Source organism: Camellia sinensis, chromosome 8 (assembly GCF_055761805.1).
Source record: "Camellia sinensis isolate YWXY chromosome 8, ASM5576180v1, whole genome shotgun sequence".
Lineage (NCBI taxonomy): Eukaryota > Viridiplantae > Streptophyta > Magnoliopsida > Ericales > Theaceae > Camellia > Camellia sinensis.
Genome location: NC_138968.1, coordinates 140,026,372 through 140,098,460, shown reverse-complemented (window position 1 = coordinate 140,098,460; position 72,089 = coordinate 140,026,372). Strand labels below are relative to the sequence as shown.

At 39.6% G+C, this 72,089-nt stretch overlaps 2 protein-coding genes and 1 long non-coding RNA gene across 3 annotated transcripts; all 3 read left to right on the top strand.

Moving 5' to 3' along the window:
- The first annotated feature begins 38,646 nt into the window (after positions 1-38,646).
- Positions 38,647-43,059, top strand: LOC145798122 (uncharacterized). The gene is made up of 8 exons (XM_082885602.1): positions 38,647-38,967; positions 39,030-39,462; positions 39,585-39,768; positions 39,879-40,105; positions 40,189-40,524; positions 42,455-42,606; positions 42,759-42,860; positions 43,015-43,059. Exons 1-8 carry the CDS (start codon positions 38,647-38,649, stop codon positions 43,057-43,059), a joined length of 1,800 nt encoding a protein of 599 aa, XP_082741728.1.
- A 361-nt stretch (positions 43,060-43,420) lies between these two features.
- On the top strand, positions 43,421-44,599 carry LOC145798121 (homeobox-DDT domain protein RLT2-like). Its single transcript, XM_082885601.1, has 2 exons — positions 43,421-43,732; positions 43,827-44,599. The coding sequence occupies exons 1-2, from the start codon at positions 43,421-43,423 to the stop codon at positions 44,403-44,405; spliced, it is 891 nt and encodes a 296-aa protein (XP_082741727.1). The 3' UTR covers positions 44,406-44,599.
- A 15,556-nt stretch (positions 44,600-60,155) lies between these two features.
- On the top strand, positions 60,156-63,814 carry LOC114319612 (uncharacterized). The gene is made up of 4 exons (XR_003649481.2): positions 60,156-60,507; positions 61,247-61,321; positions 61,456-61,609; positions 63,542-63,814. It is a non-coding gene; the product is annotated as an uncharacterized LOC114319612 (long non-coding RNA).
- Positions 63,815-72,089: the final 8,275 nt, after the last annotated feature.

Below are 72,089 nucleotides of genomic sequence, written 5' to 3'. Positions count from 1 at the left end.
GCCCCGAACGGCGGAATTGTCCTAAGCGAGACAAGAGGCATGACTCGCACCGATCAAATGACCAATGTTCACATTGGGCTAGTGAACAATATCAAGTGGGTAGCAGGCGCACAAGGCGCTCAGGCAAGAAATGTACGGAGTTAACAGAGCCAATCGATAAGATTCTATTGAAAGTGCAACACCTTTCATTCTTCAAATGGTCGCCCAAGATGACGGGACCTCCTGATGCAAGAAGACAGGATAAACGGTATGAGTATCATAAAAACCATTGTCACAACACTAATAGTTGTTATGCATTAAAAGATCACCTTGAGGAATTGGTATAGGATGGCCGTTTTACGTAACACCTTCGAAAGAACAATTCAACAAATACAGTAGCTCTACGGCCGGAGTCATCTCCTCTTGGTGTAATTCATATGATATACAGCATGCCGACATTACCCGAGGTGCATACAATCCAGTTGCCGTCAAGCCCGCATAGCTCAATGATGCCAGTGAAACGACCGCACAATACTGGAAGGATTAGTTTCGATGACAGTGATTTAGTTGGAGTGACCCACCTCCACATTGATCCTCTCATCATCGAGTTACGCGTAAACAGATTCACCATTGAGCATTTTCTCGCTGACCAGGGCAGCACTTTGGAAATAATGTATTACAAAACTTTTGTCAAACTTGGTTTTACCGATTCCGACCTGTCTCCGGCAAATTACCCCTTATTCGGCTTCAATGCTAACCCGGAGTATCCTTTGGGCAAAATCACACTTCTAGTGCCAGCCGGCACCAGATCAATAGACGTAGAATTTTTGGTTGTCAAGCTTCCTTTCCTGTATAATCTCATCATGGGCAGGACTTGGTTACATACAATGCAAACCGTGCCAAGCACCTATCACTAACTACTTTGTTTCTCGACTGACTACGGTATCGAACAAATTTGCGGCTCGTAAAAATCAGCGTAGGTATGCTATCTTCTAGCTACAAAGAGACCAAGGGAACTAGAAGTGCATTCAATTGAGGTATTGGATAGGGAGAGCCTCAGAGACATTAGAAGGCTCCGAAGTGAAAAGGCAACCAAAGCCCTGCATCGGGTCGAAATTGACAGAAGTCCTGACAAATTTTTCTTAATCGACGCTTCCTTAGATAAAGTTGAAAGGCAGGAGTTGGTATCCTTTTTACTCGGCAATATTGATGTATTTGCATGGTCCCCATACGAGATGCCAGGAGTGGATCCATCAGTGGCCCAACACCGCCTAAACGTTGATCCAAAATGTAAGCCAATTATTCAAGAGAAGTCGGCGGTCAGCCGTGGCGCATACTTCGGCTGTTATTGAAGAAGTAGATCGGTTACTTGCTGCTGGGGCGGTTCATGAAGTAACCTATCCTACCTGGTTGTCCAATACTGTGGTCGTAAAGAAAAAGAATGGCTCTTGGCGAGTCTGTGTGGATTTCACAAACTTGAACAAAGCTTGTCCCAAGGATTGTTTTCCCCTGTCCATAATAGACCAACTCGTAAATGCAATGGCACATCATCAACGCTTAAGCTTCTTCGACGCCTATAGGGGCTGTCATCAAATTGCCATGCATCTGGAGGATCAAGAAAGAACTGCATTCCTCACCCCAAGAGGAACCTATTGTTACAAGGTTATGCCTTTTGGGCTAAAGAATGCGGGGGTAACTTATCAAAGACTAGTGACTGCCATGTTCAAGGAACAACTCAACCATACCATGGAAATATACATCGACGATACGGTGGTCAAATCCAAGAAAAAACATTCCCATTTAGTTGGTTTGGAAAAGACATTCGGCATTGGATCTGGCAAATTCCTTGGATACATTATTAATCACCACAGAATTGAAGCCAATCCGAAGCAAATCACGGCAATTCTAGTGCTTGGATCCCCTTGGTCAGTAAAGGAGGCTCAAAAGCTTATGGGAATGGTCCCCGTGCTCAACAGATTTATCAGCATTCCACAGATCGTTGCCGACAATTCTTTCACACACTTGGGCAAAACAGAGCATTTGATTGGACCCCCGAGTGCCAGGCCTCTTTGGATGGCTTGAAGTCCTATCTCCGATCAATACCACTCTTGGCAACACCTGGGGCAGGCGACCCGCTCATTTTGTATCTGGCAGTATCCGACCGGGCAATCAGCACCGTTCTATTAAGGGAAGAACTCGGGGATCAGTGACCAGTTTACTATGTGAGCAAAACTATGGCCGACGCTGAAACACGCTACCTTCCTTTAGAAAAGCTTATCCTTGCTCTCGTCATGGCTACTGCAAGAAAACTGATGCACTATTTTCAGGGGCATACCATTGGGATTCCAACAGAGTTTCCCCTCTAGACAGCGCTCTGCAGCGCAGAAGCGTCGGGGCGCGTTTCGAAATGAGCTCTTGAACTCGACCAGTATGATATCCAGTTTTTACTTAGAACTTTCATCAAAGGGCAAGTGCTTGCCGACATTGTAGCCAAATTCACAGGATCCATCGCCGACTTCAAGCCTAATCAAGTGCAAACTAAGCCCAACTGGAGAATGTATGTAGGCGATGTTTGGAGGATGTATTGTGACGGATCATCCAACCAGCGAGGTAATGGGGCCGGCATAGTAATCATGACCCCCAAAGAGGCAATAATCGAACAAGCTGTAAAATTGGGCTTCAACGTATCAAACAATGAGGCCGAATACGAAGCACTCTTAACCGGCCTACGAAATGCACTTCACCTCGGTGCACGACGTCTACTTGTTTTCTGCGACTCAAAGCTAGTAATCAATCAGTTAAAAGGGGAGTATGCAGCTAAAAATGACCGCTTGGCAGCCTATATGAAAACGACGAGTTCTTTGCTTGAGAAATTTGATCACCGTGAACTGAATCAAATAACCCGGGATCAAAACACGCATGTAGACGCCTTGGCTTGCTTAGCCTCTGCCATCAACTCAGAAATTAAACGGACAATCGAAGCAAGGTTCGTTCTTGAGCCGAGCATCGCCTCTTCAGATTCAGTTCAGGTCAACATTATCAACCCGGGTCCAAGTTGGATGGACCCTATCGCCGCGTTCCTAGCTTCAGAGCAGCTCCCGACGGATAAGAAAGAAGCGCACAAGCAGCGAAACAAAACCCTCCAATATTACTTGGATTTGCTCGGGAAGCTCTACAAAAAGTATCTCTCTGGGCCGTACTTAGAATATGTTCACCCGGATAAAGCCGAGGAGCTTCTATCTGAAATACATGAAGGCAGTTATGGTGCCCATTCGGGCGGATGTTCTCTGGCCAATCGAGCCGTTACGTAGGGATACTATTGGTCGACTATGCGAATCGATGCCGAGTGTTATGTCAAGAAATGTGAGCAATGCTAGAAGTTTTTCCCTTTAACTCATCTGCCTGCCGAGGAGTTAAGCTCTATAACTAGTCCTTGGTCGTTCGCTCAATGGGGGCTTGATATCGTTAGACCATTACCACGGGCCCCTGGCAACAAGCGATTCCTAATTGTTGCGACAGATTATTTCACAAAATGGGTTAAACCAGAGACACTAACACACATTTGAAATTTCGACGTTAAGCGTTTTGTATGGAAAAATATCATAATGAGATTCAGCATACCAAGCGCGCTTGTTTCAGACAACGGCACCCAGGTTGATTGTGGCGTATATCGGGAATTGTGCAAAACTTATGGTATCTGGCCCTACTTTTCCTCGCCGACTTACCCACAAAGCAACAGTCAAGCGGAGGCCACCAACAAAGTCATTCTAGACGGCATCAAGAAAAGACTGGAGAAAGCTAAAGGAAGATGGGTTAAAGAACTGCCCAGCATGCTATGGGCTCATCGCACTACTCCAAGGCAATCCACTAGGGAAACGCCGTTTGCTCTATGCTTTGGAACCTAGGCAATTAACCCCCTAGAGATCGGCCTCCCAACCTTGAAATTAAAGGTTTTTGACATGGGCCAAAATGACATGATGTTGGTCTTGGATTTGACTCTAATTGAAGAATGTCGAGACTGTGCCCTTGCTACCATGGCTCGGTACCAGTAACAGCTTGATAAATCGTATGGCCAACGTGTTCAGCTACGCCGTTATACACCAGAAGAATTGGTCCTTAAAAAAGTGCTTTCTGCTGCTAGGAATCCGACAGATGAAAAATTGGGTCCTAACGAAATTGTCTCAATCGCTGGGATGAGGGCATATCGGCTCAAAGACATGGATGGAAGAAGTTTGCCGTCTCCATGGAATTCCACACACTTGCGCAAATTCTATCATTAAGTTAATTTGTACTAGACGAAAGCTCGTTTTAATTTCACACCGTGTATATCTCTCTTTTTGCAATATAGTGATCTCTCTTGCCTAGTGAGTTTTTTGTTGTGCAAATAAGCCTCCGAATTCGGAGCGCCTTTCGTGGAAACCACGGTTGGCCAACATTAAAAGCCTCCGAATTCAGAGCACCCTTCGTGAATTAACACGTTTGGGCCGAATGAGCCTCCGAATTCGGAGCGTCTTTCGTGAAAACCACGATTGGCCAACCTTAAAAACCTCCGAATTCAGAGCACCCTTCATGAATTAACACGTTTAGGCCGAATGAGCCTTCAAATTCGGAGCGCCCTTCGTGGAAACCACGATTGGCCAACATGAAAAGCCTCCGAATTCGGAGCACCCTTCATGAATTAACACGTTTGGACCGAATGAGCCTCCGAATTTGGAGCGCCCTTCGTGGAAACCACGATTGGCCAACATGAAAAACCTCCGAATTCAGAGTGCCCTTCATGAATTAACACGTTTGGGCCGAATAAGCCTCTGAATTCGGAGCACCCTTCGTGGAAACCACAGTTGGCCAACATTAAAAGCCTCCGAATTCGGAGCACCCTTTGTGAATCATCACGTTTGGGCCGAATGAGCCTCCGAATTCAGAGTGCCCTTTGTGGAAACCACAATTGGCCAACATTAAAAGCCTCCGAATTCGGAGCGCCCTTCGTGAATTAACACGTTTAGGCCGAATAAGCCTCTGAATTCAGAGCGCCTTTCTTGGAAACCACGATTGGCCAACGTGAAAAGCCTCCAGATTCGGAGCACCTTTCGTGAATTAATACATTTGGGTCAAATGAGCCTCCGAATTCGGAGCGCCCTTCATGGAACCACGATTGGCCAACATGAAAGCCTCTAAATTCGGAGCGCCCTTCGTGAATTAACACGTTTGGGCTGAATGAGCCTCCAAATTCGGAGCACCCTTCGTGGAAACCACGATTGGTCAACATGAAAATCCTCCGAATTCAGAGCACCCTTCGTGAATTAACAAGTTTGGACCGAATGAGACTCCGAATTCGGAGCGCCCTTTATGAATTAACACGTTTGGGCCGAATGAGACTCCGAATTCGGAGCACCCTTCGTGAATTAACACGTAATGAGCCTCCAAATTTAGAACTCTTGTCGGGAATATTGTGATTGGCAAGCACAAACACAAATGACGTAAAGTAATAGGCATAACTTAATCTACAAGCATTAATCGAAATAACATATAGACATTCAGAATAATATGTTTTATTCAAGAGATCATTAGAACATGTTTTACATAAAAATGGAATAATGTACATCCAAATTATTCGGCTTCATCATCAGTCTTCTCGGCTTCGAAAGCCTCGAATGGAAAAGTATAACTCTGGTACAAGGGTGACGCCGAATCGACGCCTGCAGCCTGGAGAGCCTCGATCCATCCATGCTTAAATCCGCGATTTTTGCATCGTCAGACTTCCTCGGCAAGTTTTTCCTTCACCTTTTCTATTCTAATCTTTCGGCCATCATGAAATCCTTTCTCATAGGACCTGGCCTTCGCATTTTCTATTACGAACATACTCGCCGTTTCTCGATAGGCGATCGCGTGATCAAGAATTCAGCAGTTTACTCACTCTGCGACAATAGGATTCACTTGTCTCGCCGAATGAGTCTCAGAGGTGTTAGCTTTCTTTAGCTCATTTTCGGCCTTTTCTGTGCGGGCTTGCAAGCTCTGAATATGGACGTCCCTTTGCTCTATCTCTCTTTGAGTGGCACGGAGACGCATGCCGATTTGATAAGAGATATACAAACCTTTTACTGCTCCATGAACGCCCTCCCGAAAAATTTCATAATCAGCCCGGCCTACCATGGACTACTGAACTTCTGGTGGAAAAATCTGTCGAGCGAACTCAACTGCAACATTTGGGTCGCGGATAATGGAATCCGCTTCCGTCATCGGTTTGTTCCCAACGAAAATCGAAAAACTCAACGAGTGCGGTGTAGCACTGGTTTTACCTCTTGTGCGAGGGAAGTTGCCTCGTTGCTGTTTTTCCTTTCTGGGAGACCTATTTCGGTAACGTGGGGAATGACGTCTCTTACGCTCCCTTGATGTCCTACTCCTCGTGTGTGTTGGCTGGCCACCTCTATTCATCTCTGCGTCCAACTCAGCCAGTGTCCTACATTCCCCTTTGCTATTGAAGAATAGTCTTCTTGCCATCCACAGTCGTCCACACTGCTTTATTTTTTCTCTCAATTTGTTGGATTTGCAATCAACACTGGCACTCTCGCGAACATAGCCCCCGCCCTTTTTATTGACTGCGAGGGAAGCATTCTCGAGGCGACCTCATCAATGCTCGCAAGATCTTGCGCTTATAAGTTCATGTGCCCCATCCATTCCATGAACCACCATATTCGGCGTTCCAGTTCATTGAATAACTAGGGCAAGGGCAAATTTGTTAATCTTACAGCTAAAGATTTGTTAAACTAATCGGCAAAATCTTAAGGCCTTGTGCTTATAAGTTCATGTGCCCCAGCCATTCTATGAACCACCATATTCGGCGTTCTAGTTCATTCAACAACTGGGGCAAGGGTAGATTTGTTAATCTTAAAGGCTAAAGATTTGTTAAACTAATTGGAAAAATCTCAAGGCCTTGTGCTTTTAAGTTCATGTGTCCCCCCAGTCATTCTATGAACCACCATATTCGGCATTCCAGTTCATTGAATAACTGGGGCAATGGCAGATTTGTTAATCTTAACGGCTAAAGATTTGTTAACCTAATTGGCCAAATCTCAAGGCCCTGCGCTTATAAGTTCATATGCCCCAGCCATTCTATGAACCACCATATTCGGCGTTCCAGTTCATTGAATAACTGGGGCAAGGGCAAATTTGTTAATCTTAACGACTAAAGATCTACTAAACTACTCGGCCAAATCTCAAGGCCTTGCGCTTATAAGTTCGTGCCCCAACCATTCTATGAACCACCATATTCGGTGTTGCGCTTATAAGTTCGTGCCCCAGCCATTCCATGAACCACCATATTCGGCGTTCCAGTTCATTGAATAACTGGGGCAACGGCAATATTGCAAGTCATTAATTTATTCAGCTAAATTGAAAAGTTATGCAACTGTCTAATTGGCAGCTATTTAATTGAATGTATAATTTACTCATGATCCCACACATGCAACAGGCAGAAAAGTAAAGGAAATTTTCATTAATAAATTGAGTACAGACAGTAGTCATTTTATACATGAAAATGACCCTACATCTAACTTCTGACCGAAGTAAATAAACAAACAAAAAAATCTACTAACAAAAATCTACAAGAACTTTGCATTGAAGAAGCCTAACAAAAATATAAGTGTCACCCTAGTCAATCTTCAGGGTTAGACTCCAGCGGCTCAACGTCCACCTGCTCGTATGGAATCAGCTGTGCCAATGTCATATTAGTGGCAGTGAGGGCTTTGAGCCAGCCATGTTTGAAGCCCCGATTCTCGAACTTGGGAACCTCCTCCACATAGTTCTCCAAGGCGGCGTCCTTCCCAGCTTGGAACGCTTTGGAAATCTCGAAGTTGGCTATTTGCTTTGCCTTCTTCGACTATTCCAAATCTGCTTCCAACTTGACGATCACCTCCTTGGCTAACTTGAGCGCGTCTTCGCTCACGTTTTCCCTCTCCTCGATGGCCAACCTGAGTTAGTCAGAGCTCTTCGCCTTTTCCGCCTAGGAGTCGGCTCTTGCTCCCTCTTCCGCCGCTCTCGCCGCCTCGGACTCTGCTCTTTGAGAGGCCTTAATGGCCTTGCTCTTCTCATTTTCAATTTCGGCTTTCAGGAAGCCGATCTGTTCAATTGCATCATGTTGACAGCGGCCGATCTCAACTATCCTTCTCACTGTTTGCAAAACAAAAAATTTGAGTTAAATATATATAGAATGAAAAATATGTAGGTAGAAAACTGCAGTTAAGGCTCCAGTCACATACCAATATGGCTGATTGAGTAGCTAATGCTATTGATAGCAAGTCAAGCTCCGCCCAAAAAGTCCCTCTGTCAATCAGCAGAGATATTGAGGAAACTATGCTCAAGGCCACAGCCGGATCCCTCAAAGCCGACGCATCGAACGCAATCGGCACGTTCCTTATCCTTGGTTAGATAATAAACGGCACGACTGAGTCTGACTCCTCCAAGCACGGCCTTTTATCGGTCAGTATTTCCTCAGGGCCAACTTCGCCCTCAGCAGGATGCTTTTCCCCCGTCTGTATGGCCTCTTGATCCAATTGTTCGATCATTTGGTCTCGACCCTGAGCTGTTTCTCCAGTTGTATCCAACTGTTTAACCTAGGCCATTTCTTCCACGATATCTGGCGGAGAAGACTCAGCTACGGCAACAAGCAGAGGTTCAGATTGGTTGGTCTTGGCCCTCTTCCGGGTGGCGATCCGTTCAGCATTTTTCCTCCTGGCCATCTGTGTCAGCAATTCCTCAGCCATGTTCTCAGGGTACGCACCAAGAAGATCCCCCAAGTCGGTAAAAATGTCTTCGAAGGAAACGTCCCCTCGGCCTGAAATGGACGGAGGGTTGGATTAGTTAAGACTGGCTTCTTCAAAAGCCAAGTTCAGAGCCTCGTTAACTTCCTCAGCTTCCAAAGTGGACTGATCCGGCTGTTCAGCGACTTCTTTGGCTACTTGTCCTTCCGCTTGCTCCGAATCAGAAGCTTCCAAACCAATTTGCCTAAGGTTTTTGAAGTTGGGGAAGATAAGAGTAGTGAGCTGCCGTTCGCCCCTCAGAACTGGAATGTTGTCTGCCGCCGAAAAGGTTGCGTAAGTTGGCTCATATCTGAGAAGTATATGGGCCACCCTCTCTTGTTTCTGGAGGTTTGGATGGCCAAAGAACTGGAGTGCGGTGTTGATTTCCACAAGCACAGCGTCGTCAGCCAAAACCAGAACTTTCTTCAAATCGTTGCCTGCACAAGTAAAACGATAAGTGCATGGAAGGAAAGCCAAATATAATATAATATATAGCAAGTGCATTTAAGAAACTGTACGGCCACCTGGTTCGCCTTTTCGTCTAGGCACAGGATCTAGGCGAACTTCGCCCTCGCCAAATTTCCAGTTGCCTCGGACAACAACCATGACATTGTCAACCTGCTTACCAGAGCTAGCAAGCATAGTCACCAAATGATGGTTGGTGTCCTTAGCCTTGAGAAAGTAGTGCCCCTGCCAGCCAAAAGATTTGGCCAAGGCATAGTAATCCCGAATAGCAAGGATACTAAGGTTGATCCTAAGGCATCAGTTCAATTCTATAATTCCCATTACGATTTGGTAAAAATTTACATTAGGTTGGGAAGGGATTAGACCCCAATGGCGAAAGACGGCCTTTAAAAATGGGTGAAGAGTGAAACGGACTCTGCCCTCAGCAATGGACAGGAGAGGAAAGATGATTGTACTCCCATCAGTCCGCTCCATATCAAGTGTGCTCTCTGCCACGAGTTACAGGTGGACGTTGTTAGGAATGGCAAAATGTTGGCAAAAACCAGAAACCCGCTCTGCAGAAAACAGGACTTTCAAATGTTTAGTCATCCTATTCAGTTTAAGGAGAATGCTAAACTAAAAACAAACAAGGAAAGAGGAATCAAAATGGGGGAGATGAGAACTTACAAGAAGCGAAGAAGATAATGAGAAACGGGAGGAAGTTGCAGAGGTCGCGAAATGAAGTTGTTGTATTGAAAGGCAAATCAGAAACCCTATGCATTCAAAAAACATTCGTTCGAAGGGACAAAGTTTTAAATCTCATTAAATGAAGGAAGAGTACGAAGAGGCGGGAAATTGTAATGATGACCAAAAAGCGTATGAGTTCTGACACTTACATTGGAATAAGGTTAACCGCCAAATTTTTGTTGACTTTTCAAGTTCAAAACCAAACACACCAACCAACGGGTGTTAGTACGATGTTTGGGAGGCAATTGTAGGAGCCAAATATGGGTGGATGCAGAGCAGCCGAATATGCACACTTAGACTCAGGATATATACTATGTTTGGCTCCGTCTTGCACGATTGCGAAGCCAAATAGGTTAATCGGCCATAGAACTAGTTGAACAAAAAGCCGAGTAAGAATTGGTATATGACGGAAGGGGTTGAATGAACAATCACGCAGTGTATTTAGATTGGGCCCAACCCTGGGGCCCAACAACGAATATAAATAGGGGAACATCAACCAAAGAAAGGTACATGAGAACAGACCCAAGAAACTTAACACTCAAGTAAAACAAGAGACTTATACTAACTTGTCCGTCGGAGTGCTAATTTCGGCACCCCCGACCGGAGTGTTAATCTCTTTTTTAGGTTGCGATTAGAGGTTCAAGGACGTTTTTCAGGATTCGAGAGTGTCTCCAAATCCATTCTTCCATAGGATGCAATTATGGGCAACAACTAACACGAAAAGTCAATCTATTGAAGGATCAGAATGTTTCTTGTTGACCATTCTTCTAAGAGCATTCATGACAGTGAAACAACAATCAGATTGTAGAGGCATGGCATTACATAAATGATGACTCTATTACTTTAACATTCTCAATTGTCATCATTTTTGTAGGTACTGATATGCAATCACATAAATGAACAAGAATGTAATTAAGAATATGTTTCAAAAGCTTTACAACCACCAAGCAGGAACTTCAAAGTGATCAACTCTTAGAGACAGATTGAAAGATAAATATTGCTATCAAAACGCCCACCAAAGCTGTAATTGCCAAGGCCACTGTTGGTAAGGGGCTAGTGACACAAAAATTCTGGAACATCAAAATAAACAAAGGTTGATAAGATGAACACCCATGGTGCGAAGATCTCTCCGCCCATGGTGGTATCGCTGCTTCATGTATTGGATTGAATTTCTTTGGTTTGGTCCAGAGAAATTTTTTGGTTTGAACTGAATTTTCTCTGGGTTGGACCTAATTTTCTTTGGTTTGAACTGAATTTTCTCTGGATTGATCTAGAGAAATTCTCTGGTTTGAACTGAATTTTCTCTGGGTTGGTCTAGAGAAATTCTCTGGTTTGAATCGACTTTTCTATGGGTTGGTCCAGAAAAATTCTCTAGTTTGGACTGAATTTTCTCTGGTTTAATCCAGAAAAATTCTCTAGTTTGGATTGAAATTTCTTTGTATTAATTTGAGGGACCTTAGACATTATGAAAATATTGGATGTCATTTATACTATAAAATCTTAATACCAAGGAACTTAAAAAAAATCCCATATTTTTAAAGTGCAATAATTGTACTATATAAAAAAAAATCCCAAAAAGAGATTATTATTTTGAGACGGATGGAGTATTATATTAAATAATAAATAATATAATCTATACTTGTGGGAGCCGGATAATTGGAATAATTAGAAGCGTACTCTGGAAGACAAATTACACGGCTCTACCCTGCACGATAAGGATGCCGAATATAATGGATAGGCCGAATAGACACTGAACTATAGAGCCGAGTAAATAAGAAGATAATGAGCGACAAGTGGGCTTTGCCATGAGGTCCAGGAAACAGGTATAAATAAAGGGACAACAGACTAAAAAAGGTATGTGAGAATTATTGTGCTTAACTTAGAATACAAGCATTCTTGAGTGAGAAGACTGACTTATCTGTCGGAGTGCTAATTCCGACATCCCCGACCGAAGTGTTTATTCCTTTTTAGGAGACTATCAGCGGGTCTCAAGCGCTTCCTAGGATCAGAAGAGTATTTCCAAACCACATTTCCACAATTGGCGCCGTCTGTGGGAATACTCAAGCACATCCATGGTGAGCGTGACGGAAGATCCTCCAACAGTCACTGTCGACCCTATACCGTAAGGTGAAACCACTCTAACAAACTTGCTTGGAACAGAGACTATCACCGCAAGACGTGCCTTGAATTTCACCTCACCCTCGACTTCGGAGCACAAGACAATACAGGCGATCATGGAACAAGCAAAGCAAAATGAGCAGAGGTTGGAGAACATGATCGTTGAAAACAAACATCTTTGTGAAGATTTGGCCTTGGAAATAGCGAAGTCCAAGCAAGCTACGCGCCTAAATCGGAACGATCTCCGAAGGCAGGTGGTTGACAACCTTGAGCACGACAAGACACTGATAGCGACTCCAACTCATTATCCCTAGAGCCCAGGAAGAAGAGACGACGTGAAGCCACCAGTTCTTCCGAAGAAAGTCCCCGTACAATGCACAAGAGTAGAAGGAACAGTTCGGACGAAGACCAACACGATCCCTTCGTATGATGGATTGCAAAGGCTACGCTACCCAAGAAATTCAAAGCACTGTCGTTCACCTTGTACGACGGCAAATTAGACCCCACTGACCACATCTGCCACTACAAACAGGCCATGACATTGCATGCGGACGATGAGGCCCTAATGTGCCGAATATTTCCTAGCAGTTTGGGATCATTGGCGGTCAGGTGGTATTATAAATTAGAGCCGGCTTCGATTAAAACCTTCCACCAACTACAGAAATCCTTCAGGGCCAGATTTATCACCAACGAAGTCCAGCCGAAGCAAGCTGACTCTCTCTGGGCAATGCAAATCCTGCCAGGAGAAGCACTAAGAGCATATTCGGTGCGATATTGGGAATGCTTTAATCTTGTTGATGACGCTTGCAACGACTTCATGGCCATCACTGCCTTCAAAATGGGATTACACCCAGATAGTGCCCTTCGCAGTTCCTTGACTAGAAGACCCCCCAAAATGGTTTGGGGATTAATGAAGAAAGTAGAGGAATACTGCAAAGTGGATGACGATGCCTTGAGGGTTAAAGCCGGACACATGGCTAACAAAACGGCCCCTCTCGAAATCGCTCAGCCAATAAGTTCTGAACCACCTCAGAGCCCTGTACCACGACAGCAGGCAAAACGAGACAAGAGACGGGATTCTCACCGATCCAACGATCAATGCTCACACCAAGCAAATGAGCAACTGCAGGTCGATAGTTGGCGCACAAAGCGTGCCGACAAGAAATATATGGAGCTGTCAGAGGTAATCAGCTCGATTATGTCCAAAATCCAACATCTTCCGTTCTTCAAATGGTCGTCCAAGATGGTGGGACCTCCTGACACGAGAAGACAGGACAAGCGTTGTGAATATCACAAAGATCACGGTCATGACACAGACAGTTGCTATGCCTTGAAAGACCACCTTGAGGAATTGGTGCAAGATGGTCGGCTTCAGCAACACGTCCGGAAGAGCACAATCAAGACTGACGCCCTTTGGCAGGAGTCACCTCCCCTCGGCGTTATACATATGATATACAGCATTCCAACGCCACGTACCATACACGCAATTCATTCAGCCCCGTAGAAGTAACGCACACAAACGAAACAGCCACACGCAGCTCCGAACATTACCTTCGACGATTCTGATCTTATCGGCATAACGCTCCCCCATATTGATCTATTGGTCATAGACCTACACGTGAACCAATTCACCGTGGAACGCATCCTCATAGACCAGGGGAGCACTTCGGAGGTCATGTATTACGAGACCTTCATCAAACTCGGCTTCAACGAATCAGACTTGTCTTTGACTCCTCATCCATTATTCGGCTTCAACGCAAATCCTGAGTACCCGTTGGGAAAAATCACATTAGCCGTTTGGGCGGGCTCCCAAACAGTGGATGTGGAATTCTTGGTCGTCAAGCTCTCTTCGCCGTATAACCTCATCATGGGGCAAACTTGGTTACATACTATTCAGGCCGCGCCAAGTACCTATCATCAGCTACTACGCTTCCCGACCGAACACGGCGTGGAGCAAATTCATGGTTCCTCACAATCTACATAATCACGCTATCTTCTTTCTGGAAAGACACCAACAGAGACGCAGGTCAACCCCACTAAAGTGTCGAATCGTGACAGTCTCGACGATGTCGGACGGCTCCTTGACGAAAAGCCACAGAAGCTCTAGGCGATACCGGTAGCAGCTTCCCAAGACGTATGCTTAACGCGTCCAGCTGCGCCTCTACACGCTAGGAAAGTTGCTCCTGAAGGTATTTCCGGATGGTGGAAAATTAGGCACGCGGCCCTGCTCCTAACGCACTTGTGTAAATTCTATCATCAGACCCGACCTGTGGGGAATGATATTGGTTCTGAATGGCTCAACATGTACACTTTCCACTTTTGTAATGCAAAGATTCCTGTTTACTCACAGTGCAATCCAGTTCAAAAGTGTTACAAAGTCTCCAGATTCGGAGCCCCATCAGCGCATGACGTCTTTGGGCCAGTAAAGCCTCCAGATTCGGAGCGCCCTTCGTGGATGTCACGATTGGCCAAATAAAGTCTCCAGATTCGGAGCCCCATCGGCGCATGACGTCTTTGGGCCGATAAAGCCTTCGGATTCGGAGCACCCTTCGTGGATGTCACTATTGGCCAAATAAAGTCTCTGGATTCGGAGCCCCATCGGTGCATGACGTTTTTGGGCCGAAAAAGCCTCCGGATTCGGAGCGCCCTTCGTGGATATCATGATTGGCCAAATAGTCTCAGGATTCGGAGCCCTATCGACGTGTGATGTCTTTGGGCCGATAAAGCCTTCGGATTCGGAGTGCCCTTCGTGGATGTCACAATTGGCCAAATAAAGTCTCCAGATTCGGAGCCCCATCGGCGTATGACATTTTTGGGCTGATAAAGCCTCCGGATTCGGAGCGTCCTTCGTGGATGTCACGATTGGCTAAATAGTCTCCGGATTCGGAGCCTCATCGGTGCATGACGTCTTTGGGCCCAAAAAGTCTCCGGATCCGGAGCCCCATCAGCGCATGACGTCTTTGGGCCGATAAAGTCTCCGGATTCGGAGCGCCCTTCGTGGATGTCACGATTGGCCAAAGAAAGTCTCCGGATTCAAAGCCCCATCGATGCATGACATCTTTGGGCCCAAAAAAGTCTCCGAATCCGGAGCCCTATTCGGTGTACGACGTCTTCAAGCTGATAAAGCCTTCGGATTCGGAGCGCCCTTCGTGTATGTCACGATTGGCCAAATAAAGTCTTCAGATCCGGAGCCCCATCGGCACATGACGTCTTTGGGCCCAAAAAGACTTCGGATTCGGAGCCCTATTTGGCGCACGACGTCTTCAAGCTGATAAAGCCTCCAAATTCGGCTGACCAAATAGTGCCATCGAGCGATGCCCAAGGGCCAAGTAATATTCCGAATTCGGAGCGCTCTTTAGAATGAAAACATTTACACATCGAAGCAGGGATATGTAGGTTGAATCAGTATAACCACATGAACAAGACAAAATGTTCCAGCACTCAAAATAAGATGCTTAATTCAGCATTCAAAATAAGAATGAGATAAACTTTTAGAATGAAACATTTTATTCGATCAAACAGTAATTACAAAAAACGTGATCTGCATTCAAAGCATTACAATGTCTATACGGTATCGCGTTGGTACAAGCGACAGCCCCGAATCAACACCCGTTGATCAGAGAGCACCCGTAACTTGAAATGCTTTGATCTGACCGCGCTTGAATCCACGATTCACAATGACGATATAATCACCCTTGAGGTGGGGACCTTTGACACCATAGAGAATGTCAAGGCCAAGATCCAAGACAAGAAAGGAATTCCCCACGAAAGCAGTAATGCTCAACGGTCATCACGTTATGCCGGCCTCATCTCTCGGTCGCGATTGCGGAGAGCTTCGCGTTTGCTGTTTCTCCCTTCGAGGTGATCTGCTTTGACGACTTAGAGGCTGACGTTGTTCCCATTTTTTGAACGCCCTTCCTACCGCGTGAATAGGTTCTCTCATGCGATTCATTGCAATGTCAAGCTTAGCCAGAGTCTGAGCTCCTCCGCTGCTACTGAAGAAAAACTCCATTCAACATTCACACTTGTCTAACCCCACGCAACAAAATCGTTTTGAATCGAGTCTGAGCACAGTACGCAAAGTCACTGGAGCGAAAAGTCCGAGGTGATTTATTTCTAAAATCCTTGCAGTGGCCTCGAGGCGATTTCATTAACATTGAATTCCAAAAGACAGATGCCGAGCGATATTGGCCGTAGCCACACCATATACCAGCCTTTGGCCTTTTTGTTTTTGGAGTTGAAATGGCCTGATTATATAAAACGACAATTATAGATGGGCTGACTTTCGGATTCGGAGCCCCTGGTGCATGGCACTTTTGGGCCAGATAAGCTTCCGAATTCGGAACCTCACCGACACAATTGATCTTGTGTGACATGCCAAAAATATATTTAGCGACGAATGCTCATGACAGGCCGGCATGTAACCGTTCGGAATTAAAACGCCTAGCTGATTCGAGCCGGTCGATGTTTATACAATGAAACGCATGCAAACACGTGTATCGAATGAAATTTATAAAGGAACATTTAAAATAGAACGTTTTATTCAATCAGGCAAATAATTACATAGTTATGAACGCGATCTGCGTTCGAACATTGCATTGAATATTTTTATATGGCGTCGCCTCATCCTCACTCTGCTCGACTTCAAAGGCGGAAAACGAAAAATGATTACGTTGGTAGAGTGGCAATGCCGAATCGACCCCCCCTACTTGGAGAGCTTCTTCGGCTTGAAGCGCCTTAATCCAACCATGCTTAAATTCGCGATTTTTGCATCGGTAAACTTCTTTGGCGAGTTTTTCCTTGGTCTTCTGTATCCCTACTTTCTGACCATCGTGGAAGCCTTTTTCATAGGCCCTCCCCTTCGTGGATTCCATTGCGAACATGCTCGTCGTCTCGCGATCAGCGAGCACGGTACTGATAAGCCGCTGGGTGACCCTTTCCTCCATGATTGGGTTACTTTGTCCGACGGGTTGTGCCTGAACGGCCTTGACCTTCCTTAGCTCACGCTCAGCCGCTTCCGCGCGAGCCTCCAAACTTCAGATGCATTCATCCCTCTTCTCTATTTCTCGGCAGGAAGCATGGAGACACATGTCAATTTCGTAGGCGGTATAGAGCCCCTTCACTGCACCGTGAATGCCTTCACGAAACACTTCGAAGTCCTGTCGACCTACCATCGACTGTTGGACCTCGGGAGGAAAAATCTGTCAAGCAAATTCGACTTCCACACTTGAATCTTGAACGATCGAGTCCGCTTCAGTCATGGGCCTATTCCCCACAAAGACTACAAAACTCAATAGGCGTGGGTTCTCACCGGGCTCCCTTTCAAAACGGGGTTGCGGGGATTTGCCCTGTGGCTCCTTGTCCCTCCTAGGCGACCTACTTCGACGATGAGGAGATTGATGCCTCTCCCGATCCCTCGAAATCTTACCTCCCGATCGCGAAGGTTCGCTACTTCGATTCATGTCTCCTCCCAGCTCAGCTAGCATCCTCGCTTCCCCTTTGCTGTTAAAGAAGAGTCTATTCGACATTCGCGCTTGTTTATCCTTCGTCAAAGACCTAGACTGAGTTGCTCACTCAGCACTTAAATAGGACCTTCATTAATTGATTCCCTACGAGGGCAGCGCCTCCAGGGCAATCTCATTAATATCGAAACCTCAATAGCGAAAGGCCGACCGAGTTGTGCCCCCATCAAATACTGATACAAGCAGTCTTAACTTCCGCAAGGGCAAATTCATGAAGCAGCTGGGGCAAGGGCAGATTCATCAATTTGTTCGGCTTGAGTGTCGCAGCCGCTTCACGAATACACTCATCAATATTATACTATTCAGCATTTCAAATTCATGAACCAGCTGGGGAAAGGACAGATTTATCAATCTATTCGGCTTGAGTGCCGCAGCCGCTTCACGAATACATTCATCAATATTATACTATTCGGCACTTCAAATTCATGCACCAGCTGGGGCAAGGGCAGATTCATCAATCTATTTGGCTTGAGTGTCGCAGCCGCTTCATGAATCGATTTATTAGTCATATTCGGTATAAAGAGTCGATTTGTTCGGATAAATTGAGATTAAGCTAATATAATGGCCAAGATTACACTGTTATCCAAAGTAGTGGAAGGCAAAACCCTTCATTAATATCAAAAACAGCGTACAAGTAACAGTGAAATGGGAAAGAAATTTTCATTAATTAATTGAGCTCAGATAGTAACTAATTTATACACGAAAATTACCTTGAATCCACTAAACAAAAACGTACATTGAAATTAAAGATACCAAATAAAACTAGAATGTCTCCCAGATCAATCCTCGAGATCAGACTCAAGTGGCTCAACGTCCACTTGCTCGTATGGAATTGGCAAGGCCAATGTAACTCCAGCGGCAGCAAGGGCTTTGAGCCACCCATGTTTGAATCCCCGATTCTCAAATTTGGGGACCTTATCTACGTATTCCTTCAAGGCGGCGCTCTTCCCAGCTTCTAGCACCGTAGAAGCTACAGATTCGGCTTTTTCCTTGGCCACCTTCAATTCTTCTAACTCGGCCTCTGCCTTGGAAAGCGCCTCCTAGGCTAACTTGAGGGACTCCTGGCTCGCGTTCGCCCTATCCTCGGCTTTAGATCTGAGCTGGTCAGTAGTCTGAGCCCTCTCCATTTCAACTTCGGCTCGAGCACTTTCCATTGCGGCCCTCATCGCCTCGAACTCGACCCTGCTTCTTTCACCTTCAACTTCAAACTTTAGGCGGCCAATTCTTTCAGTAGCATCACGCTGCCGACGGCCTAGTTCGACTATTCTTCCAACCGTCTGCAAAACAAGTTTGGATCACCACATCAAGCAACATCGTATAAAAAAAAATAATAAGCCGACTGGGCAACGAACGCTATAGCTACCAAATTCGGCTCTTCTCGAAAGGTGGCCTTGTCAGCCAGTAGTAAAACCGAGGCGGCCAAGCTCAACGCCACGGCTGGATCCGTCATGGCAGATGCGTTAGAGGGGATTGGCGTGTCTTTGATCTTTGGTTGAACAACGAAGGGGACAACCATGTCAGATTCCTCTAAGCGAGGTCGTTTGTCAGCAGGGCTATCCTCTAAGCCGGCCTTCCCTCGGCGGAACGTTTTTCGCCCCGCTCTTCTGAAACCAGCCATTCTTTCGTAACTTATTGTTTAGCCCCCCCCCGTCTCGGCCACAATAACTTGCATCGTCTCTTCTCTAGTAGCCGGTTGAAAAGATTCAACCAGGGTAGGCTCAGAACGAGCGGCCTCGGCTTTCTTTCGAGCGGCCACTCGCCCGACATTTCTCTATCTCGCCATCTGTGTGAGATTCTCCCCAGCCATGCCTTCTGAAAAAGTGCCGGGAAGGTCTCCCAAGTCTGTAAAAATATTTCCAAAGGAAAACTCCGCCCAACCTGAAGTGGACGGTGAGTTATGCTGGTTAAGACCGGCTGCCTCAAATGCTGATTTCAGAGCTTCGTCGACCTCTTCGGCCTCAGTGGCGAACTCCCTCGTTAATTCGACATCTACCTTAACAACCGGCTCTAAGCCTTGCTCCGAATCAGAGGCTTCGAGACCAATTTGCCTAAGGGTCTTGAAACTGGGGAAGACGAGAGCCGTAAGGTGTTGTTCGCCGGTTAGGATCGGGATGTCGTCTGCGGCCGAGAACGTAGTGTAAGTAGGCTCGTACCGCAGGAGAATATGGGCAGCCCTCCCTTGCTTCTGTACATTCGGACAACCAAAGTACTTCAGTGCAGTTTTAATTTCCACAAGGATTGCGTCATCAGCCGAGGTCAAAATCGTCTTCAACTTATTGCCTGCAAGAACAAACGGTGAGGTTTGGAGAAAAAGCCGCATAAAAGAAAGATCAACAAACAAGGAGTTACATGGCAACTTGGTTCACCCCTCCGTCTGTAAATAGGGTCTAGGCGATCTTCGCCTTCGCCGAACTCCCAGTTGCCTCGAACATTGACCATTACATCATCAACTCATTTGCCAGAGCTGGCAAGCATCGTTACCAAGTGATGGTCGGTGTCCTTGGCCATGAGAAAGTAGCGTCCGAGTCGACCGGAGGATTTGGCTAAAGCATAGCAGTGCCGAATCGCCGGAATGCCAAGGTTGATCCTAAGATGCCGGTTCAACTCTACGATTCCCATTACGATTCGAAAAAAATTCACATTGGGTTGCGAAGGAATCAGACTCCAATAACAGAGGACGGCCTTGAGAAATGGGTGTAGGGGAAAACGAACTCCGCCTTCCGCAATAGATAAGAGAGGGAAGGCGATTGTATTTTGGTCGTCCCTTTCCATATCAAGGGTATTGTCCGTTACCAGAGAAAGATGGACATCCTCAGGGATGGAAAAATGTCTTCGGAACCCAGAAATTTGACCCTCGGAAAGGAGGTCTTTCAAATGCTTAGCCATTCTAGTAAGGACCCAACGATATTCTAAATCAAAAATAAAAGTGGAAAATAGGATTGCAAGGAGAGGAGAAGAGAACTTACGAAAGGCAAAGGATACAAGGAGAGAACGGAAAGGAGTTGCAGAGAATGCGTCGAAGAAGAGATACCAATTGGCAATCCAGGAGGTTCAAATATTCGAAAAAGCATGTTTTCGAAAGGACTTAAGTTTCAAATCGTAATAAATGCAAGAGAAGCATGAATGGGGCGAGAGAGCGTTACAGTGACTTAAAAATACGTATGCATTCTGACACGCATTGGGAATAGAATTAATCGCCGAATTTTTAACTTCTAGCCAAACACGCCGACTAACTGATGCTAGCGAGGTGTTTGGGGGGCAATTGTGGGAGCTGGATAATTGGAATAATCAGAAGCGTACTCTGGAAGACAGATATTACACGGCTCTACCCTGCACGATAAGGATGCCGAATATAATAGATAGGCTAAATAGATACTGAGCTATAGAGCCGAGTAAATAAGAAGATAATAAGCGACAAGTGGGCCTTGCCATGAGGCCCAGGAAATAGGTATAAACAAAGGGACAACAGACTAAGAAAGGTATGTGAGAATTATTGTGCTTAACTTAGAATACAAACATTCTTGAGTGAGAAGACTAACTTGTTCGTTGGAGTGCTAATTCTGGCATCCCCGACCAGAGTGTTTATTCATTTTCAGGTGACTATCAACGGGTCTCGAGCGCTTCCCAAGATCAGAAGAGTATTTCCAAACCACATTTTCACAATACTATATACCGAGTGTATATGGACACACTGCAGAAGTTAATTTCTAATTATACTTATATCCCTATCAAAAATAATAATAATTATTATTATAGTTATATCAGTGTGTATATATGTATTTATATCGCATATTATATATAACAGTGCATATCTATACATATACATGTAGGGCATATGTACACAATCCGTATATCACTGTTATACATACACAGTGCTGATGAACAATTAAAACAAATTACCAATCCGTATATCCGCCACTTCGCTACCACTCTGGTTTGGTCACCATCAATCTCGGTGCTTCGGGTCTCATGGCCTACTCCATTGACAGACAAAATCCTCTTCTCCCAAGGTTCAATACCCAAATCATATAAGAACAAAAATATGAACAAATCATATAAGAAGAAAGATTTGAGAGAAAGAGAGACCAATTTTTTTTAAGCGAATACATGGATGGAGTCCGTTTTGTTTTAGAATTTAGGGGATTATTTGAGATGATCTAAATGAGTATAGTTTTTGACTTTTTATGAAAAGATATACAGAAAAATAAAGAGATGGTATAACCTAAATAAGTGTACTTATTTAGTTTATGTCAAATAATATCTAAATCAATAAATCCTTTATATATATTTAGAGAGAGAATGTCCCAAAATATGTACCGGCACCTTCCTTGGGAGATTAGCGTCGATAGACGAGGAAGAGGAGTAGGGTTTCTCTCTAGAATTAGGGCTGGTAGAGGTGGTGGTAATAGGGTTGAGGTTAAAACTAGTATTATAAAAATTGTTTAAAAAAAATTTAATATTTTTTCTTAGAACGGAAAAAATTTAATATTTTAAGAGTGTAAAAAGATAGTTTTGTGGTGTGAGTAGAGTCACTCGTAAATCATATTTTAAGTAAATTAGTATATTTATAATTTACTTTTTTATTTACACGTGTGGTTACTAACAAAATCATCTATACTATTTTATTGAGTGAGACTTAAATTTGGTGTCTTAAAACTTCTGCCACGTGTAAATTGAATAATAAAAATAAAATAAAAAATTTTAAACATCTACACACATATTCTTCACGATAGTTTAAACGTCATAACAATTTTAAATTTTAAAAATTAAATTTGTAAGTTTACTTTTAAATTTAAATAATAATATGTTAGACTTGTATGTGCACCCTTCTAGTGCTCCTGATTAAGTCCGGCACGTGGGCAGTCCTAAACCTTGCAAATAAGAAAAATTATATCATGGTTCATGGTCTAAAGGAACCACATGAATTTGGCCCTAGTCAGAGCATCTCCAATGCACTAGGCATATAATACTTGTTAGTTAAAATGCCTAGTGTGATTCACTTTTTTCAATTCCAATGCACTAGGCATATGATTAGGCATTTTGGCTCAACCCATATTCACTAGCTACATGTAGCTAGCCTTCAACGCTAGGCAAAATGTATTCAATCATTAGGATCATTTCCCTCCATCTTTGTTGCTGACGTGGCATTCTATAAAATTAATAGTATTTGGATAAATAACTAAAATAAAGAGCATGGTTGGAGTAAAAACATGAAATAGTTGATAGGCAAAATAAAATATATACTTTATAGTAATATTTAGATAGGTAAAATGCCTACTACCTTTGGAGATGCTCTCAATCACCGTGTCATTTTTTTTTATTTGAAATCATTTAACACAAATCGTGAGTTGCATATTCTTCATTAGTCACAATTCACTTGAGACATGACCGTATTCCAAAGTTATCAAATAACTTCACTGCAAACAAACATCCGCTTACGGCTTACCCCACTTTTTTTTTTTTTTTTTTCTTCTTATTTTATTGTTCTTGCAATCTGGAGTCTATCAACTACTGTAACTTTAAAGCGGAGCATTGAATAAAATTATATTTGACGTATTTTGTTAAGAATTTGTACAAGTGAATCTTTTATGGAACTCGAGGGTACTCTCAATTTCAGAGAACTTAGAGGGCTCGTGAGCAAGGACAAAGCCACTATTAGACTTGTTTGATATGATCTAAAAAAATTAAAAAGTCATTATTCTATTTAAGTCACATTATTTTATTTAAGTCACACCACCTTTTTAATACATCACATCAAATCCAACCTATACCCAGCCCATATTTCATAAAAAGTCAAAAAGTACATTTATTTAAATCATTCCAAATCATACTGGAGAGGGGCCTCAAAAGTAAAGTATTAGGTAAATCAAAGTGGTCAGGTAAAATCTAATTTAGATAACTAAAATCAACATATTACTATTAAAATTAAGCCAACAATAATTATAAAAATGTATTTCAAAAACTTGAATTTCAAGGATTACCTCTAAAAAAATGCTTATGAGAAGTAACATCATATAATTCACCAACGGTGCTAGGGACCCCCAACATTCTCAGTAGGCCAAAAAAATTTATTTTTTATTTTTTATTTTTTTCTTCCAATCACGCGATGTCACGTGGCACTGGGAGGTCATTGGGGGCGGGGTCTTAAGCTTTATTCTATAATTCACCTAGTACATGAATGTTAGTAAATTACAAATCACACTACACTCGTAAAATTTTGAAATTGTCTCTTACTAATGAATAGAATAGGAAAATAGTTGTTTTTTTTTAGAAAAGAAAATAAATAGGATAAATATTTATAAAAATATGAAAACTTTTGTGGGGTGCAATTTTTGTTGGATTTTTTTACATAAAAAAAAAAAAAATTTGCACCTCCATATATTTGTAAATATTTTTGGTCAACTATCATGATTTGTTATTGCCCCCCTCTCCCCCCCCCCCAAAAAAAAAAAAAAAAAAAAAACCCTCAAAATCAATTTGGATTCTAACCAAAAACACCACAAAAATCCTATAACCACCACAAATTCTAATGACCAAGTAAACTACAAATTTAACCACCACGGATTTTTAAAATCAAATTCTATATTATAGATAACTAAACTTATATATATTTTTAAAATTAGAACGTATGGTACACATTATAAAATTTTCAAAACAAAGGCATCTATCATATACAACGATGGCACACGGTGATGATATCGTTTTTTTCCTTTGGGTTATATTTTCCGCAACCAGTTCAGAAAATAATTTGATTGAAAGACAATGTCGTAAATTGTGAGAGGCAACAAAGTCATGACATGGTAGCCCAGAGTTTGAGAAGCCAATGATTGGTTTTGAGTATTGTTACGTGATGTTTTACATGTGTTCTAATCGGTGGAAAGGATAAAATTTATAATTTTATGTTAGATAATTAAAAATTTTGAGAGAACATGAAAATTTATGATTAGCTAAAGACATGACTACGTGACCGTGACCATGACTGTGACTTGTGACTTGTGACTTTGGGGGTGTCCTTAATTGCACATAAGCAAGACAAAATTAATAAACGGTCGGGTCAAGTCTTAGCCCTTGTTTGGCATGGCAAATTTTGGAGTTAAAAGATTAAAATAGTTACAAAAAAACAAAGGAAGATTGACAAATAAGTCCCATATTTTAGACTTGTAATCCATATAGTCTCATATTTTTTCTTGTGATCTATTTAGTCCTTTTGGATGTATAATGGCTCATTTGTCCGCCACATTGGAGTGTCACATTTAGAAAAAGTATACTGAAGAGTTTTTTAGTGTCACATCATGCCCGCTATGTTAGAGTGCTACATTTGGAAAAAGTACACTAAAGAGTTTTTAATTTTTTAGAGTGTCATATCATACCTGTCACGTTGGAGTGTTACATGTTAAGTTTGGAAAAAATACACTAAAGAGTTTTTTATTTTTTTTAGAGTGTCACATCGTACTCACCACGTTGTCACATTTGAAAAAAGTACACAAAAGAGTTTTTATTTTTTTTCTAAAGTGTCACATCATATCTGTCACGTTGTCACGTTTGAGAAAAGTATACAAAGGAATTTTTATTTTTTTTAAGTGTCACATCATACCTGTTACTGTTATATTTGAAAAAATATACAAAGGAGGAATTTTTTTTTTTTTTGAGTAAAAGTTTTGGAGTGTCACATCAGACCCGTCACTTTATCTCATTTAGAAAAAGTACATTAAAGAGTTTTAAAAGTTTTTTGGAGTGTCACATCGTTGGAGTGTGATATTAATACATGCCACGTTTGAGTATTATATCATACTTATCACATTAATAAAATGGTATAACTATCTACCAAAATACTACCAAAATAAAAAATAAGACCACACGAAAAGAAACTCTCCACTAATAGGACTTAACAGATCAATAGAAAAAATTTGAAACTAATTGGAGTACTTGTTTGTAAGATGGGATTTATTGATAAATGTCCCAAAAATAAAATAGGTTAAAAAATTAATTAGAGAAAATATCATATTTAAACCATAATCATTTTATTTATTTTTTTCTTTCACAAAAATAAAAAAAAACTATCATAAATAAGACTTTTTAACCCCATATTAAAATACCCAAAATGCTAATCCATATCCCAAACGAAGTCTTAGATAAGTCAAAGCGGTCGGGTCAAGTTTAATTAGACAATTAAAATTAACAAATAACTATTAAAATTAAGCTAACATAATTACAAAAATGTATTCGAGAAACTTGAATTTAAATGATTACTGCTAAAAAAATGCATATGAGAAGTAACATCATATAATTCACCTAGTACATGAATGTTAATAAATTACAAATCACACCACATATGTAAAATTTTGAAGTTGTGTTGTACTAATGAATAGAATAGGAAAATAATTGTTTTTTCAGAAAAGAAAATAAATAGGGGAAATATTTATAAAAATATGAAAACTTTTATGGGGTGCAATTTTTCCTGGATTTTTTTACATAAAAAAAAAATGTTATTGATTGCGCCCCCCCCCCCCCCCCCGCGGGGGTCAAAAAAAGAAAAAAAATCCTCAAAATCAATTTGGATTATCACCAAAACTCCACAAAAATCCTATAACCACCACAAATTTTTATGACCAAGTAAACTACAAATTTAACCACCACAGAATTTTAAAATCAAATTCTACATTATAGATAACTAAACTTAAATATATTTTTAGAATTAGAACGTATGATACACACTATAAAATTTTCAAAATAATCTCTATCTTATATGAGGATGACACACGATGATGCTCTATTTTTTCTCCTTTGGGTTATATTTTCCACAACCAGCTAAGTAAACAATTTGACTGAAAGACAATACAAGCAACGAAGTCATGACATGATAGTCTGGCATTTGAGAAGTTACTGGTTCGTCTTCGGGTATCATTACGTGGTACCTCACATGTGTTTTGATTGATAAAGAAAATATGATTCACAATTTTGTTTTAGATGATTGAAGAATTTGAGAGTTTGTGATTGATCAAAGACATAGTTAGGTGGTGCACCTAAACTAACCAATAATTTTTTCTTGGAGTTTATGGACCATGACTCTGACTTGTGATTTTGGTGGTGTCCTTAATTGCACAGAAGCAAGACAAAATTAATAAACGTTGGAGATAGTAAAGAAGGGAATTTTTTTGGTGCACACTCTGTTGTATTATGTATGTACTTTATTATATATATTATGTATTTTTTTTTTTGGATAAATTTATAATAATTTATGATTCAAAATTGAAGTTATGTATTTTTATTATAATGTTCAAAAAATGTGTAATACTATTACACGTGTAACTTTTGTTTGAATTATGAATGAAAAATATTAAAAATGAAAATGATATCGAATTCTCTCGCTGTTAAGTTGACTTGACTTGTGACTTAGTTTTGTTGTAGAGACAATAACCAAATATACTACTGATTGTCGTGATTTAAATTATTTAAAAATATGACTATCCACAATTATTTAGTTAAATATTGCTTCATAATCTTTTAGCAATTTTTGTCAAGACTCTTCGAAACAATTTTGCCAAGAGAGGTTAATGTAATTTCTAATACATAGGGGTACTAAATATAATATGATCAAACATAAGCGCTGGTGAAGCATGCACCAAAATTTTATTTATCTATTTAATTTATTATTTTGACTCCAAAATATCTATTCCCATGTCTTCACAACACTCTAATCAAACACTTGTATCTCGAGATTTCTATCACATCACACGATTGGTTAGAGGGTGTATGAAAATAGGGGATACGAAATAGAGAATCCTATGATGCTATTTTGTTCAAGATTCTTTTAAGTTCTAGTCATTACAACAAATAAGAGTTTATTTGATCTTTAAAAGTGAAAATTTTGTTACAAAAGATATTTAGGAACCAATTTGTATCGCCATGCGGATAGTCGATAAAAGGTCGTCCCGAAAAGTCTAAAACAAGGCTTTTAGTGACAAAATTTTGAAATGTCATTAATAAATAGACTTTTAGGGACAAAATAATTTGATCTCAAAATGGTTTATTTTTTGAGACAAAAATTTTGGTCCCAAAAAGATAATAATTCATTACTAATATCCAATTTTCGTTGCAAAAAATATAATAATTACACTTTTTATAACAAAAATATTTAGTCTCTAAAAAATAATTTTGTCCCTAAATTTTGGTCTCTAAAACCTTAATTTTTTGTAGTGAGTAATTGTTATTTTAGCAAAACTGTTAGGATAATCACATTAATATATATATATATATATATATATTAAAAATTGTTTAAAATCTCATATGTTAACATTGCATTCATTTAGTGGGTTCATATTTATATTTGTTACAATTGAGTAACAATACATTACATGATAAATAAAATGTGATAAGACAATGTAATCATTATAATATTATATTTATTCATTGGAGTTTGGCTTTCCTCAAGTTGCCTTTTGAGATCGATTTCGATGATCAAAATAGTTCATTTTTTAGGACTCGTTAAATAGAATATTCATGTAAAAAATCAAGATTATCGGATATCGATATCAATATGTTTGAATCAATTTTATGTTACAAAAATGGACGCACTTTGAATTTTTTTAAAGAAGTAAGTAATGTTATATACTTTTATTTAATGCACTTTGAGTTAATCACTGTGTAATTAATAATAATTATTATTTCTTAAGTAAAATGAATAGAATTTAGTACATCATGGTAGAAATTTTTTTTTTTTTTTTGTGAGTATTGCTATTCATGTTCAAAAATTAGACCTACTTTTTAGACCTAATGATGTGGCACTATATTAAAATATTGATGTCAACTCTCTCTCTCTCTCTCTCTCTCTCTCTTTTATTCTTTAATCATCAATCAATCATCTTATTGACACATTACGGAGTCTAAAAAATGAGTCTACAAAGTGAACTTATATACTATTATTATTATTATTATTTTAATTTTTATTACTAGCTTCTACATCTACTTAAAAACTATATTTCAAGAAAGAAAAGGTATATTGAATACTATAAAATTTAATAATTATTACAGTAAATTCCAGTATTACCCTCCTACTTAGAAACTATATTTCAAGCAAGTGTATATTGAATATTATAAAATTTAATAACTATTACAATAAATTCAAGAAGTTGGAGAACCACCCAATTAATTACACATTTAATAATTATAAAAAATCAACATATTATTTCACTAACTTTTATTTATTATTATTATTGCTTACTTGTTAACACTTTTCTAATTCAAATGCTCCATATATTGTGGGAAATTCTAATATACAACCTTTTAAAAATAGTGTATCATATGTATCCCTAATTATATTACTTTCTTTTTTAATTATGACTAATTTTCTTCTTTGTTATGACATTATCTTAATTATGACTTATGATTTTTTTTTTTTAATTATGCCTTATGTTGTATTTAATTATGATATATTTTTTTCTTTTTTCTAGTTATGACTTTTGTGATGACCGGCCTTCTTTTTCCTTTTCTTCTCTTTTTCGCTTCGTTCTTTTTTTTATTTTTGTTGGATTGGAATGTACGGAAATGGTTTCCTAGTTCTTATTTTCTTCGGTGTTGAATTTCGGTCGTTCCGGAGGGTGTGCGGGTGAATCCGAGGTGCCCGGAAGCGAAGTTGAAGACTTGGGTGGCTGGGCCAGGGCCGCACGTGCGGGGCCCAAGGCCACACGTGCGAAGAAGGGCCACTCGAGCGGTGAAGCTGGACATCCAGAAATTGCATACTGTCTAGGGCGCACGAGCGGTCATGGTGGCCGCACGAGCAGCGGGGAAGGCCGCACGAGCGGCCAACTGGGCAGTCCGACTCTGTTTTTTTTATAACGTTTTGATCCGAATCTATCACCCATTATACACACATCTCTCTCTCTCTCTAAACCCTATATTTCTCTCCCTTCTCTCTAGAAAACTTCCTCAAGCCTCAAAACACTTTGATTTTACAAATTTTTGGGTCAAGATTTCCATATCCTTCCTTCAAATCTTGAAGATCCAAAGTTAGGGCTTCACTTGGGTGGTGGAGATCTGAAATTTCTCTCATCTTTGAGGCTAGGGTTTCATCTCTCCTTTCATCAACAAGCTTGAGGTAGGGATTTCTTGAGTTATATATACTAGTTTTGCTATTTGTTATTGATTCAAAAGTGTTCTTGAGTTTGTGTTGATTTATTGATTTTGATTCAAAATGTAGAGAGGGTTTAGGATGTGGGTTTATATCTCAACCTTTTTCTATTATCTTGAGTGTTTTCTTCTGTTAAACTCATGAAAGAATGGTGATGGAGTTTCTTTTAGAAAATGATGAAGTTTTTGCTTTCAATGAAAACCCTAGCAATTGGGACTTTTTGAAAAATAATGAAGATGCCTTGAAATTATTTATTTTCTTATATCAAGAGGATGTATGAGAGATAGTCTCACCAAATGTCTATCAAAATAGCAACTTTTTGTGTATATATATATATATATCTAAATAGAGGCCCTCTTTTATAAATTCTTTGATAAAAACATATTTGTGTAGAGTGGTAAAATGGTGAGTTGTTGAGTGCCTTAAGTGTTGTAAAATACCTAATTGTAAAGTAATGGGAAGTGAAATGAATGATGGCATGTTAGCCATATTGAAAGTTTGGTCATGATGAATTAATGTTGAGGAATTGTTGTGGTGTGTCGAAGACACATGGCTATTATGTGAAATGAGAAAGTGTAATTATGCGTTGGAGGCGTATGGGTATCTTGTGGAAGAACATGATAAGAAGGAAAATAAAAATGTGATGTTGAATATGGTTGTAGACATGTTATTTTTGTTGAATATAAGTGTAGACACCCCATTTTTGACCGTCCTCAAAACTTGGACGTCACCGTTTGAACACTCGGTGATCATCCATGTTTGTGTTCATTTGGAGTTCTCGGAGGTCTCGGCTACGTGCCTTGCCTCAGGATCTCCGAATTCGACCGTTTAGTGTCTGGTTTTGCACCAAACACTTGCATTTTGCCTTGGAAGGGCAGGGAATGCCTTGTGAGGCATCTCCACACACCACCGGCCATGGCCAGAGGCCACCGGCTGGTTTTTGCTTCCACCGGCACTATTTAGTGCCGGTTGGCACTCAATTTTGCCAAAATGGCATCTTTGGCCGGCCAACTACTATGCATCTGCTTTTGCAGATATTTTGTCACAGCTGTCTTGCATTTGGCTCCCCTCCATGTATGGAGGGATCTCCCTCTTTAGAAGCTTGTCTTGTAAGCTTTACAAGACAAGAAGCTCTATAAGAGGAGCCCTTGTCTCACTTGTTTAGGGTTAGACACTTGAGACACTTTAGACAGTCATTTTTAGGGTTTTGAGTTCTAGGGTTAGAAACCATACACTTTCTATCTCTATATCTCCCTCTTGTGTGTGTTAAATTGTGTTTGTGTCTTACTATTGCACACAAACACATAGTGTTTCACCTTCACTTAGCTACTGAGGTTCTAAGAGGTTGGTTTTGAGGTTTTGGAGCTGTTTTCAACCTAGAAGGAGCTGTTGGAGCACCATTGTTGAAGGGGTCTTCAAGGGTAAGAAACTAGCCCCTTTATTCCCCAATCTTGCATTGTATTTCTACCTATCTTAAAATCGTTTTTGAGCTTAGTGTATAATACAAAAAAGTTCTGTTTTTTAGCCCTCTTGATTGTTTATTAAGGGTGTTTTGTGGTTTGAGGGTGTTTGGCCCCTCTTAGGCCTTGAAAGGCCCCATTTTGTGCTATTTTGTGCAAGTTTCGAGACTTTGGTGTTTGGGCCTCTTCACCACTGAAATCTTGAGGGATTTCAGTGGCGGAGATGGTGCCTTGAAGTCTCCAAAACGGGAGGGCCACCCCCTCCCCTTATTGTCCTTGAAATGGACCATTTTTGGCCTCTTGAGGGAGCATCATGTTAGAGTGTGTATTGACCATGCCTTGGCTATTTTTTGTGCCTATTATATCATAATATGCCTCTGTTTTTTGTTGGTTTTGGTACACCATGCATGCTTAGCATACCTACCATGTAATGCCTTGTTATTGCCTTAATATGCCTTAGGTTGTTAGCCTTTGTTCAAGCATGTTTTAGGCTTAGTCTTGTGAAGCTTTTGTGCATATTTTGCCATGTTTTAGGTCTGTCCATAGTTGTTTGGGTCAAATTTGGCATGCTTAGTATAGCCCCTTTGCATTCTGGCTTGTTGGCTTTAAGTGTGTGAATGTATAGCATGACATTTTTGTATTGATTTGGTGATTTGGAACCATCCACCATGTCATTTCAGTCCCATTTGCATGCCTATATGTTTACCTTGGATGTATCTTTAATGCTTTGAAAGCTTGTGTAGCATGCTCCATGTTTTGGCCATTGCACATGCCTTTGAATTTGAGCCACTTAGATGTCATCTAGGGAGCCCCCTTCGCAGGTCTGTCTTGAACCTATCTTAAGCCCCCTTAGCCTTGTGAGGCTTGGTTTGCTTAGCCATGGTTCAAGTCCCTTTGACTTGCTTCAAGTACTTAGGCCATTATTGCATGCTTGGTCTATTGTGTTTGCTTGGTTTGACACCATCCTAACATGATTTTCAATGCTTACCTTGCATGCCATATGTCCATGATTGCCGCATTTATATGTGCTTGAGAGTTGCCTCATTTGTGCCTAAGTGTTGGCCCTTTAACATGTGCATGCGTGTATGTGTATTTGGTCCCTTGTTTTGGTCACTTTGGCCACTGTTTTAGGCCTATTTAGAGTTGCCTAAATCATGTATAAGGCCATCTTTTTATCCATTTGCGTTGCCTCATGTTTGCTTGTATGCTTGCATAAGTGTCTTGCCATGTCATGTTGCATCCTTAGTTTACATGCCTAGGTTGCATTGCATCTTGCATGCATGCCTTATTCCTTGACTTGATGATAGGAATTGGGCCTTGATTTATTTGTTTGGTTTGCATTTCATTTGACATGAAAGTTGCACACTTGATCACTTGGGCCATCATGCATGGAAATGCGTGATTGGTGGTCCGAGAATCGAGACACATGTCCTTTTGAGTCACAAACATGATAAGGGACATGAGTAGTGCATATATGCCTTGAATTGTGTTGCCATGCTCTGCCTTGCCCTCTGTTGCTGTCAATTGCAGATTCTGCAGGAACACTCTGCCAACCGGCAGTGCCAAGTGCCGACCAGCAATCCTCTCTCTGCCGATAGCTTCACCAATGGTCGGTGGCCACATGCCACTGCCGGTGGTAATCCCATTTAGCCGGTGGTGTCCACCGATGTCCAAGGAAGCAGTCTTGAGGTTTTGGCAGCCTCCAGAGGAGTAAAGGAAGGAAAACAGAGGCAGCCTATGCATGGCGGTGCATTTCCGAGCAGGACCGAGCGTGCATTGCATCGAGCTCTCCTCCCGAGGCGGTTTACTGTTTTTCTTAGTTTAAGTTAATTTGCTTAGCTGATTAGGCAATTTGTAATATTTAATTAGCTTGCGTAGTTAATTAATTTGTATTATTTATTTGGTCCCTCCGAGCGAGGGCAAATCTGTAATAAGTGTGGGTGCGTGTGTGTGCATGTCTTCCAACCCCCACTTCTTTCTTCCCTTTTATTTACCTGCTTATGATGGTAGACTAGGGCATTTTTAAAATTAGCATACCTTATGCTATGCATGCTTGCATTCATGCATTTGTATTGCATGCATTAGGCTCGGTACATCACGCTAACTGCATTTGTACTTCAATTCAAAATTGAATACGTGCATCGATTGATCGCATTTCACATGCCATGCTTAGGTTAGCCGAGCCTACTTCGATTGCATCCTGTATGTGTTGCATTAGACAATTTAACATGAACTAGGACATGCATGTTTGCTAACTAGTTTATTGTTTTGGCACGGAGTACGATGTAAGTATTTATGCTTTAGCATCCCGCGTGCGTATGAGTGTTGCCATGACAGTATGCTTGCCATGCGGCTAAATGCTTATGTGATAAACTGTTTGAATGCCTGTGGGTGAAGGTTGGACTGCCTGAGTTGGAAAAAACTCATTGAAAATCCGTGTTTTAGCCTACTTGCGAGTAGCAAAATCCAAAACATTTTCCCAAAACAAATGGGTATGTAATGCTTATTCCCAAATTAGGCAATCTAGTCTATACTTGTTTGCTGCGCGCATAACATAGTAATTCTAGGCTAATAACTGGAATAAGAACACATAACGATTTTCAAAATTAGATATCACGGTTAGTAGAGGCCGGTCTTCGGACCGGGCGAAAGGGGGTGCTCATAGCTGACCTTCCCCGATCGTACCCAAGCTCTCGAGCCGAGACAACTCCGGTGATGACGGACATGTGGCCTTCGGCACCGAGTCAGGGTTTCCTAAATTTCCCCATATAAAAAAAAAACATTTAGGTGGCGACTCTGTATCTGGCAAAGCAGTCCATGTTTGGCACTTCTTTCAAAAATCTGTTTTTCTCAAAACGATTTACCGGATTTGGACTCTTTGGTTCAGATTAAGAACCGTGATACAAATCGAGTCCGAACTGTAGCGAGGTCCCACGCGGGCGCGTCTACAATAAGAGAATGCTATGAGTTAGTAGTTGTTGCATCATATTCTCAATTGTTTTAAAGTCATTATTGTATATCATGACAAGAGTTGGAAAAGCATTCTTTTTGAGGAAGATCATTGTAATGAGAACTAATGGAAATGTGTATGGGGTAAATACGTTGGTAAATTCGGATAGGGGGTGTAGATGAGTTTGATAAGTTGGCCTGAGTGTCCAAGGTGAAAGACCCAAAAACCACGTGGATAGGTGTCGAGCCTTCCGGTTAATACCGGTAAAAATGACAGTTTGGTAGTGCTCGTAGAGACTACTTGCAGACACTAGCCTAGGGATTACCAGTGTCGTATTTACCACCCCTGTTGATTTAAATTTTGGAAGTTGAAATTAATGAGATTGCTAAATATTATTGAGAACATGGTGGATTTAAAATAGTGCATTGAATATTACTGAGAACAAGATGATTTTGAAATGGTGCATTGAAATAAGATTTTCCTTCACTATTGGCACTTGCATGGCATTACATATGCATTTTTAACGTTAATGGAATTGGCATAACTGTATATACTTTGTGAGAAATCTCTACTGGACTTTATGCTCACCCCTATGGGAATTGGTGCAGGTAAAGATGTGGTGACCCCTCCAAGCTACATGCGTGGAAATGTTTTGAAGAAGAGTAGTTTAACTCTTATTTTGTTGTGTTATTCTTGTAAGCCAAGGGCTAATGTGTTTGGATCCGTGAGACCATTATGTGTAACCGGGCTATTGCCTTGGAACTTGTAAGCCCTTGAGGGCCTTATTTGTTGTGATTTAATGATTTCTTTCACATGCTATAGGTTCATATACTAGTTTGTAAATAAATGTATAATGGCATGTGAGATTACTTTGGTAAACATTTGGAACTATGTAATTGATTTTAGTTAATATCTCATTTTGGAAGTGGGTTGATGTAACAGTTATGTGGGTAGTTCATGTCGAATTATTTCGGGGCGTGACAACTTTTATTTAGGACACCCCAAACAACCCCTTAGAAAATTGAAGTTATGTCATTTTATTTTTAGTTATAAAGTGCATACGCACGGTGGGTGTTGATTTCTGACCACACAACCAATCAGGAAACTTAGCTAGAAAGCACTGGCAGAATAGATTGAGCCAACTACCTGCCAACAAGAAGATGAGAATACCGTAGTGGTTCGTCCACCTGGGGGCACTCTAACGATCAAGTCAGTAAATCTTATCTCTCACAGATATCAAAACAGTATTTAAACTCACAAGACAAAACATCACAAATAAAAGCATACATTAAACCCATGGGGGTGCCTCACTTTTATAATGGTCAGTATCCAACTTCCCCTAGAAGTCTTATTTCATGGGACTCTATCCTTTACAAGGATAACATCTATCGCAACTCACACTATTCAGATTAGATGAATTTTCTCAAGAGTCCCATCTCTATCCAAATAGGTAGCTTGATGTCATTTAGGACTCTTGTCCTCTATTTGAATATTTCGGATTCAGATATGATCACATCATATCTCGGCGACTTGGTCCATCCATGTGGTACCTCGACTAATAACCTCGGCTACATGGACAATCCAAAAAATATGTCCCCACAACTGCTCCCTAGGTTCTATTACCTTGGCAACCTGAGGTGATGGAACCTACATCGTTTCATCTTTCAACATGTCGGCTAAACAACATGCTAGAGATACTTTTCCGACCAAAATCATGACTCGCCGGCGTAAAGAAACAAGGACTCAATTGTCTACTCATCAAGAATCAAGAATGAAAAATCAAGAACCATGATGTTCTATCTCATCAATGCCTAACATCTCGACAGAGATTGCACTACTAGCAGAGATCATGACTTATTAGTTCAAGAACATCAAGATCCTAGAATTAACTCATCAGGAACCAAGAACAAACAAGTTATGTCCCATCCAAATTCAACATCTCAAACAAGATCAACATCTCAACTGAAATCATCATCTCAACCAAGACAATATCTCAACCAAAATCAATATCTCAACCGAAATCATCATCTCAATCGAGATCATCATGTTTGGCTCGTCCAAATTAAACACTCGAGGCTCAACCTCAGTGTACCGAGAGTACTAACTACCTCGGCTTTTCTTACAAACTGACCAGGTCATGGGCAGTTTCGCCTTGTTTCGTGCCGAAACATCACTGACTTAGTTCAACTCTACTGTCATGGCAAGTCTAAGTTAATCTTCATGTTTCATGCTAAAACATCACAAACTCAATTCAACTCTGCCGCCATGACAAGTCTAAATTAATCATCATGTTTCATGCTGAAATATCGCAGACTTAGTTTAACTCTGCCATCATGACAAGTCTAAGTTAATCGCCTTGTTCACTATGGGAACATCGCCTCTGCCATCATGGTAAATCTAAGTTAATCACCTTGTTCATCACGGGAACATCGCCTTAAGACTTTTTCAATCTTATCTCACAATCATAAACAACATTTTGTAATAAACAAATTTGATACTAGTATTTTATTAATACTTCGGCTAAGGTTATTGACACCATTAGAGCCGAGCTCCAAATTTCATCAAGCCACTTCCAAGGCCTCGACAATCTCTTACCGTCAAGATCTTCTAATCTCAGGTAAGCTTTGTTTTATCTCAACTCTGCTCGCCTCTGGTAAGTTCTGATTTTTTCAAAATTGTTCACCTAGGTCGAACTCCTGTTTTCTCAGCCTTACTTATCTAGGCCAATATCTTGTCTTCTGGATCTGGGATCTGCTCACTTAGGCTGAGCTCTTTGCTTCTCAGACCTACTCATCTAGGCTGAGATCTTGTCTTCTAGGATCTGGCTGGGATCCGGGATCTGCTCGCTTAGGTTGAGCTCTTGTCTCCTTGGACCTACTCAACTAAGCCGAGATCTTGTCTTCTGGGATCTAAGATCTGCTTACTTAGGCTGAGCTCTTGTCTTTTTAGACCTACTCAATTAGGCTGAGATCTTGTCTTCTAGGATCTAGGATCTGGGATCTGCTCGCTTAGGCTGAGCTCTTGTCTTCTCGGACCTACTGATCTAGGCCGAGATCTTGTCTTCTAAGATTTGGGATCTGTTCACTTAGGTTGAGCTCTTGTTTTCTCGAACCTACTCATATAGGCCGAGATCTTGTCTTCTGGGATCTGGGATCTGCTTACTTAGGCTGAGCTCTTGTCTTCTTGGATCTACTCATCTAGGTCGAGATCTTGTTTTTTAAGATCTGGTTGGGATTCGAGATCTGCTCACTTAGGCTAAGCTCTTATCTTCTTGGATCTACTCAACTAGGCTGAGATCTTGTCTTCTGGGATCTGGGATCTGCTCACTTAGGCTAAGCTCTTCTATCTTGGATTTGTTTCACCTAGGCCATGCTCTTTCCATCTTGGATCTGCTTCACCTAGGCCATGCTCTTCTGTTTAGGATCTGCTCCACCTAGGCTATGTTCTTCCATCTTAGATCTGCTCCACCTAGGCCATGTTCTTTTTTCTTGAATCTGCTTCACCTAGGCCAATGTCTTTTCTACTTGAAGGTTGTCTTCTTCTCCTCGAGAGCGTTCATGCCCCCTTATTTTTGCATTTATCCCTTATGGAGGGTCTTCATTCTGTCAATGTTGACACATTCTCCATCTTCATTGAACTCGTCATCGCTGACACATTGATCTTGCACGATGATTGCCATCTATTCTAATTAAGTTCCCACAGACGGCGCCAATTGTGGGTGTTGATTTCTGACCACACAACCAATCAGGGAACTTAGCTGGAGAGCACCAACAGAATAAATTGAGCCAACTACCTGACAACAAGAAGATAAGAATACCGTGGTAGTTCATCCACCTAGGAGCACTCCGACGATCAAGTCATCTCTTATAGATATCAAAACAATACTTAAAACAGTATACTACACTCTCAAATTCAGTGGGAGTTTCAAATACCAATCCCCATATGGGTTTAGCATTAGTGCCAATGTCATGGCCTCTGATTCTATTCATGCATGTTGTTGTTATGGTTCTCATGTGTTTTGGTTCAGGCTCTCCTTATGTTCATGTTGTAGGCTCTATGCATATCGGGAATGAGACTGACCGACTAGCACTGCTCGCGTTCAAGGTTGAAATAACCAGTGATCCCATTGGGGCTCTGCACTCATGGAATGAATCAATTCACTTCTGTCAATGGGTTGGTGTAACATGTGGCCACCGACACCAGAGGGTCATTGTGTTGAACCTAACTCATCGCCAATTGATAGGGTCAATTTCGCCTCACATTGGAAATCTGAGCTGTTTTGGGCAACTAGGATTGTATAATAATAGCTTGAGTCAGAAAATCCCACCTGAACTTGGTTGTTTGCATAGGCTGCAATTAATGTCATTACATAATAATTCACTTAGTGGTGAAATTCCCGCCAATATATCTGGTTGCTCTAGCCTCGTTTCCCTTTCATAAATTGGTCGGTTTTATTCCTTCTTCAATCTATAATCTCTCTTCTATCACCTCTTTGAATATAGGAATGAACCAAATTCAAGGGAGCCTTCCTTCAGACCTTGGAATTGCTTTCCCTAATCTTAAATTGCTTAAAATTGGAATGAATTTGCTTACTGGATCCATTCCTATTTCAATATCTAATGCCACCAAGCTATATCTCCTTGACTTTGAAGCCAATAAATTTATTGGAAGAGTGCCTCCTTTGGGAAACATGCATGATCTTAAGTGGTTAGACTTTCAAGTGAATCATCTTGGAGTTGGGAAAGGTGATGATGACTTCAGTTTTCTCCACTCGTTGGCCAATGCCACCAAGTTACGCTTTCTAGAACTGAGCGACAACAACTTTGTAGGAGTGTTGCCTGAATCAATAAGAATTTGTCTACTAATCTTGGTCAACTACTCTTGTAGGACAATAAAATAGTTGGGAGCATCCCAACCGGGATAGTGAAGTTAGTCAATGTGCAGCTACTTGACATGTCGAACAACCATTTCACAGGTAACATTCTTCCTGATATTGGGAAGCTTCAAAATCTGCAGATTCTTGAACTTCGGGCTAATAAATTCAATGGGGAAATCCCATCGTCTCTGGAAAATTTGACATTGTTAACCACTCTTTATCTAGAAGAAAATAATTTCCAAGGTAACATCTCTTCAAGTCTGAGAAAATGCCCACTTGTACAACTCAATCTTGGTAGAAACAATCTTGTCGGTACCATACCCAAAGAAGTTTTAAGTCTCTCATCATTATTGTCCCTGCAATTGGAAATTGGAATTTTAATAAATCTTGAACAACTAGATGTTTCTGGGAACATGTTGTTTGGCAAAATTCCAAGCACTCTTGGTAGTTGTGTAAAATGGAGATTACTCTACATACAAGCAACAATTTTTGAGGAAATCATCCTCAATCTTTAAGTTATTTGAGAGGTCTTGAGGAATTAGATCTTTCTCACAATAATTTCTCAGGAAAAATCCCAGACTATTTGGAGGCCTTTCTCTTCCTGCAAAAATTAAATCTATCATTCAATGATTTTAAGGGTGTAGTATCGAAAAGTGGCATATTTCAAAACATAACTGCTATTTCTATTAAAGGAAATGACAAGCTTTGTGGGGTATACCTGAATTACAGTTGCATAGTTGCAACTCTAAGGTGTTCAAAAGGAAAGGATTTACTCTCACATTGAAACTAATGTTCTCCACATCAGTTGGGCTTCTAGCACTAGTTCTGATGTTGTGTTTCCTATATCTTTGTTGGTCTAGAAATACAACAAAAGTACCTTATTTTAGATTTTCTGGGAACTCATTTTTGAAATTGTCCTACCAAAATCTACTTAAAGCTACTGATGGGTTCTCTCTAGCCAATTTGGTTGGCGTGGGTAGTTTTGGTTCAGTGTACAAAGGAATTATTGATCAAGGTGAAAAAGTTGTAGCAGTGAAGGTGCTAAACCTTTTATTTCATGGAGCTTCCAAAAGTTTCATTGCTGAATGTGAGGCCTTGAGGCGCATTAAACATCGAAATCTTGTCAAGGTTGTCACAACATGTTCAATGGTAATGATTTCAAAGCTCTAGTTTATGAGTTCATGGACAATGGGAGCATAGGGGAGTGGTTGCATCCAAATGAGAACAAAAATGATGCGCATGCTGAGTCAAGAAATTTAAACCTCCTACAAAGGTTAAATATTGCCATTGATGTTGCTTCTGCACTTGATTATCTTCACCATCATTACCCGGAACCAATAGTTCATTGTGATTTCAAGCCAAGCAATGTTCTTCTGAACAATGAAATGATTGGCCATATAGGTGATTTTGGGTTAGCAAGATTCGTTCCAGAAGCTACCTATGATTGTTCAGTAAATCAATCAAGTTCTGTTGGCATAAGAGGATCTGTTGGTTATGTTGCTCCAAGTAAATGTACCACTTAGCTCATTCTCTCTTCCTTTTTTCACCTTCAATTTCCAACAGAATCTAGAGTCAATTTTGCATTTCCATCAGGTTTGCTCCTTCAATCACTGAAGTAAATTTGATTGTTCTTTGGCTTGATTCCTCATGACATCATTTCTTCCTCTGTTAGAATAGTTGTTAGAATAGTAGAGAGAGAGAGAAAATAATATGTATTGTATTGAGTGATTGTCCTATGCAATAGAAGGCCTATATATATAGGCTGTGAAAGAGTATCCTACTAGAAATCTAACTATGAGAAAGAGTATCATATAAGAGACCTAACTATGGCAATATCTAATATATCTAGGAAATCAATACCTAATATATGTAGGAATATATACCATATATATATTAAAAGGCAAATAAAATAAAAGGCAAATAGATTAGAAAATCTGAACGTGAGTGCAAAGGCGCTTAAAATAGATCAGAGGCCGAAACTAAAGTTGGGAGACAGTTTATGGTCGTGTCGGACCATTATAGGAACTGGCTGAAACTAATGCCAGGACAATTTAAGGTTGTGCCAAACCAATGTAGAAACTGGCTAGAACTAATGTCGAGAGACAATTTATGGTCATGTCGGACCATTGTAGGATCTAACTGGAATCAATGTCGAGACAGTTTAAAGGGGTCATGTCGGACCAATGTAGGAGCTAACCGGAATCAATGTCAGGACAGTTTGAAGGGGTCATGCCGGACCGATGTAGGAGCTAATCAGAATCAATGTCAAGACAGTTTAAAGGGGTAATGCCGGACCGATGTAGAGAACTGGATGTTGAACCAACAAGCATGGCACACACATAACTTATGACGTGGTGCTGAACGATGATGGCAACAGATAACTAAGTGTGCTAGTGGGCGACTTGGATTGTGCGCCAAAGGAGGTGGCTTGAGTTGTGCGCCAGAGAGGGCGGCTTGGATGGTGCACCAAAAGGAGGCGGCTTAGGTGGTTTTCATGGTGTATAACCATGTTCACCATGATATAGGTATAATGGCTTGGGTTGTGCGCCAAGGAGACGACTTAGAGAGTGCGCCAAAATGAGGTGGCTTAGGTGGTTTGCATTGTGTATATCCATGTTCACCATAATATAGGTATAATACCCCCTCCAAACTCAAATAGGTTTGAACATAGAAACTTATTTGAGGTTGAAGCAGAGGGAAAGAAGCACAAAAAAAAAAAAAAATTATGATAAAGATATTTAGAGTAGGAATAAACCAGCGGATAAAGGAAAAGATCACCACGAAGCGATATTGACAAGAAAATATGACAGTGGAATAGGTTGAGGTCCAGCGGGCGGCCAAGGCGAGGCTGCCGCCCGCCGGTGAAGCGAAATTATTAGATTCTTAACCTAAATCTGATACCATGTTAGAATAGTAGAGAGAGAGAAAATAATATGTATTGTATTGAGTGATTGTCCTATGCAATAGAAGGCCTGTATATATAGGCTGAGAAAGAGTATCCTACTAGAAATCTAACTATGAGAAAGAGTATCCTATAAGAGACCTAACTATGGCAATACCTAATATATCTAGGAAATCAACACCTAATATATGTAGGAATATATACCATATATACATTAACATCCTCAAACGAATAAAAATCAATAAATGTCACTACAGGAAATTAGGGATTTAACAGCGTTTAATTAACGGCGTTTTAGTAAACGTCACTTTTTTTAATAATTAACGGCGTTTTTTAAACGTCGCATTTGTTATTAGTTAAAACGGTACCGTTTTGTGAATCAAGACGTTTGAAAACCGCCTCCAAATCCTGTCTCTCTTCACACCCTCTTCTGTCTCTCCAAACCTTTATTTTGAAAACCCTATTTTGAGCACAGCCGTCACTCACTCACACTCTCTTGCTCACTCTCACTCTCTTGCTCTCTCTTTCTATCAGAGGATCGATTGTTCTTCAGTCTCTTACTTAGTGATTCTTCTTCGATTCTTCTTCAGTTCGATGATTCTTCTTCGATTTCGAAGTTCGATTTTGAGCACAGCTCCGTGATTTATCTCCATGGATTTGGAACTATTCGTCTTCTTCGATCAGAGGTTAGTTGTCCTGATTGTGATTTATCTCTGTTTCGGATCAATGTTTTTCTTAGTGAATACTTTTGTTTAGGGCTCTATATAGGTCTTAAGCCCGGGCTCTCGATTCTTCTTCACTCTCTTACTCGGTGATTATTCTTCGATTCTTCTTCTAGTTGGTGATTCATCTCGGGATTGCGATTTCGAAGTTCGATTTTGAGCACAGCTCCGTGATTTATCTCCGTGGATTGGGAGTTCTTTGGCTTCTTCGATTAGAGGTTAGTTGTTCTGTTTGTGATTTATACAATATGATATACAATATGATTTACAATATGATTTGGATAAGTGTTTTGAAAAATTGGTCTAAGTGATTTCATCTCTATTTCAGTAATTGTTTTTCACTAATGTGTTGCTCTGCACTATGAGATCTAGATTGTGCTTTCAGTAATTGGTCTCAGTGATTTCATCTATGTTTAAATTGTGTTCGATCTGTCATCGATGTGGTTATGGAGAACAACCAACTATTGATGAAGGACTACATCATAACTGCTATTTGGTTTTCTAATTCTTTCAGAAGCAGTGTCATGATATTAATTGGATGTTGTGACTTGTCTATTGTTTTTCTTTCTTGGAACTGTTATGTGGGTTGAATGTTTAGATAGGTTAAAATCTGCAAGATCATAAGATTTGTGTTTAATTCATCTCATGGTGATGATGGCAAATTGAACAGTTAATTCACTTCTTTCATAAATTTTTGCAATTTATTCATTTTATAGCAATCATGCAACAAAAAAGGCACATAATAATATTGTTAAATACAATTTTAAGAATTTGGGTGATGGAAACTCCAGAAGTTGGTGTTAAGAATTTGGGTGATAGTTCACCTTTGATGCAGTCTAAAGAGTACAAGGACGTAAAAAGCATTGGTGCTTCTGTTGATCAATCTATTGATGTTGCTGGAATCTGCAATGAGGCAGCTACTCTTGATCAAGAAGACATGGTTATTGATGAAATTAACTCTGGTGAACCATGGGTTCAAGGACTTATGGAAGGCGAGTATTCTGATCTGAGTGTTGAGGAACGCCTTAGTGCCGTTGTTGCTTTAATTGGCGTTGCGAATGAAGGAAACTCAATTCGCATTATTCTAGAGGTAATATTGTGTATTCTCTTGACTTAAGGTATTTTTTTTTATTATTATTTTCTGCTTTTGCATGTCTGTGATATGAAATGTGGGAGTTTTTCAGGAATGTTTGGAAGCCGCAAATGCTCTAAAGAAGCAAATGTGGGCAAAGGTACAACTTGATAAATGCCGAATGAAAGAGGAGTATGTGATGAAGATACAGTATCCATCTTACATCAGTGACAAGACTGAACCAAATGTTCAAATTTCTTCTGTTGAGGGCAGGCAAAGCCCATTGCCTACTGTTGATGACAAAAATAATTTGGTATCAACAAATCCTGTAGAACAGAAAGAGCACCTTCATGACGCACAGAATGACCCGAACTATCCTATTCATATGCCCTCCAAACGGAACCCACAAATACAAGAGGTCTCTACATGCACAGATAATCTTTCACTCCTGCAACCTGGATATGCTGCTGAAAGGTCATGGTCGCAGTTAAAATCTTATATTGGTCATAAGGCAGAAGAGATGTATGTATACAGGTCCTTGCCTCTTGGGCAAGATCGCAGGCGGAACTGTTACTGGCAGTTTATAACGTCTTCTTCTCGAAATGATCCTGGGTCTGGCAGGATTTTCTTTGAGTTACGTCATGGCTGTTGGAGGCTTATTGATTCTGAAGAGGTAAGTGTTATTATTTAGTTCTGCATTATTTTCTAAATTGTTGTTATGCTAGGTCTGAGCGTATGTTATGCATATATTAGTGCCAATTGTTATTTTCTTGTTTAGCAGCAGCTACTCCTTGTTTTTGTGCCCCTTTTCTTCGGGTATAAAAAGGTTCTCGTGGTTTTACTTTTTCTTAAAATTTCTTCAAGAGTTCCTACTTGGAAAGGATTGCATGCAGTAATTGGTGTTTACCCTTTGTTCTTTGAAATGACCTGGTTTGAGGCTATGCCTTTATCTGATGATTTGATTATGTGATTCAAGGGTTTGGATTCTGTAGAGGATTATGAGGCTATGCCAATCCTACTACTCTTTTTGCTGTTTTTGTTGGGGAGGATAATACCAGACAAGCTATAGAGCAGAAGGTTATCAGAAATATTGGTCTTATATAATTTTTAATTGTCTAATATTTCTTTGCATCTTAACATTTTAATTTCTGCTGGCACAGGGCCCTGGTCTCTCTGCAGCAAGTAGGGAAGATTATAACATAGTGGAGTCAATGGAACCAATGGAACCAGATCCTCTTGCTGGTTTTTGTGAGCAAGTTATATATGACCTTTTGTTGTTCAGCATGGTCTTCATAATTCTGAATCAGTAGAAATGAATTTGGTGCTTTTTTGCCATGGTTAAAAATTGGCTGTTACCATTGCATAGAATTTGGTGCTTTTGCTCAAGACCAGAGAGGAAGGTTATCATTCAGGGAGGAGAGTTGAGCTGTTATTTCTTCTTTTTCTTATTTATTTATTTATTTACGTAGAAAGAATATGCTGTGAATTTGCCTTTGTGCAACACTTGTAAAATAATGAAAATTATTGTCTTGCATGTATAGCATCTTGCCATTAGGATAATCTAGGCAAGCAACTGTGTTATATTCAAAATTTGCACTAGTTGAAAAATGGAGCTTGAGTGAAGTTTCAAAATTTGCAGGTAGCTGCAGTACCCGAGGATGTTGGCACAGCTGGTGCTCTTCGGGCCATTGGTCACCACCTGACTGCACATGATATCTTGGTTGGAGTTCTCAACTTTTATGCATTATGGTTCTGTTAGAATTTACGGCTATTACTTCTTTATGCTTCTGCAGGTTGTGAGTGGCGATCTTGTTTGTGATGTTCCCCCAGGGGTAGTGGCAGCTGCTTATAGGCGACATGATGCCATAGTGACCGCAATGCTTTGCTCTGCTCGTGTCAGTGGACCATCAGAGTCTAGTTCTGCTGGTGGAAAGGACAAAGCCAAGAAACCAGGACGCTATAATATTATAGGGCTGGATCCCACACAACAATTTCTTTTGTTCATAGCAGCTGGTTAGATCTCTATACATATTTATACATCCATATTGTGATCTTAATTAAAAAACAAACATTTATGTATCATGTAATGTGAATCCTAGGAGCTGAAGTTGAGGAAGATATTAGAGTTCAGAAGAGCATTCTCCGTGTAGTGGGGCAGGTCTGTAAATCTCCTTTGTTAGAAAAATATTCTTCAGTGCTTAGTGCAATGACTGAGATGAGTTTCTTCATTTATTTATTGGTTGTTGTCCCTTGTTATTTGTTTATTTTTTAAATTAATTCCTTGTCGTATATGCTCATGGGGCCGCCTTTTTTTTTTGAGGGGGGGGGCGCACTGCAGAGGAATGTTTGCAGTCAAAGATGTCACTGGTGACCTTCATATTAATCTTCTCTGGTTGTCTTTGTACCCAAGAAAAAGGGGAAAAAAAATTTAATTGTTGTCACATGCTGAGTGCATTCTTCTCTTTTCCCTAAATTTTCATGCCTCCTCATTTTCATCTCCTTCATTAAAACAGCTATTTATTTTCTTTCTCTGCTGGCATAGAAACCAACCTAACGGTAAGTTTGACTAAAAGCTAACGGTAAGTTTTTTAAAAGGTCGTTCAAAACGCCGCCTATAGTCATATAACAACGTTTTTTAAACGTCATAAAGCTATAGCGACGGCCGCAGCATCCGCGTTTGGTATTAAACGTCACAAAAAGAATTAGCGACGTTGTTGTACCTATAACGGCATTTTTTAAACGCCGCTAAAAGCAGATTTTCCAGCAGTGTGTTTGGCAGATCTTTTCTAATGTGTTATTTAAAAGTAAATTAAAGTTTTTATTTTTAATTTCTTTTCTTTTTTCTAATGTCAAGGTGCATAATTTAGTTAAAAAAATATGAAACTTGAGAGAATTAAGGTTCTTAACTTCATTAGTTTCTTGCTTAAGAAAACTTGATTTCTTATTTATTATTTGTTAAGAGAGTTCCAACAAAAACCACCTAACGAAGAGACTGCCAGGAATTTATATTTTTAGGATCAATAAATTAAGGTGCCGTTTGGTAACATTTACGTTTTCAGTTTTTTGTTTATATTTACAAAAATTTAAAAAACTCAAGTAAAAACATGCTTGGTAAAATTTTTGATTTATAAATCAGTGGTGTCAGTTTATAAATTTGGCCAAAAAATGAAAACACAAAAAATGTGTTTTCATTTTGAGTTTAAGGTTTTTTTTTTTTTTTACCACCCAACCCTAGCCACCACCCGCCACCATTTTTCACCACCGTCTTTCGCCACCACCACCCACCACCACCACCACTCACCACCCACTTGCCGACACCACTCACCACCCGCCACCACCTCCTACCACCCACCCACTCGCCACCACCACCCAGCCCTCGCCACCACCACCCACCTGTCATTCACCCGCCACTACCATCCACCGCCCGCCACCTACTTGCCACCACCACTCACTGCCCACCTGTCACCACCAGCCACCCACCACCACCACCCACCTGCCACAACCACCATCATCACCCACCGCTCATCCGCCACCCACCTGCCACCACCACCCACCACCACCACCACCACCACCACCACCACCACCACTACCACCACCACCACCACCCACTCGCTACCACCTACCACCCGCCACCGCCACCCACTTGCCACCACCACTCACCACCCACCACCACCACCACTACCACTACCACCTACTCGCTACCACCCACCACCGTCACCCACCCGCCCACCCTTACCACCCATCACCCACCCGCCACCACCCATCACCACCCGCCATCCGCCATCAACCTATCACCACCACCTACCACCCGCCGCCACCACCACCCATTCGCTACCACCCACCACCCACCCACTACCACCATCCGCCATCCGCCACCCACCTGCCACCACCCACTCGCTACCACCCACCACCCGCCCGCTACCATCCACAACCACCAGCTACCCACCACCTACTTACCACCCACCGTCACCATTTTCCACCACCGTCTTCCGTCGCCACTTGCCACCACTTGTCATTTCTAACTCTTTTTTATATTTTAAATTTTTTTTAAACATTTTGTCAATTACCAAACGCGTTTGTAGTTTATGTTTTTCTAAAAATAAACAAAAAATAAAAAAAAACCAGTTTATAAAATTTTTGTAAATATAAACTGAAAACGTAAACGTTACCAAACACACCCTAAGGTTTTGTTGTTGTAGAACTTACAACAGACACCCCCATTTTTTAGAGGATTTTCCATACATCTCTTATCTACTTGTCTGCAAATCAGAATCATAATTTATGTAATTGTATTTGGATTTACTTCTGCTGTCAATGGGGATATATACCAATATCGAGAAATCTTAGAATTTTCGTGGCATAAAATGTGAAAGCATAACTTCCTACAATATCTACCTTTTGTTTATCTGCTATGTCTGTAGTCATCGAAGAACCAAATAAAATAATACAAAATTCCTCTTTTATTAATAGTCAGTTCTCGTATCTATTTCTTTTTATATAATCAATTTGATGAATAAAAACAAATTGGATTCAGTTTAATTGTGCACCCAAGCTTCAACTAATTGGTTCCATAATTGTCACTAGGAAACAATCAAACTTGTTTCAAGTTAGGCCATTCTCATGATACAAGAAGACAAATCAAATATGTTGTTTACTCACCAAGAAGAGACATAATCCTTTCCTATTTTACTTTAAACAGTCAAGTTTGCAGTGCTCTGAACTTATTTTCTAGAAGGAATTATTTACAAAGAGATAAATTACTATTCTTTGATATGCTTCTGAGCAAGCATCTTTACAATTATATTTACATTGTACGTTGCATGATTGCAGAGTATGGTATGGGAAATGAGGTGACAACATCTGGTGATGTGTATAGTTATGGTATCCTTTTATTGGAAATGTTTACGGGGAAGAAACCTACCGATAACATGTTTAATGATAGTCTGAATCTTCATAACTTTGTTAACATGGTTTTACCTGAAGAGGTAGTGAGCATTGTTGATCGAACACTAGTTCAACAAAGAGAAATGGGGAAGGCAAGCACAAGCATCAACAACACTCAGAATCAGAGCTCTGCTGACACTCGAAAAATTCATGAGTGCTTGATTTCGATACTTAATATTGGAATTGCCTATTCACAAGAATTACCAGGAGATCGACTGACCATTAATTGTGTTGTTACTCAACTGCATGTGATCAAGAACAACCTTCTTGGAACTGATGGTCTTCATGGAGGCAGAAGAGCTAAGATTGCAGCGTGATCATGAGTAGGTATGACCTTGCCACCTTCTTAGTAACTATAATATACCTGCTTTTAATACTGAAATTGCCACAATTCTGTACTAGGCTGACAAACTTTAGTTTGTCTTGTGACACATAAATCATAAGGACTTAGATATATGTTATACTTCACCCAGATGATCACATTCTTCAACATTGACATTTTGAATGTGATAAAAAAAAAACAGTTATAGTTCCTGTCAAGCATGATGATTTCAGTATCAATTGCAAATTCTTTTCTGCATTGGTTTTTGATCCCCTTTCATGTTTGAATTCTCTCAAGTTGACTATCTCAATTTGAGAGAGCGTTTGGGCTTGGTGTGCTCATTTTGGGGTCAACCTTAGTGATCCAAATAGTTCACTTTTTAACTTAATGAGTAGAATATTCATTCAAAAAATTAATTAACATGATCGGATATCAGTAGCTATATATTTGAATCACATTTGTATTATTAATGAAGTTTTCTGTACATTTAAAATAATAATAATAATAATAATAATAATAATAATAATAAACAAAAAAAAAAAAAACTCCTGAATATTAATTTTTTCCAGATACTATACTGGTAGCAAAGCTAAGAAGTTACACTATCAGAGCCTTTGAGGCTTGTCTATTTCCCAAGGAGAGCAACATTGTTTACATTGCACTAGTTTCCCAGAAAGAAAGTTGTTAGGGAAAATATGTGATTCCCCACAAGTAAATTAATTAATGGGAATAAAAATTAATGCGAAAAAATTAAATCAAAAGCAACACAAGAATTTTTACGTGGTTCCTCAATGTGAGGTATCTCCGGGATCGAAATCCGATTCCACTATCAACCAAATAGTTTCCAAACGATTACAAACGAGACACTAATGGTCTCACAAATTCCAAATAATTACAAATAAACAAGAGGAAAGACCTCACCAAATAGATGAACAAAAATCTTCAAAACAAGAGTTAAAGAAAAACCCAAAATAACGAACCAACACCAACCGAAGATGCTCCAAAACCGAGCTTAAAAAAAACCGAAATTGAGCCAATATGTAGCAGCCCCGTATAGACCAAAACCCACCAAATTGATAGCCGCACCGTGCTTCGGAAAAGGTGAAGAGCAAACAATATATATATATTAGTTATATTATATATGTTGTGAATCTTGGATTTTGGAATCAAACCTTAATTGTATCCAAATTAAATTAAGTCTTCACAAATATAATATATAAAAAATATATTATACCTAAATCAAGCTAAATTAAAAGTCTTTAACAAACTAATTGGGTTCCACACTTCAATAAGGAGGTATACCCAACAAAAGTAAAATAGGATATTTTAAGAAAAATGACATTTTTTTGCATCTGCATGTATTATGGGTTACACTTTGCAACCATTCCATGAATTTTGCATATCTGCAATTAAGCTCGAAACATGAGCATTTGCGTATCTACAGTTCTATGTTTTTTCTTTTTTGATCTTTATGACCATTTGTTTTATAATAGTATACATTTATTCAATAAGGTACTCCCAAAAATATATATATATATATATATATATTTGAAGTTGCTTCAGGTTCTCATTTGTGTTTTCTTTTAGTTGTTTATCATTTCTCATCTAATTATTTGAAGTTCTAAATATATAATTATTTTTTCTCTTCTCCTAGGTGCTTGAGTTTTGATTGGACTTGAAGATATTCGTTGACTCAACAACCGCGTGACGCTGCAAATTATTAAATGCAACTTTTCTCATTTAAATGTATTTTATTTTAAGAAGACTACGCATGATTTGCAATGGGAGAAATGTTTTATATGCATTTGTAATTGTAAATCTCATTATTTTCTTGAAGTGAGAAAAAAAAATTACATATAGCATTACTGAACATCCATTAGGATTGATGGTGTCCCTAAAAATTTGAGTACTTAGAGAATATATATATATATATGCAGGGCTATTGAGGTGGCAAATGTTAATTGGTCATTATAATATTTTTTTAATAAATTATACCGACACAATTATTTAAAGGTAAATTATAGTAAACTCCTTTAAATTATGGCCCGTGTGCATTTTGTCCTTTTGAATTTCAAAACTCAATAGTTAATCTCTTTAAAATATTATTTTATTACAGTTAACTTTTTTTATTATGATTTTGTTAGAATTTACAAAAAATTAAATTTTTGAGATAATAATGCAGGCTATTGATTGTTTTAAGATAATAATACTCTTATTTGATGCTTTCATTTGAACTTTGTCTTTCTGATCTTAGTGACAAAGTGTAAATGAGATCATCATATAAGAATATTATTAACCTATAATTTTAATAAATGTATCATGTGCTTTATGCATGATCGAATTTTTTTGTAAATTTCTAACAAAGTCCTAATAAAAAAGGTTAACTGTAATAAGATAATACTTAAAGAAGTTAATTGTTGAATTTTGAAATTTAGGGGGCAAGAAGTAAATGAGTCATAACGGTAATTTATCCTTATTTAAATTACAGTCAGCAATAGTATGAAAAAAGGGTAAATTACATTTTGCCCCGTTATGTTTAGTCATTTTTTCACTTTATTTTCCTATTTTGGCCATTCATGTTTCAAACGTTTCCTACTTTACTCCTAAAGCTAACTTTTGCTCAAAATTAGACAAAAAATATCACAATAACTGTCACATAACATACAAAATATATTATTACAGTATAGTACAGTTTAAGTTTATGTCAGAAGTGCGAGTTATATATAATAAAATGTTTTTATGCTATGTGAGTATCAATGTGTCATTTTGTCTAATTTTGAACATGAATTGACTTTAAGAGTAAAATGAGAAAAACCTAAAACATGAATGGCTAAAGTGAGAAAAAAAAAAAAAAAAAAACCTTTAAGGGCCAAAGTGAGAAAGTGGCCAACTATAAAAGGGGCAAAGTGAAATTTACCCTATGAAAAAAATATAGAGATATAACAAATTTGTATTAGTTTTAAAAAAAATTACAGATTCATGATAAACTTTATACATTTTAAGGGAAATTCTAATATACACCTCTTTAAATAAGATGTACTACATACACCCCTAATTATGTCATTTTCTTCTTTAGTTATGATATTATTTTAGTTATTACTCATGAATTCTTTAGTTATATGTAATATTATATTTAGTTATGACAAAACTTTTTTTTTTTTAATTATAACTTAAAAAATTAAAATTATGTCATTTTTTTTTAAAATTAATATTTCTTCTTTAATAATTAAAAGGATACTTGAGCCAAAAATCCAAATCTCAAATTTATTCGGCCAAAGGTCCAAGCGTTAGAATACTTTGTCTAAAACAACAACAATTAAATAAAATGACCAAAATACCCCTATATATATATATATATATATATCACATACATGGTTTTGAAGAACAAAAAAACAATACTCTCTCTCTCTCTCTCTCTCTCTCTTTCCTCCGCTCTGCTGTCGTTGCTTCTTCTTTTCCGTTGCTGCTCTATTCTCTCATTTGCCGCGATATCTAGATTTGTAGCTTCTCTCTCTTTCTCTCACGTTCTCTCTGTAACGCCCCTCAAAAAAATACATAAAGCCCATCATTTTAGACATGCATTGATATAGAAGAAACCAACAATTTCTATTCATCAGAGTAGTTCTTACAACAGTATTACATGTTAACAACAAAAGCAAATGCCCTACGGGCTTACAGCTTTCCAAGTTAACACTTGGTTACACAAAAGAAGAGTACTAACTCTTTACAAAATAAGCTCTTGGCTTGGTATACATGTAATACAAACAAAATAATCAAAAGAGTCACCAACTCCCATAATCATCCAAGTTATGTCCTTGGAGGTGGCATGCTACATGTACCTGAAAATAATGTCCCATATAGGGTGAGCCACAGCCCAGCAGAAATATGCTAAACACAGTATGAGCAATAACTAAGACATTACCAATTGATAAATGTTCAATTTCCATAAATCAATTCATAACCCATTCCATTCCATGACCACTATGTTCATGCTTCATTCTAGTTTCCATTTCTTATCAACTTCACAATTTACATCAACGGCTCAGAACCTGGCCAACCACTTATATGAGACGGTGACTCATATTAAACATTTCCCATTTTTACGATAGATAAACATACTAGTTGTATCAACATTTCAACAGATAAGCATACAAGCTGTATCCACATTTCAACAGATATGTATATTAGCTATATCAACACTTCTAAAGATAAGCATATGAGCTGTATCAACACTTCCAAAGATAAGCATATGAGCTGTATCAACACATTATCTGACAAGCATATGAGCTGTATCAGTGGAGTCCATCCCCTATCTCCTCCCAAACAACATCCGGTTTAGAGGTCCATCCCCTATCTTCCCCTAAACCGTGCATCCCCTATCTCCTCCCACACACACAACGTATATACACAAAGGTCATATACACAATTAATCAATACATAACGTTAATGTATTCTATCAACCGTCATACTCTATGACATATCCAATTGATTAGTTTTAGTTTGCCTAATCATCATGCATTGTCTACAACAATCAAAACTACCCTCCACTGGTAGTCCAAGCAATTATTTCTAAACAGATAATAAAAGCTCCAACAGATAAAATATCAATGTTTTCAAAAGTGAGCGATTAATAAATCTAACTCCACTATTCAACCATATAATGAACCAATTTCATTATTTCCAACTCAATTCCATAAAGTCACAACTTTCCCAAATTAATTATACCAATTAATTTAAACAATAAATTAGGGCTTTTTCTCCCAACTCTCAATATCAACTCAAAGGTTCAAATATCACCAACCAACAACTATATCATCATTTTGGAACCCAAAATACATATTATGAGCCCAAAATCACAAAACCCTCTTTAGCACATTTTGAAACCCTAAGTCCCAAAATCAACCATTTAACCAATAAACTCAAAATCTAGGTTAAAACCCATAAGAGTGAGTAGGAATCCCTATCTCAAAAGTTGACACCCAACGAAGAAGATGATGAAAAATGAAGTTGCTCCAAATCACAAGTTTCTCGGATCAAGAGATAGCCCTCGACGATCAACAACCTTTTTGTAAAGGCCAAAGGTGAAGAAACAACTCTAACTAGAGAGAGAGGCTCAACAATGGAGTTTTCAGAAAAGTAAGAGAGAGAAGAGATGAGAAAAAGTGATTTAAAAATGCCCCACAGCTGACTGTTATACGACATTCCCGCTCGAGCGGAAAACACAACGCTCGAGCATCAAGAACAGAAAACTGAGTCCGCTCGAGCGCAAGAAGGCCCGCTCGAGCGCCAAGACACAAGAATAAAGTATATCCGCTTGAGCGAGAAAACCAGTCCGCTCGAGCACAAATCCCCCTCTCCCAGAACTTTCACCAAGATAGTACTACCCGCTCGAGCGCCAACAAACTAGCTCGAGCGCCACCCGCTCGAGCGCAGGAAACCCGCTCGAGCGTAGAAATCACACCTGCAGAAGTTTTGTAGGGACGCGAAATACTGGGAGTGTGCAATCTCCGCTCGAGCGCTAGAGCACCCGCTCGAGCGGACAACCAAAAACCAAACTCCGTTCGAGCGCAGAAAAACCCGCTCGAGCGTAACACCAAAAACCTGGGCAACGAGATTTTAGACCAAGGTTCTACCCACCTGCTCAAAACATACTCAACCCATCCCAAAACTCAAACAAAAGAAGTAAAGGATGACAACAAGGTATACAACCACCAATTCCACGGAACCAAGGTCCGGAATACGACAGAACAGTAAAGGGACAACTGGGATCGCTATAACATCCATCATCGCTTTGGCTCCTCCGCCATTGTTATTCCTTCGCCGCTCCTTCTCTTCCATTGCCGCTGCTTCTCCGCCGCGGGATCCAGATCCGTAGCGCACTGACTAGGTCACCACAGTCGCCACCCTAATCTGATGATGCAGATTTGAGAAAGCTTTTGACTAAAATAGAGATTTGTTAGATCTGTATGCAAATCAGATACATACAAGCTTATGTATTTGTATAGAACAACAAAATACAAGCATCGATCTCTTTTTCTCTCTACAACTTTTTCATTCATGGGGAGTTTTGATTTAGAGAATGTTTAACATGCTTATCTGTGGTTTGGCCAATGTGATTTGTGTTTATCTGTGCTTTGCATTATTGTGGTTTATGCTAGTTAGAATAGTAAAGAGAGAGAGAGAAAAGTATATGAACTGTATTATTGAATAATTCCAATACAATAAGAGAAGCCTGTATATATAGGCCAAGAAACCTAAGTGTATAAAAATCCTAAGCATAGATAAGTATACAGCTAACACCCCCTCAAGCTCAATGTGGTAATGTAGCGATCCCGGTTTCGATCCTTCTTTCATGTTTTGCCACTTCGACTAGACCGGTCGGGGGTCGAACTGCTCGGTCAGCTCGTGGGTGTCTAGGGGGCGGCGCCCCTTGGCGGATCGAAGGGCAGCGCCCTGGCGGAGATCGAGTTACCCGGTCAGCTTGCGGGGTCCAGGGGGCAGCGCCCCTTGGCGGGTCCAAAGGCAGCGCCTTGGCAGGGGTCGAGTTGCCCTGTCAGCTTATGGGGGTCCAGGGGACAGCGCCTCTTGGAGGGTCCAAGGGCAGCGCCCTGACAGGGGTTAAGCTGCCCAGTCAGGTCGTGGGGGTCCAGGGGGCAGCGCCCCTTGGCAGGTCCTAGAGCAGCGCCCTGGCGGTGTTGAGGGGCAGCGCCCCCAAAACAAAAATGCAAAATGCATTAGAAATTGCTTGTCCGCTCGAGCGGCCGTTTATGCGCTCGAGTGGAGAATGTTTAGTTTCAAAAGTTTGACATGTCTGCAAAAGTACTAGGATAGTGTATTTGACGCTCGAGCGGGGCTTTCCATGCTCGAGTGAACCATGTATTATATCAGTTCGTGAATTTGATATTTCACATCACTTTTGTATATCTCTCTCTCTCTCTAAAAACATTTCCTCTCCCTTCTCTTTACATTTCCTACCAAAAACCTCACAAGGTCTTTGATTTCTTCAAATCCTTTGGGATTTGGACCTAAGTTCTTTATCAAAGTTGGTTAACTCCTCGAGGACTTCGTTGTGTGCGGTGAAGATCGAGTTTGGACACCATTGATTTTGGGAGTTTCATCTCATTTCTTCTTCAAAACTTGAGGTAGGGATTTTCTTAGAGTTATATATATATATATATATATATATTTGCAAGATCTAGATGATTTTCAAAATCATCCTTCGATAGCTTTGAAAATTGATTGTTAATTCAAGAAGTTGAGCGATTTTGAAAGTGGGTTTGTCTCTTGTTCTTTTAAAATGATCTCATAGGTTTTGATCTTTGTTGATTGAAGAAAATATGATTTTGGAAAGTTTTCTTTCAAAAGATTTGAGTTGTATAGTTTTGGTGAGAAAACCTAGAATTTGAGGATTTTTTTTTAAGAGACTAAAAATCCATGAATGATATTGTTATATTTATTTTGTGTGTCAAAATAAATGGATGTTTGGAAAATTTTTTATTTATATTTATATAAATGATGAATTTCAGGGAATATGAGAATTGTTGTTCATTTTGGAAATTATTGTTCAAAACGTTGAAATAGTCTTGTAATGACTAATTGTTGAGGATACTTGAGAAGAGGGAATTGTGTTATTCCTTGGATGATGAATTGGAATGAAAATATTTATATTCATCTTGTGTTATTGGCATATCAATTAATTTGATTACATTAAACTTTGAAAGTTAATTTGAAAGCTTGCATTGAGAAAAGAATGTTGAGAAACAAGTTTCCAAGAATTGGTTTTGGGATAAATACGGTGGTAAGTCTTGACAAGTGGTGTAGATGAAATTGAATAGGTGTCGAGCCTTCTAGTTAATACTAGTAAAAATAACAGATTTTAAGTGTCGAGCCTTCCAGTCAATGCTGGCAAAAATGAAAAATTGGTAGTACTTGTATAGTCTACTTGCAGACACCGACCTAGGGATTACCAGAGTTGTATTTACCGCCCCTTGAATTAAATTGATAAATATTGAACAATTGAAATTGCATGACATCATTGAGCATGATGGTTTTCAAAAGATGAAAAATGTGATTTATCTTCAAAAAGAACATAGCATGACATATGCATTTCATCTCTTGAGACTTGTATAAAATGTATATATTTTGTTAAGAATTTCTTACTGGACTTTATGCTCACCTTATGGGATTTTGTGCAGGAAAGGATGTGATGATTCCACATAACTAAAGGCTAGAAAATGTGTGTATTGAGAGTACAAAACTCTCATTCTGCTGTGACTCTGTCTGTAAGCCAAGGGCTGTATTTGTGTGGGTTTGAATAACCATTTTGTGTAACCAGGCTTAAGCCTTGGAAACTTGTAAATCCTTAAGGGTATTTATTTGTTTAATTACTTGTTGTTGGACTAATGTATTATCGGATGAGGAATTATTTACATTAAGAAATGCAAGTGTGGGATTGTATAATTGGCTTTCCTTTAAAAGGGCCATGATTATTGTATTGTCATTTGGGTATGAAAATTGGGGCGTTACAGGTGAGGCGGGTATTAACTTGAGCTTGGAGAAGAGATCATAAGAACGTCCGAGAGGATAAGCTTTGGTGAAAAGGTCGGCGGTCTGATCAGTAGAGGTAACGAAGAGAAGACGAACAGTGCCCTGAGTAACATGTTGTCACATGAAATGACAATTTATCTCAATATGTTTGGTGCAATCATAGAAGACATCATTGTGTGCAATTTGAATAGCACTCTGGTTGTCACAATCAGAGGAGACTCGTTTTAGGCTCTCAATCTAAGAATGTGGATTTTGTTGTTTCTACACCATCGTCACGGAGTTCCTTATCTTCACAGCCTACTAGTTTATGCAATTATTGTCATAACTGTGGCCTACCAGCCACTCATTCTTTTGATCAGTGCCAGGTTCGCGAATGCTTTACTTGCCACAAGACTGTTCCAGGTCATCTCCAACGCCATTGTTCTGGTTTTCGCTCTGATACCAAGTTAGAATAATATATATATATATATATAGAGAGAGAGAGAGAGAGGGAGAGAGAGAGAGAAGTATATGAACTATATTATTGAATAATTCCAATACAATAGGAGAAACATGTAGATATAGGCCAAGAAACCTAAGTGTACACGAATCAGTGTACAAGAAACCTGGGTGTACAAGAATTCTAAGCATAGATAAGTACATAGCTAACAATGCTTATTTTGTTAATTTGATTTATGTTTATCGGTGGGTTTTCCTCTCCACCAAGATTTTGTTGTTGATGATGATGATGAAACAGTAATTTTTTGATTTTGTTTTTGCATTGAACAGGTAAAAATGAGATATATATATATATATATATATATATAATGGAAGATTACTTAGCTTCTATAGATAAAAATTAAATAGATATGAAAATTTGTACAAATAAAAATATTGAATAGATAAAAAAATTAGACAGATAAAATTTGGACAGATAGAAAATTTGCACATATAAACAAAAAAATGAACAGATAGGCGAAAAATTTGAACAGATAGTCAATAAAAAGTCAAATAGATAGAAAAAAAAAAATGGGTAAAATTGAAAATAAAATATTCTCCAGAACTTCTCACCAAATTATTTCACAAAGTGTGAATTTTTCACCAATAAAAGAAATAACTGAACCTAATGTCTTAGACAATTGTTAGAGTGAATTTTTTACTAATTTTTTCTAATTAAGATCATAAATTTTTCATTAATCTATAATTATTTTTGACTTGTAAAATTTCCAAAAGAAAATAATGTCCAGAACTATTGCCCCATGCCCCACGAACCCACGGCATAGCGCAAGCCCACCAGCCCCATCATCTTTACCGTATCCCACCCCACCGTGAGATCAGAGCTACTACCACCACCACTCCATGACCAATCAAAAGCCACCACCGCTTCACTCCACCGGACACCACCGCCATGTCAACAGTCCTACTCATATCATATCATCCACACTTGGCACAACAACTACAGACCACTAGGCCAGATCAAATCCCTCCTTGCACAACAGATCGGAGTAGTATTATTATATGTATCCAAAAGACCTAAATCAACCAACTATAGATGAATAAATTATCCATTTATGTGTGTGTATATATATATACTAGTGGTGTGGCACATGCGATGCATGTGCAATTCAGATAAATAAGCATAAAAACAAATAATAAAGAAATTAATGCTATAATATGTATATTGTCTAAATGGTAAGAGTGTTCTTAATGAAACCCAAGGTCTTGGGTTCAAATCTTACTCATGCCTTTGAATAATATTTTTTTATTTTAGGATAGAAAAATTTGCCACGTGGCAGAAGGAGAAGCTACCACACTATTAGACACCAAGTCATGTGCTCACATATATAATAGTATAGATATACATATTTATGCCCAATCTACAGAACAAATCCAATTCCTCTAGAGCGGTGGTTCTTGATGAAGCAATTCGCAATTGGTGGTGGTTTGCAACGATGGGATTTGCGATTTCCAGTGGTTAGCTATGAGCAATGGCTGTAGTGGTTAGCTATGTATATATATATACATATTTGTTCCTTTTCACTTCCTATCTTGGTTTAACTTCGTTGTTTCTGGGTTCACAGATTACAGCCCAAACTCCAAAATCTAGTATGTAATGTAGTGGTTTTCTACTCATTTTCTGCTATATAAGGATATATTGATATCTGATTTGCATGCTTCAGTTCTCATGGTTGCCTGTTAGTGCATAAACAAATTAGGCACACCAACTGTTCGACAATATGCCTGAATATACGGACTAAAATATTAGAGGACTTCCCTAATTGAAAACTTACTAAAATAATCATAAATATATATATATATATATATATATATATATATATATATATATTCAAGCTTGCAATAAAACCCCATCTATGCTCAACAACGCAAAATAAATGCAATCAATGAGAGCCATTGTTGTGAGCAACAAATGAGCATAACCTGTTTACTCACAAAACAACCCATTGAAAATGGGTGAATATTCATAAAAGTTAGAGACCTTATATTTAGAAACTATACTAATGATGCTAAAGACTTCTATCTCCACTAACAAAATTGATGGATTTCTAGCTTTAAAGACATTACATTAAAATTCAAAAAACAAAGCATTGAAAACTTAGGGCTGGTTTGGCATAGACTATATAATCCATCTTTTTATCTTTTTATTTTTTTCCCATCACATTACCTCTCTACTTTTCTGCACATCTTTTCGTAAAAAGACAAAAAGTACACTTTTTTAGGACATCCCAAACCTTATTATTCTTAGATGCAAAAATATTTCATTGTGATTCTTCATTTTCATGGGGTTACTTTTGGGTTTCCTCCAACTTGATTTGGGTTATAAACCACAGGCAAAAATGGTGTCCCTCCCAATTGTGTTACTCAGTTTGAAGTGGATCTCATCTCATGGATCATAGATGTTGGCAAGGATGGTGGAATTTTTAAGAAAGTGATGGAGAAGGGAGAACAAATTGGTCCAGCCAGTGATTTAGATGAAGTTTCGGTAATATAAATTGTTTGTTTATTATTAATTATTTGGTTCCATATGATTTTCATTGATGACAAGTTCTATGTTTTTAGGTTGTTTAGGGCCGGCTCTGAGGCAAGGCAGCAAGTTTGTCACCTCGAACCCTCAAATTTTGTCTAGAAAATAGGGTCCCTAAATAATTTTCGATCTTAAGTTATGTTTAGTCCATTAAAATTAATAAATAAAAGAATGAATGAAAATCACTCCAACATAATGTCCAAATAGACTAATAAGAAATGATCATTCTATTTAATTTTCATTTCATTTCAATGAATCAAACACTACATAATAGTATTTAATTTAAAAACTTTTTTTAAACAATTGAATTCGTGAATTATTTAAAAGTAATGAATGGTTGTTTGCCAAATGCATGAATTATTTATAGAATATTATTTGATTATACCAATTATAATTGTCTTTAGAAATATATATATATATATATATATATATATATATATTTTAAGTTGAAGTTTATCAAATTTTACAATTCAATATACTACGTCAGGAAAAAGTTTGAATAAACTAATATTGTTGACAATCGAAAATGTTTAAAATTTATTTCAATATTAAAATATGTATGATGATTGGGCCTCATTTTTTGGGTTTGCCTTGGGCCCCAAAAAAGTTAGAGCCGCCCTGTTTAGGCTGCAGTTTTCAACTGTTATTATTCTTGTTAGAACATTGATTCACGGATTTTTTTTGGTTTCTGATGCAGTGAAGTATCAAGTGAGTCTGGATGATGGTGCTATGGTTGCAACAACACTAGAAGGGAGTCGGATTTCATGTGAAAGTAATTGGCTATTAAAATCATGATTTGCATTTGTTTTCAATGTTTTGGATTAAACATTTATAATGCAGTGAAGTATAAGGGTATAGTTCAACTAGCATCTTTTATAGGAAAATCATTATGTTTGATTCTCTTAGGCCATTTTTGTCCGGCATTGCCAAAAGCACTCAAGACCATGAGAAATGGAGAGAAGGTCAATCTAATTATTCAACCTAAGTAGATGTCCTCCCTGTTAGTTACAACTCACATGCATGCAGAGGAGAGAGTCCAAAGAAGATGGCGTACGAAGATGTAATAACCCTCACCACTGCTTACTGATAAACAGTGATTACCGTTAAACTGAACTGATTATGACTGATAATTGAACTGATTAAAGTACTGAACTGACTGACCGAAATTGACACTGAAATGAATAAATATATCTATTTGAATTGCATTTTATCTGTTGACTGTTTGTTTGATCTGTTCGTGTTTTATGTTTAAACTGCTAATTGAAGGCCTTATCGGCGGCCGAACCGGAAATTGATTGATGTTTTATGATCATCATAATTAATGTGATTTTATGGCATCTTTATTTGAAAACTGATTAGGGATGATTAAATTAGATTAATTTCAGCTAATTAGAGAGTTTGGCGTAATTACACTTTTGCCATTGTTAGTGGGCCTCTTATTATAACATATTAGAGCCTTGTGTTGCCTCAGCCGACCAAGAGAGGGAGAGAGTGAGAGAACTTGAATTTCATCTTGAATTGCTTGAAACTTGGAGAATTACTTGCTAGTTGAAGTATAGATTGCATCTTTGAGCTCCTAGTCTTCTAATTCAAGCTCTAGGTAAGGATTTCATCTTCTCATTCTTGTGTTTGAACTAATTCTTGCATGGTTCATGTCTAATTGTAAAGCTAAGTCATGAATTGGTTCATTAATGGTGAATTGAAGCTCATTTCTTGCATGCATGTTAGTGTTGTTGGAGTTTGAGTTGAGTTCATGGCAAAATGTTACTTGCATGTTCATAATTATGTTTAAGTCCATGTTTTCATCTTGTTCTTGAAAGATTTGGCTCACTAGAGCATCAAATTGGAGCTTCAAAATGATTTGAATTCATGCATGTTTGCATGTTCTTCATATTCTTGAAAAATGGTTTGAAATTGGGTTTGAATTAAACACCCTTGGGCTTGATTTCTCAAATTGAGCTTTGAACCATGTTGTTCTATGTGTTTTTACATGTTTTCCAGAAAATGGGCCCAAGAGGATTGGTTTTGATGCATTTGATTGTGAGTTTGAGCTTGGAGGTGCAATCTGGAATTCCCAGATTTTGCACTTACGCTCGAGCGGGGACAGTGGCGCTCGAGCGTGGAATCCGAGCATCCAGCATCTCTCTGCACTGTTTTACAGTCCGCTCGAGCGTAGGATCGGGCGCTCGAGCGGAGTCATGTCTCAAGCTCGAGCGGGCGTCGAGCGGAGATTTCACCCATCCAGTACTTTTACAGTACGCTCGAGCGGGAAAGTTTACGCTCGAGCGTGTACCTTTGTTGCATGACCGCTCGAGCGGGGAAACCTGCGCTCGAGCGGGCCTCTGTTTTTCTGAAAATGCTTTTAAATGTGCATCTTTGCATCCTCATCCCATTCTAGGCATTCTTAGGCCTAGTTTAGGGCATCTTGTTGAGGATATAGATGTAGAACACACCGAGGCATTAGGGATTAAGTTATTACCTTTCCCAATTGTGTGGCTTAGTGTGTTCAATCTGTTAACTGTGTAGGGTTGGCGACTGGGGAGACACGCTCTAGCATACTGTAGCCCAAACTCTGTGAGTAACGATTGTGTAAAGATATGTTCGCAAATGATTATCTTCTGAACAACTGAACTGTACTGTTTTCTGAACTGATTAGTGTTAGCTGAATGAATGTATGTCCTATATTCTGAACTGTATTGTGGCATCCTTAGCACCTACTGTTTACTGTTACTGCGACAGAATTCTCTGTCGGTTCCCTCGTTGGAACCACTACTGTTTACTGACTGATGGCCATCATTACTGTTCGGTCTTTTAAGACCTACTGTTTACTGTACTGTTATGCTAATGGGTGTACCACATATGACTGTACTGACTGAATGACTGAATACTGTTTAAATGAACTGTTTTCATACTGTAAGGACATTCATTCTTAACCTCTTTACGCATTATGTTATTCACTGGGCTTTAGCTCACTGCTCATATATATATGTAGGTGTACAGGCACCAGACCGCGGCTAGGAGCGTCAGGGTACTCCAGTTTTGTCAAGCCAGCCTTTGTGCCTCACTGCGAGGTTCCGAGCCTATCGTGTTAAGGCTTAGGGGTGTTTTACAATTCCCCCTTCTGTACCGTCTTACTGTTTTGTATGGACTGAATGTTTACCGTACTGTTATCTAGGGTTGAGTCCCTAGTCTGAATGATTGTAAATATTGTGCATACTGTTCTGTGCTGTTTACGTATAAATGTATGGAAAATCTTTTTGCATACAGACTGTCACAGCTCATTGGGCATTGTTTATTTACTGTATTGGCTTTCGCCAGGCCCTGTACTCTATTTTACTGTATTACTGTTCTGTAGGGCTTCGGTAGTCTCGGATTACTGGCCGGTTACGGTACTAAACCCATAGGGCCAGGTTTGGGTCGTGACAGAGTGGTATCAGAGCGATACTTACCACGAGTTATACCGCACACACGTGTCCCAAATGAGCTACAGGGAGTCCTAGAAAAGTGATTAGGACATTTCATGAACTTGAAAAGTGTGTGGTTATGTTATGACTGAATATCTGCTAATGTGTTAAACTGTGAAACAAAAGACTGCTTATGTTTAAAACTGTTATAACTGCTTATAGTGGAATGGACAATGCAACTGAACCCGAATCCTCATCTACTGAGGCAAGAATGGAAAAAATGATGGAACTGATAACTGCTAGACTTGAACAACAACAGAACCAACAGCCCCCACCTCCTCCTCCTTCGGTACAGCCGGAACCTAATGCGAATGTGAATGATGGGGACATAATTGCTCTGACCCAGAAGTTCAGCAAAATGAAACCGTCATCCTTTCAGGGAGGCCTCGAACCGTTAAAAGCTGAAGCTTGGGTTCTAGAAACAGAAAAACTATTTGAAGTGTTCCCGTGCTCAGAAGCGAATAAAGTATTGTTAGCTACCTTCACTCTACAGGAAGAAGCTAGAAGGTGGTGGATGTTGATCCGTGATACAAATACTGTTATGACTTGGGCTCAGTTCAAGGAGTCCTTATTTGAAAAGTACTTCCCACAGTGTGTCAGGGATAGGAAAGTAACTGAGTTTGAACAACTGAAACAGGGCACCACGTCGGTTGCCGAATATGAAACAAAATTTACTGAACTTGCCCGTTATGCACCGCATATGGTGGATACTGAGTATAAGAAGGCCAGAAAATTTGAAGGCGGCCTTAATGTTGCAATTCTTGACCGAATAAATGTCTTGAAACTACCGACTTTCGTGGGTGTTCTCGACCGGGCATTGATGGCCGAGTCGAACATTGCAGCAGTGAAACAATCCGAAACACCAACAACTGAATGGCATGGTAAAAAGTAGGGTTTCAAATTCAAGAAAGGCAAGCAGAACCCGGCCAATAAGAAACAGAATACGGGGTCGACAACTAGCCCCAGTCAAGGGAGTGGGTTCATACCACCCTGTTCTGAGTGTGGCAAGAAGCACAAAGGGGTCTGCTACAAAATATCAGGAGCCTGTTATAGGTGTGGCAAAGTGGGCCACATGGTTAAAGACTGTCCTTTTACTCCACAAACTGGTAGTAAAGCTACACCAAGCGTAGCGGCATCAACTGTTACACCGAAACCGAACCCCAGAACTACCAGGAAAGAGCCTATGAGGCAGGGCCAAGTGTTTGCCCTAGTACCGGGAGACGTCCAGAATACCGAGACCGTTGTGTCAGGTATTCTCTCTATTTGTACTCAGACTGCTTATGTACTGATTGATTCGGGGTCTACGCATTCTTATGTGTCGCATGCTTTTTCACGTAAATTGAATAGACCCTTAGAACCTATGAATTATCTGTTAGCTGTATCATCACCCGTTGGGGGATCTATGACCTGTGCATACATGTACTCTGCTTGTGAAATCATTGTTGGAGATGCACATCCGTTTATCGATTTACTGCCATTGAATATTGATCATTTTGATGTCATATTGGGGATGGACTGGTTAACGAAATATCATGCCACCATAGACTGTGTAACGAAACAAGTAGTTTTCCATCCGCCTGGTCTGCCTGAATTTGTGTTTAATGGGGTTGGAGTAGTACCTCCCCCGTATCTGATTTCATCTGTGAAAGTTGTAAAATTGATTAGAAAGGGCTGTAAGGGATATTTGTGTTCTGTATTGACTGTATCTACTGATGATAATGCTAATGTGAACTATATTCCTATAGTCAGAGAATTCTCAGATGTTTTTCCAGACAATTTGCCAGGGGATTTGATTGACCGAGAGATCGAATTTACCGTTGATGTGATTCCCGGAACACAACCAGTTTCTAAAGCTCCTTACCGAATGGCTCCAACTAAACTGAAGGAGTTGAAAGTGCAATTGCAAGAACTGTTAGACAAGAAGTTTATCAGGCCCAGTACTTCACCGTGGGGCGCACCTATCTTGTTCGTAAAGAAGAAAAACGGCTCACTGAGACTGTGCATTGATTATCGTGAACTGAATAAGGTAACCGTAAAGAATAAATACCCATTACCACGTATTGACGATTTGTTTGATCAGTTATAGGGTGCACAAGTGTTTTCCAAGATTGATATCAGATCCGGATACCATCAGTTGAAAGTTAAACCAGATGACATTGATAAAACTGCTCTTAGAACGAGGTATAGACATTACGAATTTTTAGTTATGCCTTTTGGAGTCACGAACGCACCTGCTGCTTTTATGGACCTCATGAACAGAATTTTTAAACCATACCTGGACGACTTTATTGTTGTATTTATTGATGACATATTGATTTACTCCAAGAGTATAGAAGAACATGAACAACATCTGAGACTTGCCCTACAAACCTTAAGGGAACAGAAACTGTATGCTAAACTGTCTAAATGTGAATTCTGGCTTGACAATGTTATGTTTTTGGGGCATGTTGTTAGCAAAAATGGAATATCTGTTGATCCGCAGAAAATTGAAGCTGTAGTGAACTGGCCTAGACCGACAAATGTGACTGAAGTCCGAAGCTTTTTGGGATTGGCTGGATATTATAGAAGGTTTGTCAGAGACTTCTCCAAAATTGCCCTACCATTGACTCAATTGACTTAGAAGGGGATATCATTTGACTGGACTGACCAAAGAGAATCTGTGTTCCAGGAGTTGAAAACTCGATTGGTGACTGCACCGGTTCTTACTTTACCTTCAGGTACAGATGGTTATACTATATTTAGTGATGCTTCTCATAAGGGTTTGGGATGTGTTTTAATGCAGAATGGGAGAGTAATTGCCTATGCTTCCCGTCAACTGAGACCGCATGAAAAGAACTACCCGACCCATGACCTGGAACTTGCCGCAGTGGTATTTGCACTGAAAATCTGGTGTCACTATCTGTATGGGGTGACATGTGAAGTATATACCGACCACAAGAGCTTAAAATATTTCTTCACATAGAAAGAACTGAACATGAGACAGCGGAGATGGCTAGAACTGATAAAGGACTACTACCTACAGATTCTGTACCATCCGGGAAAAGCCAATACCGTTGCTGATGCATTGAGCCGAAAATCGATTGGAAACGTAGCATGTTTGCTTACCGGACAGAAAGAGTTGCTTTGTGACCTTGAAAAATCTGAAATTGAAATTGTTTTACGAGAACAAGGTGGAACCTTAGCTGCTATTTCTGCACAACCGGCACTGATCGAAGAGATTAAAGAGAAACAACAACAGGATGATTTCCTGAAAAGGATCATCGAGGAAAGAGAATCCAAACCGAGACCGGGATTCAAATTTGAGAATAACGTACTAAAATTTCAAGGAAGACTGTGTGTACCGAATGATACTGAATTGAAAAGAAGGGTTCTGCAAGAGGGCCACAACTCAAGATTTTCTATCCATCCAGGGAATACGAAAATGTACCAAGATCTGAAACAGAATTTCTGGTGGCCAGGAATGAAGAAAGAAATTGCCGACTTTGTGTCCAAATGTCTTCATTGCCAACAAGTTAAAGCTGAACATTAACGACCCGCAGGCTTATTGCAGCCCTTACCGATACCGGAGTGGAAATGAGAGCATATCACTATGGATTTTATAGTGGGATTGCCTCGCTCCAGTAAAGGTATGGACTCGATTTGGGTTATTGTTGATAGACTAACCAAATCTGCTCACTTCTTACCTGTTAAGATAATTTATAATGCGGACAAACTGGCTACACTCTATATTGATGAAATTGTTAGACTGCATGGAGTGCCTGTGTCCATTGTTTCTGACAGGGATTCGAAGTTTACATCGAGATTTTGGCAAAGCCTACAGCCTGCATTGGGTACTGAACTGAGACTGAGTAGTGCCTATCATCCTCAGACAGATGGCCAGTCAGAAACGACCATCCAGACTCTGGAGGATTTACTGAGAATGTGTGTCCTTGATTTTCAGGGAAACTGGGAAAGTCATTTACCTTTGGCTGAATTCACCTACGACAACAGCTACCATTCGAGTATTGGTATGGCACCTTTCGAGGCATTGTATGGCAGAAAATGTAGATCTCCGATTTGCTGGGCAGAAGTTGGAGACGGGCCTTTGCTTGGGCCCGAGATTGTATATGAAACGACTGAGAAAGTGAAATTGATACAACAGAGACTGAAAACTGCGCAGAGCAGACAGAAGAGTTATGCAGACGTCAGAAGACGAGACAGAGAGTATGAAGTGGGTGATCATGTATTTGTGAAAGTGACACCAATGAAGGGCCAGACTCGTTTTGGAGTCAAAGGCAAGTTAGCACCGAGATACGTCGGACCATACGAGATTATCGAGAAAATCAATCCGGTGGCGTATCAAGTTGCACTTCCTCCTGAAATGGAGCATATGCATAACGTCTTCCACATTTCTATGTTAAGAGATTATCTTCGGGATCCCTTCCATGTAATTGAGCCTACTCGGGTAGTGTTGAGTGATGACTACACTTACGAGGAACGGCCTATACAGATTGTCAATAGACAAATCAAGAAACTGAGGAACAAAGAGATCCCGTTGGTGAAAGTTGACTGGCAGAACCACGGTAGCGTGTATGCCACTTGGGAAAGGGAAGATGACATGGCCAAAAGATATCCTGAACTGTTTCCACTGAACCCTGTTTTCTTCCAGAATGAAGGTAACTCGAGTTTAGAGGACTAAACTCTTTATAAGGAGGGGAGACTGTAATAACCCTCACCACTGCTTACTGATAAACAGTGATTACCGTTAAACTGAACTGATTATGACTGATAATTGAACTGATTAAAGTACTGAACTGACTGACCGAAATTGACACTGAAATGAATAAATATATCTATTTGAATTGCATTTTATCTGTTGACTGTTTGTTTGATCTGTTCGTGTTTTATGTTTAAACTGCTAATTGAAGGCCTTATCGGCGGCCGAACCGGAAATTGATTGATGTTTTATGATCATCATAATTAATGTGATTTTATGGCATCTTTATTTGAAAACTGATTAGGGATGATTAAATTAGATTAATTTCAGCTAATTAGAGAGTTTGGCGTAATTACACTTTTGCCATTGTTAGTGGGCCTCTTATTATAACATATTAGAGCCTTGTATACACTTCAAACATTCCATCAGCCTTGTGTTGCCTCAGCCGACCAAGAGAGGGAGAGAGTGAGAGAACTTGAATTTCATCTTGAATTGCTTGAAACTTGGAGAATTACTTGCTAGTTGAAGTATAGATTGCATCTTTGAGCTCCTAGTCTTCTAATTCAAGCTCTAGGTAAGGATTTCATCTTCTCATTCTTGTGTTTGAACTAATTCTTGCATGGTTCATGTCTAATTGTAAAGCTAAGTCATGAATTGGTTCATTAATGGTGAATTGAAGCTCATTTCTTGCATGCATATTAGTGTTGTTGGAGTTTGAGTTGAGTTCATGGCAAAATGTTACTTGCATGTTCATAATTATGTTTAAGTCCATGTTTTCATCTTGTTCTTGAAAGATTTGGCTCACTAGAGCATCAAATTGGAGCTTCAAAATGATTTGAATTCATGCATGTTTGCATGTTCTTCATATTCTTGAAAAATGGTTTGAAATTGGGTTTGAATTAAACACCCTTGGGCTTGATTTCTCAAATTGAGCTTTGAACCATGTTGTTCTATGTGTTTTTACATGTTTTCCAGAAAATGGACCCAAGAAGATTGGTTTTGATGCATTTGATTGTGAGTTTGAGCTTGGAGGTGCAATCTGGAATTCCCAGATTTTGCACTTACGCTCGAGCGGGGACAGTGGCGCTCGAGCGTGGAATCCGAGCATCCAGCATCTCTCTGCACTGTTTTACAGTCCGCTCGAGCGTAGGATCGGGCGCTCGAGCGGAGTCATGTCTCAAGCTCGAGCGGGCGTCGAGCGGAGATTTCACCCATCCAGTACTTTTACAGTACGCTCGAGCGGGAAAGTTTACGCTCGAGCGTGTACCTTTGTTGCATGACCGCTCGAGCGGGAAAACCTGCGCTCGAGCGGGACTCTGTTTTTCTGAAAATGCTTTTAAATGTGCATCTTTGCATCCTCATCCCATTCTAGGCATTCTTAGGCCTAGTTTAGGGCATCTTGTTGAGGATATAGATGTAGAACACACCGAGGCATTAGGGATTAAGTTATTACCTTTCCCAATTGTGTGGCTTAGTGTGTTCAATCTGTTAACTGTGTAGGGTTGGCGACTGGGGAGACACGCTCTAGCATACTGTAGCCCAAACTCTGTGAGTAACGATTGTGTAAAGATATGTTCGCAAATGATTATCTTCTGAACAACTGAACTGTACTGTTTTCTGAACTGATTAGTGTTAGCTGAATGAATGTATGTCCTATATTCTGAACTGTATTGTGGCATCCTTAGCACCTACTGTTTACTGTTACTGCGACAGAATTCTCTGTCGGTTCCCTCGTTGGAACCACTACTGTTTACTAACTGATGGCCATCATTACTGTTCGGTCTTTTAAGACCTACTGTTTACTGTACTGTTATGCTAATGGGTGTACCACATATGACTGTACTGACTGAATGACTGAATACTGTTTAAATGAACTGTTTTCATACTGTAAGGACATTCATTCTTAACCTCTTTACGCATTATGTTATTCACTGGGCTTTAGCTCACTGCTCATATATATATGTAGGTGTACAGGCACCAGACCGCGGCTAGGAGCATCAGGGTACTCCAGTTTTGTCAAGCCAGCCTTTGTGCCTCACTGCAAGGTTCCGAGCCTATCGTGTTAAGGCTTAGGGGTGTTTTACAATTCCCCCTTCTGTACCGTCTTACTGTTTTGTATGGACTGAATGTTTACCGTACTGTTATCTAGGGTTGAGTCCCTAGTCTGAATGATTGTAAATATTGTGCATACTGTTCTGTGCTGTTTACGTATAAATGTATGGAAAATCTTTTTGCATACAGACTGTCACAGCTCATTGGGCATTGTTTATTTACTGTATTGGCTTCCGCCAGGCCCTGTACTCTGTTTTACTGTATTACTGTTCTGTAGGGCTTCGGTAGTCTCGGATTACTGGCCGGTTACGGTACTAAACCCATAGGGCCGGGTTTGGGTCGTGACAGAGTGGTATCAGAGCGATACTTACCACGAGTTATACCGCACACACGTGTCCCAAATGAGCTACAGGGAGTCCTAGAAAAGTGATTAGGACATTTCATGAACTTGAAAAGTGTGTGGTTATGTTATGACTGAATATCTGCTAATGTGTTAAACTGTGAAACAAAAGACTGCTTATGTTTAAAACTGTTATAACTGCTTATAGTGGAATGGACAATGCAACTGAACTCGAATCCTCATCTACTGAGGCAAGAATGGAAAAAATGATGGAACTGATAACTGCTAGACTTGAACAACAACAGAACCAACAGCCCCCACCTCCTCCTCCTCCGGTACAGCCGGAACCTAATGCGAATGTGAATGATGGGGACATAATTGCTCTGACCCAGAAGTTCAGCAAAATGAAACCGCCATCCTTTCAGGGAGGCCTCGAACCGTTAAAAGCTGAAGCTTGGGTTTTAGAAACAGAAAAACTATTTGAAGTGTTCCCGTGCTCAGAAGCGAATAAAGTATTGTTAGCTACCTTCACCCTACAGGAAGAAGCTAGAAGGTGGTGGATGTTGATCCGTGATACAAATACTGTTATGACTTGGGCTCAGTTCAAGGAGTCCTTATTTGAAAAGTACTTCCCACAGTGTGTCAGGGATAGGAAAGTAACTGAGTTTGAACAACTGAAACAGGGCACCACGTCGGTTGCCGAATATGAAACAAAATTTGCTGAACTTGCCCGTTATGCACCGCATATGGTGGATACTGAGTATAAGAAGGCCAGAAAATTTGAAGGCGGCCTTAATGTTGCAATTCTTGACCGAATAAATGTCTTGAAACTACCGACTTTCGTGGGTGTTCTCGACCGGGCATTGATGGCCGAGTCGAACATTGCAGCAGTGAAACAATCCGAAACACCAACAACTGAATGACATGGTAAAAGGCAGGGTTTCAAATTCAAGAAAGGCAAGCATAACCCGGCCAATAAGAAACAGAA

Excerpts from the sequence above, each read along its gene's own strand:
- LOC145798122 (XM_082885602.1), top strand. The coding sequence starts at position 38,647 with ATGAACCAAATTCAAGGGAGCCTTCCTTCAGACCTTGGAATTGCTTTC. Across the intron at positions 38,968-39,029 it reads AACTGAGCGACAACAACTTT|GACAATAAAATAGTTGGGAG; the intron begins GTAGGAGTGTTG and ends CTACTCTTGTAG. Across the intron at positions 42,607-42,758 it reads TTCGTCTTCTTCGATCAGAG|TTGGTGATTCATCTCGGGAT; the intron begins GTTAGTTGTCCT and ends TTCTTCTTCTAG.
- LOC145798121 (XM_082885601.1), top strand. The coding sequence starts at position 43,421 with ATGGAAACTCCAGAAGTTGGTGTTAAGAATTTGGGTGATAGTTCACCT. Across the intron at positions 43,733-43,826 it reads CAATTCGCATTATTCTAGAG|GAATGTTTGGAAGCCGCAAA; the intron begins GTAATATTGTGT and ends GGAGTTTTTCAG.